Source organism: Bidens hawaiensis, unplaced genomic scaffold, assembly GCF_021521415.1.
Source record: "Bidens hawaiensis isolate Kalapana, Puna unplaced genomic scaffold, B.hawaiensis_p1.1 tig00053090_1, whole genome shotgun sequence".
Lineage (NCBI taxonomy): Eukaryota > Viridiplantae > Streptophyta > Magnoliopsida > Asterales > Asteraceae > Bidens > Bidens hawaiensis.
The window spans coordinates 14,763-86,851 of NW_027499555.1; the positions used below are offsets into that span (position 1 = coordinate 14,763).

The 72,089-nt window shown below is 38.4% G+C and overlaps 3 protein-coding genes, 1 long non-coding RNA gene and 2 pseudogenes across 6 annotated transcripts in view; 3 read left to right on the plus strand and 3 right to left on the minus strand.

Annotated features, from left to right (window-relative positions):
• Positions 1 to 4,498: 4,498 nt before the first annotated feature.
• LOC143599921 (uncharacterized) lies at positions 4,499 to 7,468 on the plus strand (annotated as a pseudogene). The gene is made up of 3 exons (XR_013147381.1): positions 4,499 to 4,896; positions 6,070 to 6,407; positions 6,722 to 7,468. The product of XR_013147381.1 is annotated as an uncharacterized LOC143599921 (transcript).
• A 7,435-nt stretch (positions 7,469 to 14,903) lies between these two features.
• LOC143599923 (uncharacterized) lies at positions 14,904 to 17,291 on the plus strand. The gene is made up of 2 exons (XM_077077751.1): positions 14,904 to 15,307; positions 16,923 to 17,291. Exons 1-2 carry the CDS (start codon positions 14,990 to 14,992, stop codon positions 17,049 to 17,051), a joined length of 447 nt encoding a protein of 148 aa, XP_076933866.1. The 5' UTR covers positions 14,904 to 14,989; the 3' UTR covers positions 17,052 to 17,291.
• A 666-nt stretch (positions 17,292 to 17,957) lies between these two features.
• Positions 17,958 to 19,514, minus strand: LOC143599924 (uncharacterized). Of its 2 annotated transcripts, none has more exons than XM_077077752.1 (5): positions 19,409 to 19,514; positions 19,253 to 19,274; positions 19,071 to 19,176; positions 18,181 to 18,288; positions 17,958 to 18,085 (listed from the first exon to the last, which is right to left on the minus strand). In XM_077077752.1, the coding sequence occupies exons 1-5, from the start codon at positions 19,473 to 19,475 to the stop codon at positions 17,984 to 17,986; spliced, it is 405 nt and encodes a 134-aa protein (XP_076933867.1). In that variant the 5' UTR covers positions 19,476 to 19,514; the 3' UTR covers positions 17,958 to 17,983. The 2 variants fall into 2 exon arrangements, with proteins under 2 accessions (XP_076933867.1, XP_076933868.1); XM_077077753.1 differs by having other exon boundaries at positions 17,966 to 18,073.
• A 1,991-nt stretch (positions 19,515 to 21,505) lies between these two features.
• Positions 21,506 to 23,903, minus strand: LOC143599925 (putative E3 ubiquitin-protein ligase RHY1A). Its single transcript, XM_077077755.1, has 4 exons — positions 23,829 to 23,903; positions 23,586 to 23,798; positions 22,199 to 22,356; positions 21,506 to 22,056 (listed from the first exon to the last, which is right to left on the minus strand). Exons 2-4 carry the CDS (start codon positions 23,787 to 23,789, stop codon positions 21,729 to 21,731), a joined length of 690 nt encoding a protein of 229 aa, XP_076933870.1. The 5' UTR covers positions 23,790 to 23,798; positions 23,829 to 23,903; the 3' UTR covers positions 21,506 to 21,728.
• Positions 23,904 to 28,266: 4,363 nt separating this feature from the next.
• Positions 28,267 to 28,923, plus strand: LOC143599920 (leucine-rich repeat protein 2 pseudogene; annotated as a pseudogene).
• A 33,990-nt stretch (positions 28,924 to 62,913) lies between these two features.
• LOC143599926 (uncharacterized) overlaps positions 62,914 to 72,089 on the minus strand; it is a 23,323-nt gene continuing 14,147 nt past the window's right edge. Inside the window, exon 2 of the long non-coding RNA XR_013147382.1 lies at positions 62,914 to 63,079. This is a non-coding gene — a long non-coding RNA (uncharacterized LOC143599926). The remainder of the gene's footprint in view (positions 63,080 to 72,089) is intronic.

Here is a 72,089-nt window from a genome sequence, read left to right on the forward strand (position 1 = left end):
TAAATAAGTTAATTTGTTATATTTTTGGTACAAGTTAATATAAAAATAACTATCCATATCTTGCATAATAATAAGTTTACTAAAATCGATAAAAAAATTATTGCCGTGTTTTGATTAATTTAAAATATGATTTCTATTTATAGTACAATATATAATTACAGAACTATTTATCATTATTAATTTATATTACATAATCTATAAATAAGTAAATAAGTAATAAGGAAATAAATAAATAATTAGATGATTTAAGGTAAGTTCTAACACATTTGAATTATTTGAAAAGTAAATAATGAAATAAGTAAATAATTAAACGAATAAGTCATTTGAATATTAAAGTATCCAAATATTTTGGTTATATGTTGACTAAATTGATTTTCGAAACTATTGAAGTTAATATTAAAGTAAATAAGTTAATTCTTTTTATATTTACAATAAATTAATTGTCAAAGTTTAAAATTGTATATTGTTAGTTCATATATTAAAGCTAATATTAAATCTAATAAAGTAAATAAGTAAATAAGAAAATAAGTAAATAATTAAACGAATTAAGGTAAGTCGTTTAAATATTAAAGTATCCATATATTTTTGATATATTTGACTAAATTGATTTTCGAAACTATAGAAGTTAATATTAAAGTAAATAAGGTAATTGTTTTTATATTAACAATAAATTAATTGTCAAAGTTTAAAATGGAATATTGTTACTTCAAAGATATTTACAATATTAAAGTAAATATTAATTGATTTTTTTATGTTGACTAAATTGATTTTTTTTACCTTTGAAGTTAATATTAAAGTAAACAAGTTAATTCTTTTTATATTTACAATAAATTAATTGTCAAGGTTTAAAATTGTATATTGTTAGTTCAAATATTAAAGCTATTAAAGTAAATAAGGAAATAAGTAAACGAATTAAGATAAGTCGTTTGAATATTAAAGTATCCATATATTTTTGGTATATGTTGACTAAATTGATTTTCGAAACTATTGAAGTTAATATTAAAGTAAATAAGCTAATTGTTTTTATATTAACAATAAATTAATTGTCAAAGTTTAAATGAAATATTGTTACTTCAAATATTAAAGTTAATAAGTTAATTTTAAGTAAATAACTAAATAATAAATAAGTAAATATTCAAACGAATTAAAGACAGATAATTAGATGTTTTACTAATGTTGTTATGTAAAATCAAAAATTTACATAATACGGAGTAAAAAACGACATGATTTCTCTGTAATATTATAGTATGTTTTAATTTACAAAATTATGTCTCATTTCGATTTATATTATATTTTACAAATTCATGTACATCTTATTTCTACACTTTCATATTTTACAAAAATACATAATCGTTATAGACAACCATATAATTTTATAAATAACTAATATTTACCAATTCAAACCTTCAACCATTTTCCAGATTATAATTTACAATTATTCCATAATCGATAAATATTATGTTTTACATAATCGATAAATAAGTAAATAATGAAATAATGATAATTAATCTTCCATAATAATGATTTGACTAAAATTAACATGGAATATATATTTACATATTATATTATAAAAGAAATGCACCATTTATGTTTGTATGAAAGTCAAATTTGTACATCTTATTTCTACACTTTCATAATTTACAATTATTCTAACTAACCATTTTCGAGATTATATTTTACAATTATTCCAAATCATTTTTTTTAAAACCGAATGAATAACCCTTTATTAATGTTTTTAATTCTTTCCATTTTAATAAACTCATTCCTTAATATGGTTTGACCGAAATAATAACCTAATTATCCCATTATTACAATTTATATGGTTTAACTTTCCTTATTTGTTAAAAAAACGAATGAAGAAGTTATAAATTAAATAAATTTCCAACCGATTTAAGTATTTGACCTTTCACATTAAATATTTTTTACCATTCATATTAAATCTTTTTAATTTTTAAATAACAGAAATGAAACATTTGGATCACTTAAAGCTTGCGAATGTTATAAAATAAATGAAACATTTGAATTTGGAAAATGAAGTTAGTGCTAAATTTTTTTCAAGATGGTAATATTTAATTCAAACATGGTTTGCAATAAATGGTTTAAACTGATGTGCAAATAAACACGGGTACCATCTTAGAGTAATAAATATTACAGTTATTGATGTGTAATAAATATCTTAGATAAAGTTCATCTTTAGAATTAAAATTGAGATAAAAGTTTTGTTGAATCGACATTATAGAATTTTTTATTGATTTATAGACTAATTTTCTTTGTTTGCTTATTATTGTGCTAATGATATAAGTTATAGAATATTTTAACTTTTCATTTATCTTTGTTAGTCTTTTTATGTTTTTGTATTTGATTAAAATAAGTTATGATGTCGTATAATTAATGTAAAAGTATCATTTATTTATAAGTATAACATTTACATTTCATTAAATTTATATGATGTTACATATATATCATGTTTTTAAATATATTGCACCGTGTGTAACACGGATACTATCCTAAATCAATATTGGAATCCAATGATCTGTTTATTTTAAGAGATTTGGATCACTTAAAACTTGCTAATGTTATAAAAGAAATGGCACACTTGAATTTGAAAAATGAAGTTAGTGATAAATGTTTTTCAAGATGATAATATTTAATTTAAACATGGTTTGTAATAAATGATTTAAATTGATGTGCAAATAAGCACGGGTACTATCTTAGAGTAATAAATATTAAAGTTATTGATGTGTAATAAATGTCTTAGATAGAGTTCATATTTTGAATCAAAATTGAGATAAAAGTTTTGTTCGTTCGACGTTGTAGAGTTGTTTTATTGATTTGAAGACTAATTTCTTTGTTTGCTTATTATTGTACTAATGATATAAGTTATAAAATATTTTAACTTTTCATTTATCTTTGTTAGTCTTGTTATATTTTTGTATTTGATTGAAGTAAGTTACGATGTCTTATAATTCATGTAAAAGTATCATTTATTTACAAGTACAACATTTACATTTCATTAAATTCATATGATGTTACATATATATATATATCATGTTTTTAAATATGTTGCACCATGTGTAACATGGGTACTATCCTAAATCAATATTAGAATCCAATGATCTGTTTCTTTTAAGAGATTTTGATAACTTCAAGCTTGCTAATGTTATAAAAGAAAGAGCACATTTGGATTTGGAAAATGAAGTTAGTGAGAAGGTAAAATGATTGTTAGAGTGTGATAAATATGAGTCAAATTTTGATTATCTTCCAAACACTTTGGAATCTAAAGATAAAATTACCAATAACTTAGTTATGTAGTTGATTACTCTAAATTTTTTACTTTCATTGTTTACTTTGTGTTTTCTATTAAAGTTTCATAACTAGAAACTTTCAAAAAACATACAATAAACTTCTATAATCGTTTATTTTGTTTGTCAAGTTGTGAAGGTAATTTGCTTATTTGGTGAAATTTTGAAGAAGTTGATGATTGGTAAATTTGACTCCGACATGTTTAGATCTTATTTTGGTCTATCCTTTTTATGTGTATATTTAGTTTGTCTTAGTTTAAGCTTGTATTAAGACAATATGAATGATCAATAGTTTGGTTACCAAGTTATGTTTATTATGTGTGTTTCTTTAATATGACAGTTAAAAAATATTATGATTTTGATGATCAGTTTGTTGCATTTAAAAAAAAATATATATGAATTTATAAGATTGTGGTTATAAAGTTATGTTAAATTTTATGATTTTCTAAATGTTTTCTTGTGAAATTTTATGATTGTCTATTTTTATATGGTAATTATTACATTCACACATTTTGTTTTAGTTTTACATAATCTTCTAGATATTAATGTTAACATAAACTCATTATGAAATACATTAACATTTTAATTTAATACTTAATTAATTAGGTTGAATGGTTTGTTTTGTTTTTCAGGTTTTATAGCAAAATGCTTTTGTTTTTGGACGGAAAATTTTGAAGTTCATACTGAGATAATACGATTTAAATATTTTCATAAATTTGTTAATATAGACAAGTTTGTGTAACTATTAACTTTTTACTTGACAATGTTACTCTCTAATATTTTGTTTAGGACATCCTAATATTAATATATGGTTGTTTATTTATAAAATTTTATGGTTGTCTATATTAATTTTGTTATTGATCTATTTCTAACCCGTGTGTAACACGGGTACTATCCTAGTAATATTATATTGTGTTTGTTAAACGTTCAGTGTGTGTGAAAGCAACACCATTCTTCTCGCAGTTCATCACTGCAATTGCCATACCCGCCTTGCACTTATTATTATTATTATTATCATTATCATTTCCTCCAATTCATCCCTGCAACTCAACATACACCTTCAATCAATACCCACATAAAAACACCTCATCATTAATAATAATAACACCATATTATTATATATATACACTTTCATTTTCATTTCATTCATCTCCAATAATAATAATAATAATAATAATAATAATAATAATAATAATAACCCACAATGGAACGTAAACAAGGCTTCTTCTCATCTCTCCGCCGCAGCCTATCCTCATCACCTTCCCGGTCACGTGCCAAGTCGCACGTGCCACCGGACACTATTAATAATATTAATATTAAAAGATCCGGGAGTTTAAACACTGAAACCCCTTTAGCTCCGTTGATTGAAGGACCCGACCCGGAAGCTGGGGATATGAAACGGGTCGGGTCGGGGATTGGGAGCTGGGTTAAGGGTCAGTTGGCTAGGACGCCGTCGATGACGTCATCGGTGACGTGTAGGCAAAGGTCGTCGGATTTGAGGCTGTTGATTGGGGTGATGGGTGCGCCGCTTGCGCCGGTGAGTGGCAGCGCCGGCGAGCCGGTGCCGCATTTGAGTATTAAAGATACTCCCATTGTAAGTATTGTTATTATTATTATTATTATTATTATTATTATTATTGTTGTTTTTTTAATAATGTTTGGTTTTAATGGCCTTTTTAAGGGGTATTTTTACCGTTTTTAGATGATTTTTTTTTAAAAAAATTTAAGATGATTTTGTTGTTTTTTTTCTTTTCAAAAACAAAAAAATTATTTAGATGCTTTTGTTCTCTTTTTTAAGTTTTTGTATGGTTTTATCAATATTATTATTATTATCTTTATTTTATTTTTGGATGAATTTATTTTTATTTTTCAAATGGATGTTTTTTATTCAATTTTTGGATGATTTTTACTGTTTTTTTTAATATTTGGATGATTTTTTTTTTTATTTTTTGGATGATTTTATTTTTATTTTTTGGATGATTTTAATGATTGGATGATATTATTTTATTTTTTAATATCTGGATGATTTTTTATTGTTTATTTTGTGTTAGAACTCATCTCAGTGAGTCAATTTATAGAAGATATGATCTGGATAGATTTCACTTTTTACAGTCATTTTCATAAACTGATATCTGAATTAAACAAATGGTTCTAAAAAGTGGTTTGGTGGGGATAATATTAACACCTTTTGTACCTTGAATTAACAATTAATTTTTTCAAAAGTCAAAACATTTGGATAAAATTGTTTTTTTTCCTGCTTTTAAAAGTGCATACATATATATGAGACATTGAGACTTGTGGTTGTTGGAAAGTTGGTAATGTTTTCACTACTTTTTTGTTCTTTTTTTTTTTTGATAAAAATAGGTTTTTTAAGATCTTAAAGCAATATTTGTCTAATGGTTTCAAATATTTAACTTGTAGTTTTCTAGTTTGTAAACTATAATATTAAAATAATGTCTCAGGTTACATTATTCTTGCAAGTGGTACTTTTTCTTTCAACATGTTGATTCATAACTTAATAATAAACTAATACTATTCATTTTATATTTTAATAAGTTGACCTTTTAGGTTGATATGGTAGGGAATTAGGGATGTATATCTTTTTTGGAACACTTAAGTTATCATAAATAAAATAGTTAGTTACTTGTTATAGTTAAGTTACTACTGTTAGTGTCTTTGTTTATTTATTGAATGAAACAAGCTGCTTTACACTCTTAGTCATTTAACTTCATTTGTTTTTTTGATTGGTGATTTTATTTTTTTACAGGAAACTTCAACTGCTCAATACATAATACAACAATACACAGCTGCATCCGGAGGGCAAAAGCTTCAAAACTCGATTAAAAACGCTTACGCAATGGGCAAAGTGAAGATGGTTGCATCTGAATTTGAAACTGCATCACGAGTGGTTAAATATAAGCACGGTGCAAAAGCAGCCGAGTCTGGAGGGTTTGTTCTATCTCAAATGAACCCTGATATGTGGTACGTTGAGCTAGCCGTTGGTGGAAGCAAGGTTCACGCTGGCTGCAACGGGAAACTCGTTTGGAGACACACCCCTTGGCTCGGTGCTCACGCCTCTAAAGGCCCCCCTAGACCCCTAATCGCGCTCTTCAAGTAATAAATAATACTATTATTATTATTATTAATTTTATTATTACTCCCTCCGTCCCGGTCAAACTGTCTTAATTTGAAAAACAGTAGATTAAATTATTGTTTTTTTTTGCTTGCCAAATGACAATAATGCCCTTGAAAGTTGGGTTCATAAATATTGTTTATTAATGTTAGTTGTGTGTGTTTAAGGGTAAACTTTGGAAATTGACTAATAAATTTTAAAAGTTATTATTATTATTATTATTATTATTATTATTATTATTATGTTGTTGTTGTTGTTGTTGTTGTTGTTGTTGTTCTAATAAAAGTATGTTGATCACGCAGGGTCTTGATCCTCGGACGACTGCAAGTATGTTTGTTGACGCAAAATGCATAGGGGAGAAAAAGATCAACGGTGAAGATTGCTTCATTCTTAAACAAACCGCGGACCCACAAACATTAAAAGCAAGGAGTGAGGGTCCCACTGAGATAATTCGTCACGTGTTATTTGGTTTCTTCAGTCAAAAAACGGGCCTAATTATTCACATGGAGGATTCACATTTAACTCGTATTCAAACCAACGGTGGTGACGCAGTCTACTGGGAAACCACCATAAACTCGTCTTTAAATGATTACCGCCCTGTGGACGGGATCATGATCGCACACTCGGGTCGGTCAGTGGTCACACTTTTCAGGTTTGGTGAGGTGGCGATGAGTCATACGAAAACTTGAATGGAAGAGGCTTGGACCATTGAGGAAGTTGCATTTAATGTCCCGGGCTTGTCAAATGACTGTTTTATCCCTCCGGCTGATTTGAGATCTGGATCGGTTAGTGAAGCGTCGGATCTCCCTCGAGGAAAAAGTGGTCAGTGTGGTAAAGTTGCGCACGAGGGTAATATCGGAAATGTGGTTTGGAAGACTGAAGTTTAATGAACATGTTTATATCAACATGGTAGTTTAACTAACATCTTACTATAAGTTTTAGATGGTAGGAGTTAGGGTTAAATAAAGTTGCATTTTAATGGGAGTTTATTTTAGATTATAGCTTCCATAAATTAGTGTTTTTTTTTAATGAATGAATGGTGACAAAGAACATGTTATGAAAAAAAGAAAAGAATATTTGGTTTATTATTTTGTGTTGGGAGATAACATTATCATCATATGAATATGTCATATGTTGTTTCTTTCAATCTTTTATCATGTTTGGTGACATGTTGATATGTAAAAGATTCTTCAACATGTGTTTGCTCACATGTCATATCCTTATACCTTTTCAATTCAGTTGATTTTACTAGACATATCTATATATGGAATTTAGTATTCTTCAATTATATAATTGTCACCTGTTTTTGCCATTTGTGTGACTACAGGATTTGCATATTTGATTGTTGATTGTAATCTACAAAGATTGTTATTGTTGATGTTTGTATACAAGATAGACAGGTCTTTTCATATGTTTGATGGATAAGCAAGTATTTTGTATTCTAGTATTTAAGTTAAAATAAATATTTTTATCTTTCTTTGGGCAAGTATCGTACGAATGAGCCAAGTTCGAGCTCGACTGGACTCGAGCTTGGCTTGTTTTCACTTTTGAGAGCATGAGCTCTGCTCTATTCGAGCTATCGTGAGTGATGTTTTTCATGCTTGAGCTCGGCTCATTTATTATGCATGTATTAATTTGTATACATTTTTAGTTATATTTTTATATATTCTTTTTATAAAATAAAACCATAACAACCCTATGTTCAGCTCGATTAACACATAGAAGTTCAAAAGTGATATAACTTAGAAATACTTAAGGCTCGTTAAGACTTGACGGGCCTAAACGATCTTCCCATCCAGGGCTCGAGCATGGGCTCAACAACTAAACAAGCTTTATTTTTGACTCAAGCGTGATAAGGCGCTTTTTATCAATCAGATCTCGAGTGGTCTGTCAAGTTGTTCAACGTGTTTTTGTTTTCTTATGATGTGAGGATAATTATTAGACAACATATGCATGTATTGTACATTTAAGTAAGAAAATAATATCTATAATATTAATAACACAAGACATATGCATTATTTATTTAATAATTTTGTAGTGAAAGGCAAAATGATTATAAATGAAGTGAAGTGGGGTTTGTGGGCAAAGGTTGTGATGATGCTCTCACGGCTCAACTGTGTTTTCAATATTGTAGGTGGGATTTTTGTGAGACTTGAAGGTTTTGATGTGGAATTAAACTGGTTTTCATTTCCCATTGAAATTGTTGGATTTTAATGGAATCTATTGTAATTGGAGTTTTGAAAATTAGGACCACAGTTTTAAACTAGAGCATGTGACACAATAAACTCAGGAAGCCCAAAGACAAGAGGGGGTAATGAAGAAACACTAACCGGACCCCGGACAGATTACTGGTAACCTGGGGGTTGGATAGCTGTTTCCCACGAGGGGTTAGACCCTTGGAAGATGGTTCTTCTGATAACCTGCAAAACAGACACCGTGAGCTCGTCACTGAGAAGGGGGGGGGGGGTTCCTCCTTGTGACCCTACAGGTGCGTAGGGTTCCTTTCTTTTTCCCTTATGTTTTTTTTTTATTATCTTTTCCTTACTGCTTTTGTTTCTTTTGCAGTGTCGGATTCCAATGAAGTGTATGTTCCACGATGGAACATCCGCCGAGGAACAACCCTTCGCACACCTGTGGAGTGCGTGGACTGGGCTCGCCACGCTGCTCCCCCGGGTGCGTTGGGGGAAGCCATGGTTAGCTACCAGGAGGGTAGGCTAACCAATGAGCTTCGGGTTCTCCAGGCCCGGATGCAGCCGCGCGTCGAGCTGCTTTGTCGTGAAAACGACAAGTTGAAAGCAGCTCGCGCCAAGGACGTATCTGAGGCGCGTGCTCTTCGGGAGGAGAACCAACAGCTGGCGGCAGCTGCCGCCGACAAGGAGAAGGCCTTCAAGGCCCTCGAGGTTGAAGTTCAGGCGCGACTCGAGGCCCGTTCCAAGGCTGCCCAAGCTGTGAATGAACAGCTTCGGCTGGCCAGGGAGACTGCGCGAAACGCAACCGAGAGGGCTGCCAAGGCTGAAGCCGTTGCTGAGCCTTTGCGTGTGGAGAATGAGGAGCTCAAGGCCAAATTAGAGGCTCTCCAACGCGCTCATGATGCCTTGGCAATGGAAGATGCCAAGAAACTCCAGGAAATCTTGGACCAGAGGGGGGTGCTTGACCACACCGAGCGGAAGCTTAAGGGCGTCGAAGAGGCTGCCGCAAAGGAAGTTTTACTTGCCAACCTTAACAAGAGCGAAGCCGAACGCGCCCATAACGAAGCTCAAGCTGCCCTCCAGTGGCTTCTTCGAGAAGCGTTGTCTCAGGTATGTTTAGCTTTATCTTCACGCTTTTCTTTTGTAAGAAAAGGTTCTAATACTTGTATTTTTTCTTTGTAGGTTGTGCGTCGGGTCTTTTCAGAGACCTCTTACGATGATGCTATGAGCGCAGCCCTCAACGCTTCTCATGAGGATGGGGAAAAGGCCGGCTTCCTGCTTGGTCTAGGGTTTGTTGAGAAAGGCGTCCCGCCTTCCAACTTCCCTTTGTTCGATGTGGATACCGAAGCCATTTATGACCAAGCATTGAACCAATACGCCGCCTTCCCGCATCCAGTGGTGGAAAAGGTGGACGAAGTAGCTGTTGCTGATGATGGGTTAGCTGTCCTCAAAGCGTTCCTCGAACCACCCCGTTCTTCTGACGGAGCGGGTCCAAGTGGAAGCGGCCCTGAAGCTTGATCCTGAAGATCCCTTCCCATTGCTAAGATAGACTTGTATAGTTTTATTCTTTTAGGCGGGTAGTTACCCGGCCATTCTTGTAATATATTATTTGGAATATTAATCTTTTTGCTAAGATTGTTATTTCCTTCTCTGGGTTCCTTGCTTTATAAACTTATGACTTGCATACTTAGTTTAAATTAGCAATTTTCCAAGTGTTTAGAATAAGTTAACCTTTGAACGTGGTTGATAATGGGTTAAAGTTTCGCTTCCTCCTTCGTGATTGTGCGGGTAGAACCGTCACTTGCACTTGGTAGGATGGCTAAACTTTAACCTTCATCTGACCTGCGTGTAGGTTTTCCTTATCTTTCTTCGAAATTTCTAAGGCATTATGATAAGTTAACCTTTGAACGTGGTTGATAATGGATTAAAGTTTCGCTTCCTCTTTCGTGATTGTGCGGATAGGACCGTCACTTGCACTTAGTAGGATGGCTTAACTTTAAACCTATATCTGACCTGCGTGTAGGTTTTCCTCATCTTTTGAGGATAAGTGAACCTTTGAACGTGGTTGATAATAGGTGTGAAGTTTTGCTTCCTCTTTCGTGATTGTGCGGGTAGAACCGTCACTTGCACTTAGTAGGATGGCAAAACTTTACCCATATCTGACCTGCGTGTAGGTTTTCCTCATCCTTTGAGGATAAGTTAACCTTTGAACGTGGTTGATAATAGGTGTGAAGTTTTGCTTCCTCTTTCGTGATTGTGCGGGTAGAACCGTCACTTGCACTTAGTAGGATGGCAAAACTTTACCCATATCTGACCTGCGTGTAGGTTTTCCTCATCCTTTGAGGATAAGTTAACCTTTGAACGTGGTTGATAATAGGTGTGAAGTTTTGCTTCCTCTTTCGTGATTGTGCGGGTAGAACCGTCACTTGCACTTAGTAGGATGGCAAAACTTTACCCATATCTGACCTGCGTGTAGGTTTTCCTCATCCTTTGAGGATAAGTTAACCTTTGAACGTGGTTGATAATAGGTGTGAAGTTTTGCTTCCTCTTTCGTGATTGTGCGGGTAGAACCGTCACTTGCACTTAGTAGGATGGCAAAACTTTACCCATATCTGACCTGCGTGTAGGTTTTCCTCATCCTTTTGAGAATTTTGTTTTGAACCGTTCGACGCGCGGTTGTCAATAGGTTATTGTTCAGTTTCCCCATTATGATTCGTGCGGATAGACCTGCACTTTCATTTTTGGGTGCTGAACCTCTCCTTCAACTGACCTGCGTGAAGGTTTTTTTTTTTTTTTTTTTTTCACATTATTGGGTTTGTGCGGGTAGAACCGCCTTCCCACGCAACGACTTCACATAATGTGAATGCCATTACCAATGTTCAGAAAAGTATAAATGTAAAATCATCAGCTTCGATGTTCTAAAGAGAATCATTTCCATTAGAAGTGGCTCTTGGCCTTTTCTTTACAAATTGGAATTGATTTACATGCAAACTGTGTAAATGAGCTCCCTTCCATGTTGGGATGGGAGCGCCATCGAGCCGATACGCACCTGGTTCGGGATCTCGTTCTTTACGCAGCATGTAGTCTCAATGTTGAAGCTGGAATTTTTATTCGTTTTCCCCAGCTGGGGTTCTACACGCATCCGCCTGCTCAGCCTTTATTGCGCCACGAGGTGCGCGAGCGTCCCATCTCTGACAAATGCTTCGACCATGTCTTTTACATCTATGCATTCTTCAGTGTTGTGGCCCTTTGTCTTGTGAAAGTCACAGTATTTGCTCCGATCAGCATCGTGACGATGTCGGATTATCGGAGGTTTTGGCCCCAGCTTTGGTAAGTGGGGTAGTGTTCGTAAAATTTACTTCACTTGCCCCGGCTTCTGTAGCCGGGGGTAGTGTTCGTAAAAACTGTGTTGCCGGTATTCCCCCCAGTAGCTGGGGTTGTGGTTACCGGAATTTCTCTAACCATCTTTGTAAAAGTTTGAAAAAACTGGAGAAAATTGTAGTTCTAGCTTTATGCACGGATGGCGCCAATGAAGAAACACTAACCGGACCCCGGACAGATTACTGGTAACCTGGGGGTTGGATAGCTGTTTCCCACGAGGGGTTAGACCCTTGGAAGATGGTTCTTCTGATAACCTGCAAAACAGACACCGTGAGCTCGTCACTGAGAAGGGGGGGGGGGGGTTCCTCCTTGTGACCACCCTCCGGCGTGAGAATCAGACTAGATTGCTCTTTAAATATAAAAGTATATTAAGAGATTGCTAGAGCAGATATCAGGTATATTATGATGATATAAGATAATGTAATGTGTCCAGATGATCATACCATTTGGGGTATTTATAGCCGAAGGTAGGTTTCCAAGGAGGTATGGCCGGCTGCAACAGTGTTCCTGTTCATCAACAGTAGCCTACGCACGTGCCCTGCTGGTAGTTGGTGGGTAGGCAGCGGCTGATAGTGACCAGGCCTGCTGTATACTATTCCCTTTCCACCAACTGCCGGCTACGTACGTGGTATGACAGTAGTTGGTGAGTAGGCAGCGGCTAATAGTGACACAGTATAGGAGCATGCTGCTCGCCATACTGTATCAGTGAGCTGTCGTATCCCTGATCAGATCTTTCGCCCATACCTCGTCAGGTACAGTAAAAGATCCTTCAGTATACAGACTGGCTTATTTGGGCGGGAGTATTCCCCCTCCCGCCTCTGTGCGGGATTGCTCCCGGCTTTGCTCATTCCTTCAGGTGACACTGAATGATCGAGAGCTAAGTGCCTTGTGCGTGTAGCCATGCTGCGCGGGTGGCCTTCCCTAATGGCTTGTATCCGAGGCTGCGGGGACAGGCGGAGTCCTTCACCATTGGGAGGCATTTCCTGCGGGACCAGCTTGCGTACTGCGCGTAAGGACGTCACGTCTCTGAGCATGGTTGGTCCTGCGGATCCAGTTGGTCTCTGCGCAGACGTCCCTGTTTAAGGTGAGTGTTGCGGGTCCAACTGGGCTCTGCTGGGACCTACCTCTTCAGGTAATGATGATGGTGGCTGGAGATTTGACCATGGTCCAAGGTTGGTGGTATTTATTTGGTATAAAATTATACCCACTAAACGTATAAATAACTAAGCTGGTTACCAATTTTAAACTAAAGTAATTAAGTTATAAAAGTCGAAGCATGTATTGTATGGTTTACTATTTATGGTTTGATATATGTAATCGTTTAACATTTGTTATTTCATTTTCAAATTTTGGAATATAAATTTATGCATAATGTATTCATGAATAAGTCTTATCGTCTTTTTTTAGAAAATTAATATGAAATTATGCTCTTTAACAGAAGAGTAACTTTTTTTTTATTTATAAAAGCGTTAAACCGTGAACACTCGTCGGTTCAGCCGATCCAACAAGCACAGACAGTTCAGTTTGCCTTCTTCTAAAATCTTAATTTATGGTTAAGCTTACAATTTTGGTTAAAACTGAATAAATTACATGTTGGAAAAGGGTAATTCAAATTATATAATAATAAACAGGATTTGGAAATTGGAATTGGAACTTGATGAATCCAAAATGGCTGTGAAACTTTTATTGGGCCAAACCCACGAACCCAAAAGTCCAACAGTTGTGAAATTATTATTTGGTTAAACTCGTAAGTCCAACACAAACCCAAAATACTTCAGCCTAAGTTCAATTTAGTTATTAACCGAACCAAATAAAAACCGACAAACTAACTGAATAAACTGGATTGATTAACCGAAAACCTTCGATTTTGGTTATGGCTAATAAACAAACCAAACCAAACCATGCACAACCCTAGCGCATGAGGATGTTTCGGTATAGTTTTCAACGGGATGACGACCTCACCGGAACAAACGGTTATCTCTAGAGGTGCAAAAAAAACCCAAACCCGGAATCAAGTTTTTTATACCTAGGGTTTTACAACTTAAACCCGGATCCGACCCTACCCACAGGGTACGAATAGGGTATGCATTTTAATACAAAAACCCCTACCCATAACCGGACCCGATTCGTACCCAGTTTTACCCAAAAATCAGGTTTTTCTAATACCCGATCCATACATGAAATTACCCAAAATATGACTGAAAAATACCCCAAAAAACGTAGTCCTTTAAAAACACAATCCATACCCGACAAATAAAAAAAAAAACCCAAAAAATGGGTTTTTTCAATACCCAGAAATAGGGTATTCAAATACCCGTAACTATACCCAATCCGAACCTGTGCATAAGGTATGATTTTTTAGAGACAATTCCCGAAGCCAAACCCGACCAGAGTATTCCCAGTTAGAGGTGCACAAATTGGTTAACCGGTTAACCATTACTCGGTTAATATGCTAACCGATTTTTTTAGGGAATCAACAGGTTAGATCGGTTTTTCAGGTCGGGTGGTAACCGGTTATACCGGACCGGTTAATAACTGAAAAACACCCGATTTTTAATAAATAATAATTAAAAAAATTGGTTAACCGGTTCTATTAACCGGTTTGGAAATCAATAATATAAACCGGTTACTAATCAGCGGTTAGGATCAGTTAGTAACCAGTTAGGATTGAACCAGTAAGTAACCGATTAAAAAATCAGGTACAAACCGATTAGAAATCGGTTAACCGGTTTCTGTGTGCACATTTATTCCCAATACCTGGACTGGCTGGTCATATCAGGAAAACCCGATTTAAGCACCTCTAGACTTCTAGTTACTTGATTCATTAGAAATTGGACAGGTAAAGCCCATTAAGGCCCATAAGCGGTTTGATATTTCAAACGTTACTTTCCCTAAAACCCCCAATTCTTATTATTCTCATTTCGCTCAGTCTTATCTTTTCAACACACACTCAATTCCACTCAATCCAATCCAATCCAATCCCCATGGCCTCCTTACCGTTAGGTTTGTTCTCAACCGCCGTCACACCGTCGTTAACCACCTCTCCATCCTCCTTGATGTTTATCCAACCGACGTCGTTTCGGCCGTTGACCGGTAATAATAATAAGCTTGTACGGACGGCGGTTACTTACGCGACTGCTTCTGAACCGGTGACCGAGACGAAGAAGCGTGCGCCGCGTGGATTCTCGAAGCCTAGACCGGTGTCATCGGAAATGAGGGAGTTCCTTGGAGGACGAACGGAGATTCCGCGTACGGAGGTGCTGAAGGTTATTTGGGCTCATATTAAGGAGAATGGACTGCAGGTATAAAAGTTTTATTATTATTATTATTATTCATATATGTGTATTTGAAACCCTAGCTTGCTTATATTGTGGTTTGAAATGTGATTAACTTGTTTTGACTTATAAAAGCTCGAGTTTGACTTACAGATTATTATTATTATTATTATTATTATTATTGTTATTGTTATTGTTATTGTTATTATTATTATTATTATTATTATTATAAGTTCAGTTTCTGATAGTTTTATTGTTATATATGTATATGAAATGAAGCTCTAGCTTTTGCTTATACTGTAGTTTGAAAAGCTTGTTTTGGCTTACAAGAGCTCATGTTAAGCTTTTATCCGAAGCTTGAACTTGTTTGTTTAAGGTCGGACTTGGCTCGTTTGTTATTATCGATTAGTAGATATACGATTGTACTTATTTTCAGTTTTTGATGGTTTTGTTTTGTAATACTGTGGTTTGGATAGCTTGTTTTGACTTAAAAAGGCTCGAGCTTGGCTTGTGAGCTTGTTTGTTTAAGCTCGGTCTCTTTATGGCTCGACAAGCAACGGGCTTCTCATTCGAGGCTTGAGCTCGGGCTTGATAACAAATCGTGCTTTATTTTCAGGCTCAGGCTTGGCTCAAGTTCGAAAAAGCTTGGGTTGTTTTGAGCTATTTATCGACCTAAGCTTGAGTAGCTCAGCTTGTCTGCACATCTAGGTTTTATATTTTATTTTGGAATTGAGTCATTGACAAAGTTAAGTTTTAGTTTCTTAATGATTTATGAATTTTGAAAGTTTAAATTGGATTTTAAATATGGTTTCTACTTTCTAGTTTTTGAACTGTTCATATGAAACACTAGCTTGCTTATACTCATGCCATGGACATAATTGACAACGATGAGTTTAAGTTTCCGTAATGATTGATGGATTTTGAAGATTCAGTTGAAACTATATTCCATTTTCTAGTTTTTGAATTGTTCATACGACACTGTGGTGGTCTGTTTTTTTCTCAAATTTGACATAATTGATGTATTTTGTAGTTTAAATGTATTCAAGTCTTTGAACTTTTCATATGAGGCCCTAGCTTGCTTATACACATGGACTGTGAGAATGACAAGTGACAACATTAAGCTTTAGTAGTGGTGTAAACTAGCCGAGCTGAGGCTCGAGCTTGGCTTGTGAGTAGTTTTTCAAGCTCGTGCTCGACTCGTTTATTATTTATTAGTTATTCTATTAGTATTTATATTTATTTTTAGATATATCTTAATTATAAAATTTATATATGACCTAAAATGTATTTTATAATTATTTTTATTTTAAGCTTATAAAAATATATTATATTAAGTAAAAAAGTTTATATAAACAATAGCCTTGTTTTTGGTTTGAGCTTGAGCTTGTTTAAGCTAAGCTCAATTCGAGCTTTTTGCGAGCCGATCTCGAGTACTTCACGAGCGACTTGGCTCGTTTGCACCCCTAAGCTTTAGCTTCAGTTATAATTGATAGAACTTGAAGTTTAACTTGGAGTTTTTCAACTGTTTGTATGAGACCCTAGCTTCCATGTACCGCATGCTTAATCTAGTCTCTTTAGTTGATAGATTATGAATTTTAGCATTGCTTAGTCTGTTATGTTATAATTTGAGTTGTGTATACAGGATCCAAACAACAAGAGGGTTATCATGTGCGACGACAAGCTGAAGAAAATCTTTGGAGAAAGGGATCAAGTCGGGTTTCTTGAGATTGCGGGGCTAATCAGTCCTCACTTCAAGAAGGTAGAAAATTAGGGTCGTAAGAACCCGTTTTTGTGTAAATGGAGACCTTCTTTTGGGTGGTTGATGATATTATTATTAGTACTAGTAAGAAAGGAAGGATAGTACCCCAACTTCTTTTTGTAGCGTTTGTCTGTTAGGTGTTTTGAGAACTTGTTCCCTTAGCTTTTATGCTTTCTTGGATCGCTTTACTTCTGAACGGTTTCTGCATATGTTATTATGCTTCACGAATTATATATGCACCCCTTTCGTGTTTCTTGTTTCGTTCTTTTTAATTGTTGGATTGTGATCTTTTACACATTCCGAGCTTTACAACCTTAGTTTATTTTGTTAATAAGTGATGAAACTTGACACAATGACATGCATAACATGGACCACCATAGATGTAGGTTAATAGATGATAACAAAACTGGACACAGGATTTTTTATCATACCGGACAAAACCGAAACCATCTATTAGAGTGACAGTAAGTACCAACAAAAATCATAAAAACAAAACTCTGTAATCAGCTAGAGATGTTGGCAGCTATTTGTGTTGTCCGAAATTGTCTAGTACAAAAACCGACGTGTTTCTAGTCTTCCGAACAAACCAAAGGAGCTGTAATTCAATGTATAAAGAAACTTCTTTTCGGGTTTAAGCAATTACTTTCCCGGGGCTTTGTTACCTTCTGCGCTTCTAACGAGGACCCGAAGATATCCCATAAAGTTGTTGATGTAAAAGAAAATGGTTTTTAACTGTATAAACTTACTCAACTCATTCACCAACCTTGCATTTGCTGTTAATTTTTGGTAATGGTTAAAGATCATTGTTTTAATGTTAAGACATATGCAGCACAAGAACATGCTTGGTCTTGGCTTTTTGTTTTGAAAAATAACAAGCAAGAAGCAAATCAATATTATATGATAGAATCAATGTGACATATTACATTCATGTTTCTGCAATGTTTTTAGAGTTTTGCAAGCAGATGTGCTAGCTGCTCATCAGACACTTTGACATCCACACATGTACCCAATGAGACAGCAATTCTGGCAGCCAACTGATGTTTACACTGAAAACATTAATACAATCAAATCAAAATCAAAATTAGCATGAATAATATTGTGTATCCAAATCCAAATATATGTAAAGGTGGCTTAGGCTTACACAAATCTGTTCTCCTCTGTTAACAATGTCGTAGAAAAACGAGTAGCATGCACAATAGTGTTCAGGGAAACATAGGTATTCTTCCTTCCTTCTCGACTCCCCAACAACCTACGTATAGATTTAGGGGTGAGTAATAACCGAAAACTGATGAAACCGAGCCAAGAATTGAATTAACCAAAAATAGGTTATCGGTTTGTTTGTACCCTCGGTTAACTTCTATTAACCAAACCCAACCGAACCATTTATTTTTTTCATATATTTCTAGCTTTTATGCATCCATTTCATGAATTCCATGTTTTATAACTCGAATTCATGTACTTGTAAGCAGTAATTCTAGGCCAGGTTTGGTTTTGGTTAACTGAATAGGCAGGTAAACGAACACGGCCATATAATCGAATGCATCTTTTGTTCATGTTCGATCATTAAGAAAATGGGCATGTTTAAAAACTTAAATGAACACTTCAGGAAAGTAAACGTAGATAAACAAACAAGATTAAACGAACATAATTGATCAAGCATAAAAGAACACAAACATAATTCATCCAAAAACACTACCAATCATATCAACCATATTCCTTCACGAATACAAACTCTAGAGGTTGATCACGACGATTTATTTCTTTCAATAAAAAATAAACAAGTAAATACAACATATATATATATATATATGTATGTATTTAAACGAACCCCTTTTATGTTCATATTTATATAAGCATAACTACTTATGTTATGTCATGTTATGTATTTATTAAAATTCAAAGTTTCAAACAAACATAAATGAATGAACGAACAAAGGTTTTGTTTATGTGCGTTTGTTTATTAAATTAACGAAATGTTCGGTTGAGGCTAATAAGCGAACCGTGCAGACTGGTATGTGATAATTTAGAAACCTGGAAAATGGAGCGTCCGCTAGGTTGTCCGGATATCTTCTTCACCCCTCGAGCATCTACTATTTTCGTAGCTCTCTCCAGGTTTTTTCCAAACAAAATATGCAAACTGTATTTGTCAAATTATTATTATTATTAATTAATTGATTATCATTCATTATGTGTAATTAGGTTAAGTTACTCACATGGATAGCTGATCATCAGTCACTGAATCATTGGAGATTTAAAAATCAAGCAAACAAACAAATAGAATGCAAATTAGGGCTCATATCTAATGTAACAATTGGTTTCAAAATTAGATTGAATGAATATGTATATATATATGTATGCTTGTATGGTACCTGAACGAGTTGATTGGATTTCAGTCCATATGGTTTCTGCAACCTGTAAGCTAATACATGAGCTCATGGTGTGCTGTTTGAGATTTTCCTTATTTTACTCCCTTATTATTTTGGTAAAAGTAACAAGTTACAATTTTGTACCGAGCTGACAATTCGTGTTTTAACAGTTTAATGGTTTGAAATGAAACGTTTGGCAGAATAAATACGACTCGTTTAACTACTTTATATGTCATTATTATAAAACACTTTTAAGGGGACCCGGAACCGATGGAGTCTATCTAGCCTATTAATTTTAATTATTTAAGAAAATAAAAAAATCACATACCACACTTTTTTGATAAACATGTTTGTCTTATCGTGTTTTAAACATGTCATCAGTTGTCAGCCCTAATTTTATAATTCGATCAACTTTTCTCTTTACTACATAAGAAATCCCAAATGATTTTTTAATTTTTTAAAAAGCTAATAAATTATAAATCAGCTAAAATAAGCAATCCCAAATTAAAATATGAGATTTGATATGCCTTATAATAATATCAAATAAATAATTAATTAAATTTATTTAATTATGATTTCAAACTACGTACAGGCCCTAGAACGCCTAAATGGCGCTCTCCCAGACTTTGACATTGGCGGTTTCTCTAATAAGGACACCGCCCCACCAAAGCCTCAAAAAACTTTGGCGAATGCCCTTTTTGGCAAAATCGCTCAGAGCCTGGGAGAAGTTTTTGGATTTTCCCCCCGACAGAAGGCGGTTATTTAATGCTTACAAGGTCCTCATGCCCAAGATTTTCTGACCGTTATCCCGATTGATGGCTTGGGCCAAAGCACGTCTGCGGTCGAGTATAGGGCCATTCTTAAGTACCGTTTGATGGTCCCAATGTACCCAGAAGACGAAACATGTCCGATCTGCCGTAAGGCTTGCCTGGATAAATTCGGAGAGCATGCGGTTCATTGCAAGGAGATGCTTGGGTTCAAATACCGACATGATTGGGTGCGGGACGTTCTTTGGGACATCTTAAGGAGAGTTGGGATATTAGCTAAAAAGGAAGCTCCCGTAAACTTCCTTACAGACCCCACGGAAGGGAGATCCACTCTACGATCGGCAGATTTGCTCGTCTTTGGTTGGGTCGGGGGAAAACACGCTTGTGTTGACCTCACAGGGGGTATCTCCTTTAGCTGGTTTGAGGGATAATGGGTTTGTAGCTGGGCAAACAATGAAAAGGGCTGAAACGAAGAAGGTGGAGAAACATGCTAAAGCCTGCGAAGATAACCAACATGTTTTTGTCCCTCTGGCTTTTGATACCTTTGGCTCCTTGGCACCGGAAGCTATCCGTTTCCTAACCAGGGTCCAACGGGTTGTGCATAGCAATGTGTCGACTCCAAAGGGGCAGGGGTATGTCTTTAGCAGGTTAGGGTTTGCAATTCAGAAAGGGGTGGCGGCGCAGCTTGTTGCCCGCCTACCTGCTATATTGATGTAAAATCTATGTTTCTTAATAAATATATATAAAAAATTTTCAAAAAAAAAAAAATTATGATTCATAATCCGTTGTCATTAACGTATAGTTTATACCAAGTGTCTTTGATCAAATTGTAACTTTACTTTTACTTCATTTGTTACTATCAATCTATAGGTGCATAAATCGGGTTTTTTGTGCACCTCTGGTGCAAAAAAGTTTTGTGGATGCATTTATATAAAAAATATTATATCTTAATTGATTTGTTTTGAAACATTTATATAAAAAGTTCATATCATAAACTTTTTATATAAATGTTTCAAAACAAATCAATTAAGATATAAACTTTTTTATATAAATGCATCCACAAAACTGATTTAGAGTTGAACCAACCATTACCAATAGAGACACTGGTTGAACTGGTGAACACTACTGAATCAAAACCGAAAATTTCGGTCGTTAGGGATTGTTAACTGATCAGTTTTCGATTGATTGTTTTGGCGTTTGTCTGTCAGTCGGTTAAGTGATGGTGTTGCTAATCTGATCCAAGGTTGTTGCTGTTGTTCTATGATGCTGCTGCTGATCAAATATTCAATTATAAAGTACTGATCTTGTTCAATGTTGATGTTGTTCGGTGATATTAGTCGGCTATAGAGTTATAGTATGCCCAACCGAAGCCAGACCATCGGTTATTCCCAAAACATGAATTCAATCATCCGTTTACTTGCGTCTAAACCGAATACATTGATGTATTATATAATCTTACAAAATATATAAAGAACAATCAAAACCTAACTAATCTTTAGACTTTAGATAACAAAACTCGAAAAGTGATTATTACATGCTACAAAAGGGGATTATTATTATTTCACAGGCACATTTACAACTACGCGTTTTCTACAATTCGGGCACGCCCCACAGACCCGAACCCAAGGGACCAAACAACACGAATGGAACCTGTGCGTGCAAAGCAGAGAAACTATCTCATCGCCATCCTTAAAACCTTCAAGACAAATTGTGCACTCCACTGACACGCTGCAACTTTCACTGCTGAAAGCCTCCAACCGTAAACACTTCACTTCATCTTCGTTCAATCCCATTGGCTTGTTTCTTCGGGTTTCCACAACATTACGGGTAGAGAAGTCATTTCGATGGGCGGTGGTGTTGGTGGATGATGACCCGCTTCTTTGGCTGCATATATTGACATTTTGCAAACATTACACGACTATCAGTTTGATATGTAACTGAGCGAGTTAATCAGTATAAATATAAAAACTATAATACTTCAATAATAATATTCATCAAGGTAAGTATTAATCAGTCTGACACTAACCTATTTCCTGAAACAGAAACGCCTCTGAGTCTTTCGACAAGTCTTTCTCTTGCAAGTAATACAGATCCTGGAAGTCTATTATGCGCGGTGCGAATGGATCTGTGACTGTCAGGGTTGATAATGCGACCACCTTCTTCAGGATTGACAAGTTGATGTTCCTGAATGTCACAATTAGCAGTTAGAAATTATAACATTAGCTACATAAAATTTTAATAAATTTGCTTTAAAACAAAATATAAGCTTTGAGAGTTAATATAACCACCCCTATGACAAAGTTCTGTTTTTATAATTATTGAATTGCACATGAATCTAAGTTCAAACAATTCGGACCTTATCAACTAGTAGGGATGCAAATGAGCCAAGCCACTCGCGAGCTACTCGAGATAGGATCGATAAAAATCTCGAAACAAGCCGAGCCGAGCCTCAAATAAAGCTCGTTCTGTTACCAAGACTAAGCATCGTAAACAAAATGTATTATTTTTTTTTTATGTTTTAACTCTTTTGAACTTCCATATAGTAATTTCACAAATCGCACTACACAGCCAAGCTCAAGACGAGCTGAGCCTTATCGAGCCCGAGCCTCAAATAAAGCTCGTTTAGTTACTGAGCTTGAGCTTGAGCCTTGTAAACGATATTTTTAAACTTTTTTGAACTTCCATGTATTAATTTCACACTACATAGCAGAGCTCGAGCCGGGCTTTGGCTCGTTTAAGGTCACGCATCATATGAGCACGAGCCAAGCTTAGGCTCACTAAATTTTTCTCCTAATATATAAAGATAACTAAAGATATATACAAATTAACTAATTAACAAATAATAAATGAGCTCGAGCTCTTGCAAGTCAACTATTTAAACTACGTCAACTACCGAAATACACAATTAATAAACAAGCCGAGCCACTCGAGATCGGATTGATAAAGAAAACTTGAAGCAAGCCAAGCCTTTTCAAGCCCGAGCCTCGAATAAAGCTCGTTTAGTTACCAAGCCCGAGCCTTGTATGAGAAGATCGTTTACGGTCGTCGAGCATTAACGAGTCTAATGTATATTTTTAATTATTAACTCTTTTGAACCTATTATTTTCACACTACACGCCGAGCTCAAGCCAAACTTACTTAAGGTGATAAAAGTTTGTCTCAAAATATATAAAACTAACTAAAAGTGTATACAAATTAACTAATTAACAAATAATAAACGAGTCGCTTAAGAGGTCAACTATTTAACTGAAGTCAGCTACTGAAAGTAACACACAATTAATAACATAATCAACTATATTTAAGTTCACAATTAACAAAAAACAAATAACATTTAATTAGGGGAAATAAATAAATAATAATAATAATAATAATAATAATAATAATAATAATAATAATAATAATAATAATAATACCAGTAGTTGATGAAATCGACGGCGGTGAATACGACGGGAATCGGAGAGACACCGATTATTATTATTATTATGACGAGGAATTGTGGAACGATAAGATGAAATGGAATCAGATAAAAAAGAGGAATCAAGGCCTGTAATGGTGACGTCGTTGTGACCACCGGAACGGTATCTCCGGCTGTAAAACAGCTCCGAAGCACTTGTCATCCACTAATAATAATAATAATAATAATAATTATATATAATATAATATCTTCCACCGGAAACACACAAAATAAAAAAGGCAGAGTTGGATATTATTCGTGAGTTTGGTGAGATGGGATGATATTATTATTATTATTGGTTAGTTGGACTCACCGGGTTACATACATACATATATATATATATATACATTATACATACATTATACATACATCGAAATGACTATCTACTTTCCCCGTTACTTCTTTGATTTTGTATTAAAGAAGTGTTATCTTTTCATCGAAGCTGGGTTGTGGGCCTGGGTCAGTTTCAGGATGGGCTGGAGATTTAAACATCTTACAAAATAACAACACTTTCAAATACATGTATACAAACCAAGTATTTTCAGGAACTGGAACCAGGTATGGTCAATAAAAATTAAAACCGGGTCGGGTAGGAACCGGTTCCGGGTAAAGTCAGGCATTTGACTGGGTTTTTTTTGGGTTTCGGGTAGGGTCGGGTTCTGGTTTTGACCGGATATTTCCGGTTTCGGTTTTGGTTCCCGGGAGAAATGGGTACGGGTAGGTTCCGAGTCAGGTCCGCAACCGGGTATTCTGTGCACCTCTACTTTCAAACATTGTTTTTGACTTTTTTTTTATAAGAGGAGGACCTCTTCACCGAGCACGGAGGAGGCACCGCAAAACACAAGACAATTACGTTAAAGCAAACTTACACAAATTAGACCAACACCTTGAAAATCTCTTAGGGCTATTATTCTTAAGCCACAAGAAACCTGATATTACCAGGGCCGGCTCCGAGAAGGCGGAAAATTTTTTGGGCCAAAGGCGAAATTTTTTTTGGGCCTTAAGTAAAATAAGCATTTTGTTAGGTTTAAACAATTTAATTTTATATGAGCTTACTTGATTATGATTTGAGTTTTGTAAAAAATTTCTGTATAAAAATAAGCTTAAAATTGTCTCAAATTGCCTCAAATAAGACTAGAACCCACAACTTTTTGGTGAGATGTCATACCTCTTTACCACTAGACGAAACTAGTGGTTATGTAATTGTGTTGAAACATTGATTATACATATTTTTTTTTGATAAAAAATACATGTAATTTTTTTTTAAATAAAAAATTTCGGGCCTAGGGGGTTGTCGGGCCCGTGGCCGTCGACTGCCCTGCCATGCCTCAAGGCCGGTCCTGGATATTACCAATAGCATCTTCAACTTTACCCAATATACCTTCGTGAAGTTTCTCGTTTCTCGTCATCCAAAACCTCCAACTAGCAATAATCATAATACTATGAAGAATCTTCTCACCTGAATTCACCTTAGAGTGGAGTTTGAAAATATTGTCAAACGAAAAGATATAAATAGAAGGAGCCTTGCAACAAGCATTGATGTGTTGTCAAACCACCGTTGCGAAAAAACAACCTGTTAGGATGTGTTCAACCGAGTCACAGAGAACACAACTCAAAGGAGAAACTCCAATGTTCCTCTTCCTAATAGCTTCAAAAGAATGTAACTTGTTCAAAGGTGTAGGTATTGTTCATTTGATCGTTCTTGAAGCTTTATGTTTTGTTAACTTTTCTTGAAATCGCAAGTTATCTTCGTAGATGTTCAATTATGTTCTTTTGTGTTTGTGAACCATTCGAATATACTGTTAGTAAACGTGTGTAGACTAACAGTCTAACACGAACACATTTATTATTAACAAAAATTCAATATGAAAACCCTGTAAGTTTAATTACCCGTGTTTGATTGCTTGTCATGTAAATCAAACAAATGAACACAAACTCATACCGTACATAGTTATTAAAATATTTTGCACATATAATTTGAAACTAGAAAAATTAATTCATTGATGACTTGTAACTTGTAAGTGTGCTAGTGATTCTACTTGAGAAAAAAAAAGGATAAATTTCCTAAATAACCCAAATGAAGAGAGAGAAAAAAAATGATCATATTTAAGTCAAGATTTTCAAAACAATCCAAAAAATATGTACTGAGGCGACAACTTGGAAAAATAAACGACAAGATTTTTTAACCAATCAAAATCTGACACGTGTAAAGGTTTTGACACACCAGGCGAGATTTTAAAAAATCTCGTCTGGTCCGACCATATTTTAAACTTAATTAACTTTTTAAAAAACCGTCTCTCCAGATGGTTTTTTTATGTTTCTAGTCTGATCCATTCAAATTATTATTATTATCCATACCTTCTTCCATATCTTCATCTTCTTCATCTTCATCTTTATCTTCATCTTCATCTTCAATATTAATTGCAAATTAATTTACCTAAGCTCATGTTTGATCTCTCAGAAGAAATCATCTTCATCCTTTTCTTCTTCTCAGCCTGAAACTCACCACCACTTCTCGCATGCCCACCAAGCTTAATATCAGAATAACCGGCAGAGGGTGGTGAAGAAGCGGAGAGTGGCATTGGTGACAATGTCCGACCACCTGACCCTCCGCTGACAGCCACACCATCCGGGGCCTACCCCTCTTTTTCTTTGCCAAAGAAGATGGCAAGTTGATAGTCTCCATGGTAAACCCCTGCGGTCCCATTGTTTGGGTGGGGTTGTTAGACTTTAGAGCCAATTGATAGCTTGATTGAGCCTCAGGTGCTTTTGTTTCTACTGCTGGCATTATCATTTCTTTTGATTCCATGATCATTACCAATTTCAACACAACAAATAGAAGAAACTAAAATTTTACAAACTTGCTCAACTTGGTGTGATGAAACTGGGGATTTTGGAGATGAAGACGAAGAAGAAGATGAAGATGTGGAAGAAGGTAGGGATAATAATAATTTAAACGGACCAGACGAGAAACATAAAAAACCCGTCTGGAGAGACGGTTTTTTAAAAAGTTAATTAAGTTAAAAATGTGGTCGGACTTAAAAATCTCGTCTGGTGTGTCAGAACCTTTACACGTGTCAGATTTTAATTTGTTAAAAAATCTCATCATTTATTTTTCCAAGTTGTTGCCTCAGTACATATTTTGTGGATTGTTTTGAGAATCTTGACTTAAATAGGATTATTTTCTTTTCTCTCTCTTCATTTGTCTTATTTAGAGAATTTTCCAAAAAAAAAGGTTAATGGTGAAATTGAGAAATTCACAATTCCGAGTCAACATAAGACCAACATATTATGACAATGGGTCCAGAGGTGGGCCCACAGAGACTAAAATAGTTAAAACACTTGGAAGTAGTATATGAAGTTTGGACACGCCAAAATAGACCGGAAGTCAGGGATGTTACGGTTCATTTATTATTTGTGTTGGTCCCTTGACTTCTTCAGCATGCTATTTTAGTCCTCTTACAACATCACACGCATTGTACTCCTACACTACTCTAAACTAATATATCCACGTCCGGGTGACTTTTCAACTTCCGTATGCCATTATTTGGTTTTGTTAATGTTCATGACACTAGTTTTTTATTTTGACATGTAACTTACTTTTTATGGTGTTTGTTTGTCACTATTAACATATCTCAATTCAAATTCATTAATATGTAATATCTACAGGATTTTACAAAAATGGAAACATAATAATGATTAAATATGTAAACTAACCCATTTGATTTGGTGTTGTACCACTGTATGAGAAATTTTATATGTTAAAACTCACAACTTAGTTTGAATGTAATCAAGGCTTATGATTTGTATCGAAATTTACCAATGACAATAGACTACCTTATAATTTCAACATCAAATAGACACGATAAGTTAGAATCGTCAATGGTAGGAGTGTCAAGGGTGCATTGTCGTTTAACGCATGTGTCGTTTTACATTGGACGTTTCTATTATGATGTTATTACAAAAGGGAAATGCGATCTTTCACAAGGCATGTGTTGTGTTTTTAAAGGAAGTCAGAAATATGAGTATTGTGGATATGAGCAATAAAGATGATTTGTTATAACAATCTAACAAAAAGGCATGAATAACAGGATGTGCTAGTTATAAAATAGGATGCTAAGTAGGATACTATAATATATTAATATATGCTTGATTCATAAACTACATAAAATCTTTTTTTAACTTGTATATATTATATTGGGTAACAATTATAAAAAAAAACTGAACTCAGATCTCAACCAAAAGCATTTTACTCGATAACTTTTTTCCCATAACCGATGTACCCTATCAACCTATCTCATATCGTGTTCAATTCTACGGACGTAATTTCCAGTTCAAATTTAAGTTTTATTAACAACAAATTATTACACCTTTTTTTTAAAGTCTATTATAGGACTTGCTCTCACCGTTTGGGAGATACTCCACTTAAATAACCACGTTGATATCATTATGCTAGGTGAGCTTTTGAGTTGATTAAAAAATTAATCTTATTGAGGTGCCATTTATGGATCATGATTTAATGGTCCAGTGATATAATGTTCATTATTTTAAAATGAAGATGGTGAATTCAAATCTTTGTAAATACAAAGATAGAAAAATTTTAAATGAAAATAAATTTACAGTTAAAAAAAACAAAAGAGAAGAGCCATTTACGGAAGTTTTCTAGTGTTACTAAAAGTTAAAAAACTTTTTAAAAGAAAAGCATATCAATCATTATCAAAACCAAAACATATGACTTTTTAACCTTTATTCCCACCCAACTGCATTTTCACTTGTCTTTCTTTGAACAAAATATTCTGATCATCTTCTTCATTTTCCCAACCACAAATTGTCACAATAATAATAATCTAAATAAGTTCTCATATAAAATGTCTACTTTTAGCTTCTCAGTTGTCCTTATATCAATCTTCTTATTTCTCACTCCAATATTATGCAACAATTTAGAAGGTAAATTAATTATGGTATAACATTTTCCATTTAATGAACTTAATTCATATGTTAATAATTATTGATTGTTGATGTTACAGGAACTGCATTATATGCTCTAAGAAGCCAGTTTTCAGACCCCAAAAATGTGTTACAAAGCTGGGATCCAACACTTGTAAATCCTTGTACTTGGTTCCATGTTTCTTGTGACTCCAACAACCATGCTATTCGTTTGTAAGACTTCAAGATTCTTGATTATTTATTTATTATTAAGATTTTTTTTATTTTAATTTCAGGGATTTGGGGAACTCTAATATTACTGGTCATTGGGTTATGAGCTTGGTGAACTCAAGCATCTTCAATACTTGTAATTTGTTACAATTCTTTGATCTATTAATTATTTGGTGTTTATCATAAGTTTTTCTGTCATTATTGGTTATTACTTGTGACATTTAGACCTTTAGGCTTGTGATTTTACAAAAGGGTTATTATCTAATTAAATTGTTATTGTTGGAAATAAGTTTAAGGTTTAGGGGAAAATGGACCCTTTTCTTTAGAAAAATGCAACCTTGGTTGAGGGTAATTTAGTCTTTACTTTCACCGCGATTGCTTAATAAAACTAGTTATCTACTTATTGCGATTTGATAGTTGTTCCGAGAGTGTTTTGGATTGCTTATATGATTATTTGTAGGCATGTAAACGAACCAAACTTTTGGTGAACTATTCGTGAACCATTCAACGAGAAGTTCGTTTATCTAATAAACGAACGAACATGAACACATGCCCGTTCGTTCATTTATTTTCATGAACGCTCATTTATTTGTGTTAGTTTATATCTGTTTATTTATGTTCGTTTATGCATTAATAGAAAATAATTAAATATTATATGGGTGAGTCATCTACTTAAAGATTTTATACTTATTAATTTGTGTTCATATAAGGGTTTCCATTTATGTTCGTTTTTTTGTTTGCGTATTTATGTATTTTATTTGGTTATTGAGAACCTAGATTGCAATATTTTGCTTAAACTACAGGGAACTTTACGGGAACAACATCGAAGGAAAGATCCCGAAAGAATTAGGAAACTTGAAGAACCTCATAAGCATGGATTTATATAGCAACAATTTCCAAGGGGAAATCCCTAAATCCTTTTCTAAGTTGAAGTCTTTAAAATTTTTGTAAGCATTAATCCAAACTCTTTATCATTATTTAGAGACATGCACGTAAGCTAATATTATACGTTGTAAACGCAGGCGATTAAACAACAACAAGCTCTCGGGCCCCATCCCGAGGGAACTCACTACTCTTTCTAATCTTAAATTTTTGTAAGTATTAAGGATTTATACAAACATCTTTCCACTTCATCTTTGATGGTGAATGATTATTTTAAACTTGATATTTTGTCGGCTGTAGTGATGTTTCTAATAATAATCTTTGTGGCACGATACCCGTTGATGGTCCTTTCACAAGCTTTCCAATCGAAAGGTATATGTTAAAAAGATAATGGAAAACATAAATTCTAATTAATAGATACATTGTGTACATATAGGAAGAGGTGCATAATTCCAGGAGCTAATAAAGAGATATACATGGAAGTAACAACAACTTTGACTAAGCATTGATTCTAGAATATTTCAATTATTTGAATAAATCAATTAGCGGGATTTGATGTTAATGCATTTGTGTTAATACGCCCCCGCAAGATGGAGGTTCCGTCAGAGACTCCAATCTTGGATCGTAATCTTAAAAATGGAGCCCGAGAGAGTGGTTTAGTAAGAGGATCCGCCAGTTGATCCGTTGAATTGATGTGATGAACTCGTAAAGTACTCGCCGCGACCTTCTCACGAACAAAATGATAATCTAATGCAATATGTTTCATACGCGAGTGATAAACGGGATTGGCACACAAGTATGTTGCTCCGGTGTTGTCACAATACAGTTTAGGTGACACGCGCACGGGGAGACCAAGTTTTTTGAGTAGATTTTCAATCCATGCAAGCTCAGTGGCGGCATTTGCAAGTGCTTTATATTCGGCTTCGGTGGAAGACCGAGAGACCGACTTTTGGCGTGCAGATTTTCAAGAGATGATATTGCTACCGAGATAGATGATGTAGGCCGTGGTGGAGCGACCGGCTGTGGAGACGCCTCCCCAATTAGAGTCGGAAAAGGCAGTGAGCTCCAAGGGAGACTTTTTATTCAAAAACAAGCCATGATAAACGGTTCCCTTGAGATAACGAAGCAAGCGTTTGAGAGCTTGCCAGTGCGTTTGAGTTGGTTGATGCATGAACTGTGAGAGCTTGTTGACAGCAAAAGAAATATCCGGGCGTGTGAAAACAAGTACTGAAGAGAACCTACAAGCTTACGATACGGTGTTGGGTCCACTTTCGGAGCACCATCTTCAAGTGTTAGAACTTGAGAAGAACAGAGGGGTGTGTTGACTGATTTGGCCCCATCCATGTGATGCATGGTTAATAAATCATGGATATGTCTATGTTGAGACAAAAACAAACCATGTGTAGTAGGTATGAGTTCCACTCCCAGAAAGTTACTTGGATACCCTAAGTCTATCACCGAGAACTTAGATGCAAGGCTCTTAACAAAGTGTAGGTTCCCTGGACGGATCGCACGAGATATCTCGGTCTACTCAGGTGCGGAATCCCTGCGTAGATCGTTACGAGTATAGAACACGAATCACACGAACATACGTTATATATTATAACTCAAACACGTGATGTAATATCACTGTTACAGACTCTCGTCCTCACGTTACAATGAACTTGAACAACTGACACGAACTTAAACAACGATTACAAACCAAGCCGTAACCTAGGACTATTTATACACGACAACTTCGCCTGGCATGTTCAGGCGAAGTTGTCCATAACTTCGCTTGACTAACAAGTTCGCCTGTTAAGCGAACTTGTCAGTAACTTCGCTTAAACATACAAAACATAATTAAACATTACAGACTCGATTACAGACACTGGACTATGAACTACTGACATTGTGCACCAACAGACTCCCCCTTGGCAGTAGCTTCATATCTTGATCTTTAAGCACTTGTCTTGTAATCTTCAATCTTGTATCTTCACGCATGCACTCCTTCTCTAACACAAACTGACACAACTCTTTGATACTTCCTCGCTTCGTCCTTCCAAGCAGGAATATAAAAGATTTTCTTCTCATTAAGCACCTTCAGATCAGCTTGCGATAAGTTTACCAAATGCATCGGATCGTAAACTCTTAGGAGCTCTTGTTCATCCTCGTCTTCCATCACTGCCTCTGCTGTCTCACAATCCACATACCACCACTTTAGGTCTTTAAGCATATCCTTGGGCATAAGCTTCATCGGTACTTCTTTCAAACACCGGATCGGTTTATACTTCATGACCATCCAAGGTTTTCCATCAGCTCTCAAACCTCTATCCTTGTCTTCAACAAGTTTTCCCTTCTGCGGTTTCAACAGCTCAAACTTCTTCTCTTTTATACTCTCTCTCCATACAATTTTCTCAATGACTCTAGCTATATTATCGTCACTTCGATTGATTAACCCCAATCTGGCTAAGTCTTTCACTTCACATTCCGGCAGTGTATTCAACGACCTTAACATTCTTTTAAAATACTGAACGCCGTCATACCGTTTAATCACAAAGAGCTTCAACTGCTCATCATAGATCCAGCAAATAATCCCTTTCTTCGCTTCAGCATAGCCTTTAATATTGTAACTCTTCTTAAACATTGTAGGGACCGCTGGTTTCTTCGTTTTGACGAACCACTGAGCATAGCCTTCCTTCCACCTAGGCTGCTCTTCCCATTCAGTCTCATCGATTACTGTCTCATTACCCATATCTGCTTTCTCCACACCTGGAATGTCATGCTCCACATTCTCTTCAACTATTTCACTTTCTTCAACATCTTCTTCAATCACAATCTGAGCTCCAATCTTCTCAATCTCCTCAATTGGCAGCACATCATCATCAAACAACACATCATCACTAAACATATCATCATCTAATTCTTTCAAAGCATCAATCACATCATCTCCCATTCCTTCATCATCAACCATCACCACCTCATCACCACCAGAACTGCCAGCCGCACCTGCAGACTCCCCCTGAGCTGTGGAAGTCCCAAGAGCTTGAGTAGTTCTTGGCAACTCACCACCTGCACCTTTCGATGCATTGGGATCATCGTCTCTATCATTTCTCTTCTTTGTCCTTAACTCGTCGCCTTTACAGCCTGTCTCCCCGTGAGATGCCAAGAACTCCTTCATAGCATCTATAATTCTCCCATGTTCAACCAGGAGGGACGACTGTAGTTGATTTTCTGCTACTAGGCGTTGAATAGCCTGGGTCTGGACAAGATTCACCCTTGATTGTTCTGCCACGACCCGCTCAAGTGCAGTTATTCTCTCCGAGTCTGAGAGGGTTGCATCGAAATCAAACCTCATGTGAGATGTGTCTTGAGTATACTCAGCAGGGATTTCGAATGAAACCGGGACATCAGAAGCAGCTGTGGACGTAACCGCAGGTGGTATCGTGACCGACAACCCTGCAGTTGCAACGACTGTGGACTCTACAAATTGTGCAACCACCTCTGAAGGAGTAAGCGTTGGATGTGGTAAAGACACAATCTCCGGAGTCGTCAGCTGGATAGTAGTGATTGGGATGCCAAAAGCTGATGATGTAGCCACCACGGGAACATCCGCGGCGCTTAAACCTGTGACCTGTAGTGATGTAGGAACAATCGACATACCTGACAGTGCGGGCGGAGCGAAACGTACAACTCAGTATGCCTCGGACGCAACTCAGGCTTGCTTCTCGCACTCGAAGTCCGGCATTGAGCAAAGATCCGTTTGCTCACACTCTCCACGTATCGTATTGGACGTCGTTGAGGCAACGTGGGAGCAACATGATTCAAGATCATCTGAATGAATCTTGGATACATGATGAACCTTTCACAAGCCATCGCTCTCCTCTGTCTATCGATCTCATAAAAGACCATCTGACTGAAGCTATAACGTTTGTTATAAGTCAGAGCAGTCATTGCAGACTGCATGGTCGCACCCATCCCGTCAGTGCCCGCCTTCCTCCCTGACATGCAGACAATCATTACGTGCATGAAGAAGCGCCACTGATCGAGTAGGAAACCCTTCCTCCTCTGAGTATCACCTAATGGACCAGAATAGCCCATTCGGAGAAACGCTCCATCACGGAACGGAGCCACAAACTCTGTAGGGTCATCCCTAGTCTCCTCACCGAAACGTAAAGCCACCCGTATTTGTTCAGATGAGAACTGAACCTCCTGATTGTTGACGGTTGCTCGCATAACCGGGGGCTCAACGCGGCAATCGTATTCCACAGTCTGCCAGAAATCCTCGATATTGGGTAAGGATATCGGCAGAGTCGTAGTGAGAGCGTGGAATATCCTCGAGCGAATGAGGAATGTGATTATCTCGCGGTAATCCTCAACACCGCTCGCTTCCGGGTCTAAGGTGATATACATGTTATGACCCGGGAAGAATTGCCTCTGATTATCTCCATCATCACCTCCAGCACCTCCAGCACCTGCTACTGCAGCCATATCTGCAACAAACGAACCAAGTTAGATAAACGCTAAGGCGTACCACAAGTTCGCTTGTTACCATGTGCGAAGTTGTGATAAAATCTGTATAGGCGAAGTTAAAGTTGGGGCGAAGTTGGGAACAACTTCGCTTCATCTTTAAGTTCGTCTAATAATTAAAAAATTAAAAGGTCCAGGCGAAGTTACGGATAACCTCGCCTCACCACAACATCGCCTCAGGCGAAGTTGAGCCTCAGGCGAAGTTACGGATAACTTCGCCTAAAGCTTAAGTTCGTCTGAATCTCAAACGGCGACAGTAAGGTTGATTCAATCGTCGAAAATCTGGTGTGTCGGTCAATTTTGACGATTTAGGAGACTAAAACACATGATATTAAGGCAATCCGGACGATCAGTTTGCTCATGAACACGTAAAAACAAGCTTTGAAATCGGGTATAAGGTTCGAACGTCCGAGGTCGCTAACCGGGTGTCGAAACAACCTAGGGTTAACAACATTGAACATCGATTATAAGATATAGAACCCAAACACACCTTGAATACTGATTGAAATCGAAAAAAAGATAATCAGATGATAATCGAATTAAGTTCGCTGTGATATTCGAGAATAAGTTCGCTGATATATAAAATGATGAACGAATGACCTTTGAAAATCCTTATATAGGGGCGGAGTTATACAGGCGAAGTTACGGTTAACTTCGCCTAGGCGAAGTTATTAACAAGTTCGCCTGTTTAACAACATCGCCTATATTTACAAAATCAACCCTTATAATTCGAAAATTTTGCAATTAAGTTCTAAAACTTCCCTTTAAGAATTAAATGACACGATCAAGTCCAAGTAACCAGATACAAAATTATAAAACTACCTAAGTACAAGAAACTTTTAAAAATTAAAGTATAAGGGATCAAATTTCAGTCTCGATAGGGACTACTATGTTTTAGAAAAGATCCGAACAGAAATCATACTAATTACCTGACTGTCACATAGATCCGTGTTTAGCTGTATTATGACATAAAGAAACAGGTTGTAAGCAGGTAAATAACTTAAGATGGTTTTCATCATTTCTGTGATACGAGTTAGGTTCAATTATTCCTCAAAATTTAAGTGGGCAACAACTCAGAGATTATGATGCCTCCTATCTATTCTCAAAGCATATTTGGCTTTTCCCAAGTCACCCCGAATTGACCTCGACCCATAGTGTCTGATTAAGTTTGTAAGTACTCTTCATCTGCTTCCCGTTCTCTTTCTTACTCCATGATTGAGAAGTCTTGACATTTTCAACTCTAGAATATTTTCAGAACTCATAATTTTTTTTTTATTTTATTTATTTATTTTTATGATAAACATGTACATAGACTTCAGAGTAGTAAACAACTGCAAGTCCCGAATCTGGATCACTGCAGTTTCTTGAAACGCTATCTTTACGGGAATCAGAACACTTACGGGCTCGTGTATGACTGGGTAATCGCTTTTCTGCCTATCATTCGGAAAGATATATATGAAGACATGCAAAACTCGTAAGGAGTTTCCACGTAAAATCAAGTAGATTTAGTTTGTATCACATCTACTTTTACGCACCATAAAAAGCTACAATGACATACAATAACTGTCCTAAAGCCTTTTAAGCCTAATAACTTCACTAGTTAAGCACACAGAATCAGTATATTTATCATTTTCCAAGGTTGGATCAATTTTCTGTTAAACATAGCAAACGAACTTCTTACGAAGTAGCAGACTTGAAAAATAATTTCATTTCCCTCAAAAAAATTTTAACATTAATCGCCCCGACCAAAACAAAGTCTTCAGGTAAACGGCTATCCCGAAGATCCAATGGATCAGCTGGACCGACCACATACAAGTATGTGTCCTTCTAACTAAGTATGATCGACTAATTTTAAGCGAAAGAATGAAAACTCATCATAAACCGCCCCGGTCACTTTCAGTCCTTTGGTTAATGGCTATCCTCAAATTCTACAAGTAGAAAATGAGGACCAAAACATATCCGAAGACAAGTCCTTCAAACCGAGGCAACCGACATATTTTTAAGCGATAGTGACGTTTTTTTTTTTTTTTTTAAATATAACATGAAAAGCATGGTTACTCGGGATTGATCATCCCATTCAGCTCGATAAGGTTTTGAAATCTTGTTTTGTCAAACGCTTTAGTATAAAGATCAGCGAAATTATCAAGCGTATCCACCTTTTCAAGCACAATCAGTTTCTTCTCAGCACAATCCCGTATAAAATGATGACGTATGTCAATATGTTTAGTTTTACTGTGCTTCACGGGATTGTTAGTTACTGAGATAGCAGCTGTGTTATCAATGCAAATAGGAGTAAGTAAGAAATTCAGACCATAGTCGCGCAACTGTTGTTGAATCCAAAGAGCCTGAGAGCAGCAGTTGGATGCTGCCATGTATTCTGCTTCACAGGTTGAAATTGCGACCGAAGTCTGTTTCTTGCATTGCCACGACACCAATCTGCCACCAAGAAACTGACATCCTCCAGTTGTTGACTTCCGACTCTGATTGCACCCTCCATAATCAGAATCTTTGTAAGCGACTAGCTCCAAGTCTCCTCCTCTCGGGTACCACAACCCCAGCTTCGGTTTGCCCTTGAGATACCTCAGTATCCTCTTCACACCCTTCAGATGAGATTCTTTTGGGTTTGCCTGAAAGCGTGCACAAAGACAAACAGCAAACATTATATCAGGCCTAGAAGCAGTTAAGTACATTAAAGAACCTATAATAGCCCGATATTGAGTTGGGTCCACATCTGCATCACCGTCTGACTCAGCACCCAATTTGTGATTGACGCAGATTGGAGTGTCGAATGGAGTGCTGTCCTCCATCTTGAAGCGTTTGAGCACATCATGGACATACTTGGTCTGATGAATGAACATCCCATCCTTCTTCTGATCAACCTGCAATCCTAAAAAGAAAGTTAGTTCACCCATAGCACTCATTTCAAACCTCTTTTTCATGACGGCCTCAAAATCTTGTCACATGGAGACTCTTGATGCAGCAAAGATAATGTCATCCACGTAGACTTGCACCAGCAGGAAGTCGCTTCCATCTCTCTTGAAGAACAACGTGCTATCTATCTTCCCTCTTTCAAACCCATTTTCAAGCAAGTAATCTGATAAAGTTGAATACCAGGCACGAGGTGCCTGATGTAGTCCATACAATGCCTTGCTTAACTTGTACACGTGATCAGGAAAGTCTGGGTCAGGAAAACCCGGAGGTTGCTCAACATACACTACCTCATCAACTTTCCCATTCAGAAACGCACTCTTCACATCCAACTGAAATACCTTCATCTTCTTATAAGCAGCGAACGCCAAAAACAATCTAATGGCTTCCAACCTTGCGACAGGAGCGAACACTTCATTATAATCAATCCCCTCTTGTTGATTAAAACCTTTAACGACTAGCCTCGCCTTGTTTCTTATGATAATCCCTTTCTCATCTCTCTTGCACTTAAACACCCATTTTGTGCCTATCGCATGCACATGCTTCGGTTTTTCAACCAAAGTCCAAACTTCCATTTTCTTGAATTGAGCCAACTCTTCTTGCATAGCTTCGACCCACGAGCTGTCCTTGAGAGCCATTTGATAATTCTTCGGTTCAATCTGGCTGATAAAGCAGGTGTACAGGCATTCGTTGATTATCCCTGTCTCCTTGATGCTTGTGTAAACACAGGTGTGCTCATTCAAGCTACGTCTTGTTTGTACACCGGAGGACACATCACCAATCACATTCTCCAAAGGGTGATCTTTATGAATTCTCGTGGTCGGAACAGAACCGACATGCAAATTGTCTTCCAAGTTAGAAGAGAGCTCGTCAATGGTTGTTTCATGCTGAGAGTGAAATGGATTGAAAAATTCTTCTTCAGTCGAGGCAGCAAGGGTATCGACAGCATTTGATGAGGAAGGTTGACATTTATCGATTAGCTGTCTTTGCAATAGGTTTTCTTCCTCATCAAGGATCATCTTCGTAGCAACTCTCTCTTCTTCTTCAGCAATATCCAAATATGGTATGTTAAAAGACTTAAAAAGTTTAACATAGTCGAAAAACTCAGCAGGTCCGTTGCTTGGTTTTGGCGGTTGGTAACTTGTGATATCGGTGTTACACACCACCTCAACCTTGCTGGTCGATGTATTAAAGACACGTCTGTTGGGAGTCCCAACAACATAACTGACTAAGATTCCTTCATCGGCTACTTCACCAAATTTAGAATTTGTCTTTAAAATCGAACAAGGGGACCCGAATGGTTCAAGACCACTCAAGTTGGGCTTTCTCCCATGCATAAGCTCATAACACGTTTTACCAAGTCTTTTAACAGTTAAGACTCTATTCAGAACATAACAGGCTGTAGCAACAGCTTCAGCCCAAAACACCACAGGAAGCTTCGAATCAGCCAGCATTGTTCTGGCTCCTTCAATTAATGTTCTGTTCTTCCTTTCAGCTACTCCATTCTGTTGCGGTGTATACGGAGCGCTGTATTGGTGTTCAATCCCTTTCTGAAGGCAGAAGATCTCCATCTCAAAATTCTTGAACTCCGTTCCATTGTCACTCCTGATGAACTTAACCCTTTTATCCATAACGTTCTCAACTTTGGTAATCAAATTCTTCACCATCTGAGCCGTTTCGTCTTTTGATTTCAGGAAATATACCCACGAGTATCGTGAGTAGTCATCAGTGATCACCAAGCAATAAGAAGTACCTCCTAGACTTTTTGCATTCACGGGACCGAAGAGATCCATGTGAAGCAACTCTAGAGTACTGACAATAGAATTGACCTTCTTGGTGTGATGGGATTTCTTGTGCTGCTTTCCCTTCTTGCACGCTATACATTTATCTTCAAAATTGAAATTCTTCAAGGGAACGCCCAGCACAAGTCCATTCTTGACAATGTTGTTCATCTTCCGAAGATGAATGTGCCCCATTCTCCTATGCCACAATTCGGACTCCGATTCACTCGCTTTTGTCATAAGGCATGATTCTTCCGTGGTCATTTTAGTCGACCTCATATCCATAATATATGTATTCCTTTCACGTGGAGCCTTCATCACAATCCACTCCTCTGGTATCTGAAAACCAGGTTGCAACACAATCGCCTCATTCTTTGTAAAATGAACGGTGTACTCCTTATCACAGATCTGCAACACACTCAGCAGATTGTGCTTCAATTCTTCTACAAAGTTAACTTTCTCCAATGTCATCTTTCCGTTCGACACCGTTCCCATTCCTGTAATCTTGCCTCCACTTTCACCGGCAAAGCTCACTCTCCCTCCTTGAACATGTTTCAAATCATGTAACAAGTATTTGTTACCCGTCATGTGCCGGGAACAGCCGCTATCTACAACCCAAAGATTGTTGGCAGCCCTGTTCAACTGTTCCTGCACAATAAAGCAAAAGATTAGAATTTAGGGACCCAAGACCAATTGGTCTTGGATCTATACATCCCAAACTTTGGCTTTCCAAAGTTAGTATCTCGATAATTCCTGTAAGTCCTATTAGGATACCTCCTTGAAGATTGATTGTGAGGCCTTCCAAACCTTTGTGAATTGAAAGAATTATAGCTTGTGGTTTGGTTATTAGCAGTGTAAAACTGAGATTTGTTTTTATGAAAACCTGAATTAGTCACATTTTTGAATTTTAAATGGTTTTCATTTTTAGCAGCATGATAATTACTATTAGGCTTATTCTCAGTTTTAGTAGGCCTTACACCTCTGAATTGCTGCTTCAGAGGGCAATCTGCAACTAGATGTCCTAATTGATTACACCTAAAACAACACCTATGCTCAACTTTTTTATCAACCGGTGTTTTAGATGTCGAGGCTTTATTCTCGCCTGTTCGTCTCACATATGGTGGGACGTACGGGTTTAGTGGAGTACTCTTTTTATTCGTCTTATCTTTCTCTCCACCATTGGGTAATACCACCTCCTCATTTGCCTTACCAGACTCGGATGACTTATCCGAATCTGACGAGACTGGACTTGGATCAGAAATTTTAACACTTGAAACAGGCGAACTTGTTTCGCCTCCACTAACATTTGGTTCTTTACAAGTTACTTTAACTGGTAATGTCTGAGCAACCTCAAAGTCAACAGATTTCTGAACACTAGGGTTAAAAGTGTAATTGTGATTATAAGGTGGTGGAACCTCATGATAACCGATTCCTCCTCTCTTAGCAGAGGAATCTTGATCACTAACAAGGTGATCAAGAATAGCAGAGGAATTTCTGAACTGCTCTAGTTTTCTATTTAGTTCCACCACTTTTACCTGGTGATCAGCAATCTGTTTTTCTCTATCAGCAATTAGTTTGGTTTTTTCTTCCAAAACTTCATAGCTTAAATCAATCACTTCAATTTTTTCAGCAAGTTTTGTGTTTAGACTTTTAACATCTTTTTCACAAGCTTTTATTTTGACTTTATAGCTATTTTCTCTAGCTTTTGTAAAATGATGATCTTCTTTTAGGGTTTTAAATTCAGCATCCAACCTAACATACTGATCGGTTATAGTAGCTAATTGCTCAGACAAGTTTTCACATTTAGAACATGTAGGTTTAGAACATACCTCGGAGAGCTGGTCATTAACATCTGCCATAAGAGCTTTTTCTTCTCCGGTAACCTTCTCATTTTCTTCAGTTTCAACCTTCGCCAAATTTGCCTGCTCAAAAGTTTCTTTAGAATGCAGGTTCCAGTTGTATTCACCATCTTCTCTGGACATCATTGCACTATAATCTTTAGCACCCCCACTTTGCTGTGGAGTCCTGCCCTGACTTCGTTCCACACGCTCATTCCTGCATTCCTTTGCAAAGTGACCGTTTTGCTGACAATTGTAGCATCTCACATTCGTCTTGTTAAACCCTGGCTTTCCACCGACAAATTTTCTCCCGGTCTTTCTCATAAACCGCTTCACTCTTCTTACGATCATAGCCATCTGCCATTGCAGATCCATTTCCTCCAGATCATCAGCATCAATCAGGTCATAGTCTTCATCCAACATAGCTGGATCAACAACCTTCCCTTGAATGTAGTTCTCATAGGAAGCAATAAAAGAAGCATAGAGACCAAACTGCTCTTCGGCAGACTTGACACTCATAGGCATCTTGGAGTAGTTGTTGCTGGGAGTACTTGGAGAGCAACTACTCTTGCTTACCTGGGGTTGAGAACCACTCGATCCACCTGCTACATAGCAAACATCACCATTTGTGTTGACTGACACATGACCCTCATGTGATGAGTTTGCACCCGACTCTCCCTTCGAGTAGTAGGCAGCAGATTCAGTCTTCGATCCTGAGCTAGTGTTGACTTTAGCTCCATACATACCTGGATCTTGAACCTGATCCATAGGTGTCTCTTTTCTGACCATGTTAAGCTCAAAGGTTCTGAGCTTGTTGACTGCCGTCTCTAGATCATATGTGGGAAAGTCTTTGTCTTCCCTCATCAGCACAGTGTACATCTCCCATTTTGGTGGGAGAGCATCTAGAAGCTTCTCAACTATTTCTTCTTCTTGGTAGGAAATTGAATAGTTGCTCAATTCAGTCATCAGATGGTAATATCGAGTGATAATATCATCTAAAGATTCATTCTTCAAATACTTGAAGACTGAGAACTGGGTTTTGAGCAATTTTATTTTTGAAGCACGGATTCCTACATTCCCTTCAAATTTGTTCTCAAGAGCTTCCCAAAGCTCTCTTGCTGACGTGTACTTTCTAAACGTATGAAGGATCTCTTGTGGAAGAGCCATAGTAATAGCAGCATGAGCCTTGCTCTCGGCCTCATACATCTTTTTCTCTTCTTCTTCCATTTTGCTATACTTTTTGATTTGATCACGACCTTCATACTCCATAACTGGTGGAATATAACCATCCTGGATGCATACCCACATCTTCGCATCCTGGTATTTGACGTATTGTATGAACCGATCCTTCCATGCAACGAAATCGGTTCCCTTCATCAATCTTGGGGCCTTAGTAGCTGACCCTGCTTCAACTTCCATCTTCACTAACTCAGAGATGTTAATCGACGACATCTTTCCCGAAAAATAAGAAACCCGAAAAAAATCAAAAAAATTTTCTGAAAAGTACTGTAGGCGAAGTTACGGATAACTTCGCTTAAGCCTTAACTTCGTCGCTGATTAACTTCGCTGAAGAACTTCGCAGATGATTAACTTCGCTTAAGGTAAGCGAACTTAGGAGGTAGGCGGAGTTGTAGAGAACTTCGCTGAGTTAGGCAAACTTGAGAAGGTAGGCGAAGTTGTGGATAACTTCGCTTAACCTTATATCTTCGCCGAAACCCTACGTATCCTGACGGAAACTTCGCCTGATGAACACGGATGTTTTTGCAGATCTGAAATATGGATTTTACGAGGTTTTTGACGGTGCAAAGGCTTGAATACGATGGTAGGAGGTAAGATTGACTCAAAAACACAGAAAACACGTCCCGCGAATAGTCGAAACGGGACGATTTCTACACCCGCGTGAATATCCCGAACCACACAATCGAGCAAAAGCTCTGATACCAATTGTAGGTTCCCTGGACGGATCGCACGAGATATCTCGGTCTACTCAGGTGCGGAATCCCTGCGTAGATCGTTACGAGTATAGAACACGAATCACACGAACATACGTTATATATTATAACTCAAACACGTGATGTAATATCACTGTTACAGACTCTCGTCCTCACGTTACAATGAACTTGAACAACTGACACGAACTTAAACAACGATTACAAACCAAGCCGTAACCTAGGACTATTTATACACGACAACTTCGCCTGGCATGTTCAGGCGAAGTTGTCCATAACTTCGCTTGACTAACAAGTTCGCCTGTTAAGCGAACTTGTCAGTAACTTCGCTTAAACATACAAAACATAATTAAACATTACAGAATCGATTACAGACACTAGACTATGAACTACTGACATTGTGCACCAACACAAAGACATTCATAAACCCATTGTTGTTGCTTGTCAAGATAATATCGTCAACATAAACCAAAAAATAACACATGGTACCATTTTGATTGTAGACAAAGAGTGAGGCAGCCGCATGGGATTTGGTGAACTCGGAATCAATCAAAAAGGAAGCGAGAGCCGTATACCATGCACGCGGTGCTTGCTTTAAACCGTATAAAGACCGCTGTAGTTTGCAAACATGGTTCGGAAGCTGTGGATGAGTGTAACCGGGAGGCTGAACCATGTATACCTCCTCTTGCAAGTGCCCATGCAAAAACGCATTGTTTACATCTAGTTGACGTAAGGACCATCCCCGAGATAAGGCGATAGCAAGTACCGTTCGAATGGTAACGGGTTTAGTAACCGGACTAAAAGTATCGAAATAGTCCTTACCTTATCTTTGTAAGAAGCCTTTGGCAACAAGGCGTGCCTTATATTTGTCAACGCTACCATCGGGTCAGCGTTTAATTCGGAAAACCCACTTACATCCAATCGGTTTTCTAGAAGAGGGGGCAACGAGTGTCCACGTTTGATTTCGGAGTAAGGCGTTATATTCATCATCCATAGCCTTACGCCATAATGGGTCTTTAGATGCTTGAAGGTAGGTATTTGGTTCGAGAGATGGAGGAATAGGATGGACAGTAGTGGTGTTGACAAAGTGAGAATTGTAATATTTGGGGTTGGGTTTCCTAGTTCTAGGAGGTAAAGTGGAGGGTGTGGATGGTGACTGTGTGGATGAAGGGGAAGAAGTCGTGTGTGAGGTGGGTGGGTTGGAGTTGGTATCCGGAGCTGATGAGGAGGTGGCAGAATTGGAGTTAGGCGAGTTATCACACGAGGTAGAGGCGGAACGAGTAGAGGTAGGAGACGATGGGGTTGAAGAGAAATTTGTAGTGATTGGGTCATTATAGGAGGAGGTGATGGATGGAGTGGAGTTGATAGGGATTTGAGGTGACACATGCAAAGGTGGTGCATGCATGGAGTTGGGTGGATTTGGAGTTGACACAAGTAAAGGTGGTGGAGCATGAGAATTAGAAAAAAATTCATCAGTGGTTGGTAGAGAATATGTTTTGGAGGAATTCCCTTTGGATGGGAAGATATTCTCAACAAATACTACGTGTCTGGAATGATAAAGGCGGTTGGTTAGCGAATCGAGACATTTATAAGCCGACTTAGACGTAGAGTAGCCTAAGAAAATGCATGGTTGGGAATGAGATTGCAGCTTGGATGTAGCATAAGGTTTGAGCCACGGGTAGCATAAGCATCCAAAGGTTTTTAGTTTTGTGTAATTTGGTGACGCATTATAAAGCATTTGATATGGCGATTTGGATTGAAGGATTGGTGTAGGAAGGCGGTTAATGAGATAGACTGCCGTTTGAAACACATGAGACCAAAAAGAAAGTGGTAAACCGGCATAGTGTAACAAGGCACGACCGGTTTCCACGATGTGGCGATGACGTCGCTCATCGATTCCGTTCTGTTCGGGGTTATGCGGAGGAGTGGTGTAATGTGAGATCCCCATGGATTGGAGAAACGGTAAAAGACCGACATATTCACCACCATTGTCGGTGAAGATGGATATAATATGTGTTTGAAAAAACTTTTCCACTAGTAGTTTGAACTGTGGAAAGATAACGGACACATCAGATTTGCGTTTGATAGGGTAAAGCCACACATATTTAGAGTAATAATCCACAAACACAACATAATATTTGAACCCATCAATAGATTGTTGAACGGGTCCCCAAACATCCGAATAGAGAAGCTATAATGGTTTTGTAGCAACAAAGGAGTTTGGTCCAAATGGAAACTTGTGATATTTATTAATAGCACACGATTGACAATGCAAAGTAGAACATGACAAAGACTTAAAACTAAGACCGAGGTCTTTACAAAGAAGTTTAAAAATACGAAAACGCGGATTTCCAAGTCGATGATGCCATTGGAGTGGTGATGCGGATGTAGTTGCATTAACCTGTGGAAGCGAGGTTAAATGATTGAGATAGTAAACATCATGGATGTTCTCCCCCCGCATGAGAGGCGCACCCGTTTTGAGATCCTTCACAAAAAAATGAAAAGGAAAAAAATTCAACAGAAACTTGATTAGTACGACATAGTTTAGCAACCGATATTAAATTGGTGCGTATGTTAGGGACACATAAAATATTAGGTAAGGATAATGGTTTGGTTTTAGTAGAAAATTGAGTTGAACCAGTATGAGATATGTCACACCCCGAAAACCTTAACTTAACACAGCGGAAGTCTTAACTTTAATTCGTCGGGTTATGACAGACGCCGATAGTCAACAATAATAAACAATTAATAATAAAAGCATCATCTTTTATTATAAGGAAATATTTTACAACATCAGAGTTTACTACACGTGCTAATGCACGGTTTACAACACATCACTTTTGTTCAAACACCCCACGCTCTCATTTCCATGCCACCTCGAAACCTTCACTTTCCTGCAAAGCATATTTAAATAATTTTTGGGTCAACACGAATGTTGGTGAGTTATTCCTGAGAAGAAAAACTTATTATAAAAATATAAACAATTTATATATAAACAACACATGAATATAATGGTGTACGGCCATTATACTCCCAATTAAAGACCGATCAAACACGGTACACATAATAACGAAACCCGCATTTTACCTTTAAGCACAAAAAGCGTTAGTTGTAGACTAGCTACGAATACAACGCGTGTATGACTACCAATTTGATAACTCGAAACGTACCATACTCAAAATATTCCCACTTTTAACCCAACGCGAATGGAAGTGGGGGGCGTCACCCCGATAGATCTACCAACATTTCTGTGCCCGCCGTCCGGTTAACAGTTACTTAACCAAATTGATTCATCCCACAATAACGACAATTTGTAGTATAATGCGTTTTCAAAACATATATATATAAATACGAATATAGATATACAATATGCTTTTCCGAGGAAGAACTCACCTTTGATTTCAGGTTTTTTGAATAAACGCTCATTCCTACATTAGTACACGTTCGTTAAATATATATATATATTCTTATTCTAAAAATCCACACAAACACATAACGCACAAAGTTTACTACTTATAATCTTATAATTCTATACTTAAAAATATAAACAAGTAATAATCAACTAATAATTGTTTTATTTAATAATTTAATTTAATTATTAAAATTTATAAAATTTATTACCTTTAGTTGCTGGAGTGTTTTGGAAAAATTCAAGTTATCATTTTATTTAAAATTTTGACTCTATTATAATCGGTTTTGTCGGTTTTGCCGGTTTCGTCGGTTTTGAGCTTAAAAACGAACCGGTTGCCCTTTTTATGAAACTTTTAGTTTTAAATTATCTAAAACACTTTTTATATGGTTTTTAGTCAAGTTTTATTGGTTTTTCAATAAAAATGTTTTGGTTTTTATTTTATTTCCAATTTCTTAAAAATGCCAATTTTTAACGTTTTCGTGTCAGTTTTCGCGACACGAACCGTGTTGATTTAAGTTTTGCTATTCTTGACTTTTCTTATACTTTAACTTATGTTAAATATAAGAATATTATGACTTTAGGAGCTGTTTTAATTCAGTTCCAAAAACTCATGTCGGTTCACCTTAAAAGTCGAACTTTCCGATCGTTAAAGTCACCGACAAGCTATTTAAGTCACAATGTCAAAACCAAACCATTTGGTACAGCAAATATACACATAATAACAAATAATATATCATCATATACATGTTTGATCATCTAGCATCAAGTATGCACATAAAACAAATTTTTAACTACACATGTTCAAGCCTTAGCTTAAGTTTTCAACTATTCAATATACATGTTATTTCTTCAATCTCTACAAGGTGTTTATGTACCAAAATTTCCATATCTTACTAATCCATAGTAACATCTTATTTCATCCTATAATTATCCTTTAACAAACACATTCTTGATTTCTTTAACAATAAAGTTTCTATTATTAGTAAGTAGCAATTTTTCATAACCTTATTATCATACTAACAATCTTTACAATGGAGTTTACTAAAGTAATCCTAACCACAAGTCTTTAATCATCCACACAAGACTATGTTCACTTATCAAATCATTTTGCAAAACATCTTGTACAATTTATAAAGTTTCCTTTATTAGTAAGTTTAACACAAACTCTTGTTTATCTAAGTTATTATGTTTCATGCATCCTAGTACTTCTAGTAGATTTCATTCCTTTCCATATGTCCCATTCAATCACTTAGTTTGTCATTTTCAATCCATATAAAACAAGTATGAGCTTTATGATAAAAATCAAAATTTGTATTACTTGCATGTGTAAGTGACTTTCCATCAAAGTCAAATCCCTACACTTTTGTCAACCCTTTTCCAAGATTCTTTCAACACCATTATTATTATTACTTACAACTTTTTCAAGTAATCAAGTATGTGGGTTTTCAAAATTACCTTTCTTCTTTAACCATTTTACCATTTAACAACTTATAACTTCAATCAAATGCCAAAATCAAAATCCATGGTTCTAATGAGTGTTTTTATCCATAATCCATTTCCAATCTTTTGACCATTTTCACATTTACTTCCAATATTAAAACAATACTTAAACTCATTTGTTAAACAAACTCAAGTAACATCCATATGGACAATCTATACAAGCTAAAAATGTAACCATATCAAGTCCTATAATCAACAAAACTCACGGCTACATACATACATGCATATATCCATATCATGCTTGCATGTATACTACCAAACATACTAGAATCAAACCTTAAACATCAAATAACAACTAGTATACACAAATCTTTGAAGTGGGTTACCTTGGGTTTCGGATTTGGTGCCTATGGTGGTGATAATGTGTCTTTGGGTTGGCTATAATCCTTCCTTTGGCTTCCTACTTCTTGTAATATGCTTAAACCTCCACCAAATACCTCCTAATCAATTGTTGTGTGTGTAAAAGTTTGAAAATGTGAGATGGTAGGAAGGTGATGGGGTGGCCGGTTATATAAAGGGAGGAAGAGAGGGGTATAGGGTAGTGAGTTGGATGGTAGAGTGTGCATGTGTCCATATTGAAGCTTCTAGGTAATCATTGCATAACTACATGTGTGTTTCTTATTGGTGGGTTTGGGAGGTGGGGTTGGATTGTGTGTGTGTGGGGGCCGAGAGAGATGGGAGAGGGAGAGGGAGAGGTGATTTGAATTATGGCATGTGCTAATAACTAGGTATTAATGTTTAACGTATCTCGTAATTTATCTAGCCAAACGACTTCCGTTTCTAATAATTTTTATCAGACTTTGAGCGAAATTAGACTACAGTCAATGTCTGCCTAAAAACATAATTTTCTGAAAAACTTAATGTCGGGCTCTTACGGTGTCCTCTACTGGCTTTCGGTTACTTATTTTCTAATTTTCGCGATTCGAACCTTCTAAAATTAAGTCTATACACTATCTCTAATATCCTAACATAAAATTTTATTTTTCGAGGTCATCTTGACACGTTTATGAATTTATCCGTTTTGAGATATTACCCGGTGTCAATCTGTACAGTGTCAGCTACACAACAAAATTGAACTTTTTCGGGTTCCATATATTAATATTCAACTAAAATCAAAAACTTTGGCTAAAAATATTATTCCTATATATTTACCTTACTAATTAATACACGATTTCGGTTAATATAATTACCAGATTAGTCTAATTTTTGGCGGTTGTCACAAGATATAGGAGACCCGTACCATCACCTAGAACGATTTCATCGGGACCGCCATATTCTGAAACAGAGGAGAGTGTGGCTGGACAAGAAGTGAGATGATGCGAGGCACCACTGTCCATCATCCACATTTGAGATCCCGGAGTAGAGGTGACGGCATTGGCAACAGGGTTGGACGAGTGATTGTTGAAGGTGATCTGATTATCTTTTAGAAACCTGGCGAGCTTCCGGCAGTCACGAGTGCCGTGACCCGGGATGTTACAAAAGTTGCAAAACTGATTTGTACGATTACCAGATGGACCCGGTTGAAACCTGTTAGACCGAGATGGTCGCTGGGATGAGGCGGGTAACGACGTTTGGGCATTCCGGTTTTGAAGATCGGAATGGCGGAAATGGTGCCGAACTTGTTGTCTTTGGGTTGCATTCGCCGTAGCAATGACGGGGTTAACTGGGTCGGCCGGTTTCAACGATCGTTCAAAGTCCACAAGTTTGTCAAAAAGTTCCGGATAGGAGACCGAGGTTTCCCGTACCTTAAGCGCAGCAGCTATGGAGGTGTATTCGTCACCAAGTTGGGTGAGAACATGAACCATAAGGTCCTCCTCGGTGACGGGACTTTGAACAAGAGCCAATTCGTCGGCAATGGCGCGCATCTCATTGAGAAACTCAGCAACAGATCTAGCGCCCTTAGGGTTCGTTGCAAGTTTAGATTTTAGGGAGATATTCGGGAGCGTGATTTGTTTGCAAAAGAGGACGTTAACCGGTCCCACGCATCTTTGGCTGTGGAGGCCGATGCAATTAGGGGTTGGATATCATTGGAGCAAGATCCAAGAAGGGCACTAAAGATGACCTGGTCTTGACGAAACCAGGTTGTATAAGTCGGGTCGGTTTGTGGCGGAGCAGGAGTAGTGCCGGTGATGAAGTTGTTGAGGTCAAGGCCGATGAGGGTTGATTGCACATGGCGTCTCCAAACAGAAAAGTTTTGAGAGGTGAGGGTGATGTTAAAGTGAGTAGAGGCAGTAATGGTGATAATGGTGTTTGAGGAAGCCATTGATGAATGATGGAAGAAAGAAAAAAAATTGGATCGGCTAGGGTACTCGTGAGAGTGTTTCTGGCTCTGATTACCATATAAAGATAATGGAAAACATAAATTCTATTCAATAGATACATTGTGTACATATAGGAAGATGTGCACAATTCCAGGAGCTAACAAAGAGATATACATGGAAGTTACAACAACTTTGACTAAACATTGATTCTAGAATATTTCAATTATTTGAATAAACCAATTAGCGGGATTTGATGTTAATGCATTTGTGTTAATATATGTCACGCTATACTTGATTAAAGTTTGTACCTTTACAATTTTTGGTTCATTGGTTTCGATCACGTTTAAACTAAAAAATGGGGAGTTAATAGTTTGGTTTTTGTTTTTGACAGTTTTGAAAACAACAGACTAAATGGACCAGAGCTACAAGGACTCGTCTCTTACGATTTTGGATGCTAAATTACTGAAATGTTGTGCTTGGTTTGTCATTGCAACCAATATTAAGCAATTAGATCAATATGTTACAGGTTGGATATTTTATTGTGTCATTGTGTGTCGAATTCATCTAAGTGTACCTGATATGATATATAAGTATGCATGTTTTTCTTAGATCTACACTTCCACATGTTTATGATTATGTTTTTCACATTATTTAAAGCAGATATCGAATATATTTCCATTAGGATTGTTTAACATGTATGGATGGTTTAGTGCTATGACATTATGAAGCAAACGACATTACAATGAAAGAAACATAATGTTGGTTTAGTTATGCCAGAATTATGAAATGGCAATGAATCTCTCTTCGTGTTCCATTTTATGGCTGCATGGTGTCAAGTAACATAATAGACGACTGATGACAAACAAACAAGAGAGAAAAGTGAGTTCCAGAGAAAAGAGGAACATTAAACCCTAAATTGCGTTCAAGCCTCAAATCTTGAGAGATTAGCACCTGAAATCGATAAATCAAGTAATCGATCAAAGGGTAACCGTGATGCACTCAGTTTGGAAGTGGTGAAGAACTGTCTGCTGGAGAAGGAGACATCTTGTATTTATAGCCTGCCCTTTTATGTGCTGGGCTTTTTGGGAGGTAACATTTACATTGGGGTTTAAACTCGGAACTTCCTCTCTAAGAGACAAAAATCTCTAACAAGTTACCTGGTCGGTCACACATTGACTTCTCAAATTCCGTATGTTATTTTTTGATTTTGTAAATGTTCGTGATACTTGCTTATTATTTTGACATTTAACCTATATAGTAGTATTATGTTTGTCCGTATTAACTTATCTCAATTCAAATTCAATAATATGCAATGACTATAAGATTTAGAAAAAAGCACACATAATAATAATTAAATATGTAAGCAAATTAACTACTAAAATTTAAAATGATTTGGTGTTATGCCACTATATGAGAGATTTTATATGCTAATATTTAGAACTAATTATGAATTTGATGGAAATTTACTAACGATACTTTGATAGTAGGGGTTTAGATCAAATACAAATTAAATAACATGTTAACTGTGAGAATCAAGTAGTGTAATTATATATACAACATAGTAAAATTATAGTGTAGTGTAATTACCCTACGATGTAATTACATAATTATACTACTTGATTCTCACAATTAGTACGTTAATTTAATTTGTACATTAACTTTCCCCATGATAGTAGGCTATCTTACACGTTCACCATCAAACAGAAACACGATAAGTTAGAATTTTCAACGCAAAAGAGACATCAAATGCCTCTTAACACATGTCTCATTTGCATTTGGAGTTTCGCTTCCGATGTCACGACAAAAGAGAAATGCGATCTTTCACAAAGAATATATTGTGTTTTTAGAGGAAAGTCATAAATAAAGATGAACTCTGATAACAATCTAAGAAAGAGCGATGAATAACAAGATATTATAGTTATAAAATAAGATATTAAGTAGGATACCAGAATATACGAATATATAATGGTTGATTATAACAAACTACATAAAATTGTTATTTTTAACTTATATGCAATTTTATAATGGGTAACTATTTTAAAAGAATATTGAACTCAGGTCTCAACCAAAAGTATTTTAGTCGATAACTTATTTTCCGTAGCCGATGTACCATATCAACCTATCCCATATCGTGTTTAATTCTACTGGTGTAATTTCCGGTTCGAGCATTTGAGTTTTTTTAACAATACATTATTACATCATTTTCTTGTCTACTATGTGACTTGCTCTCATCATTTGTGAGGAACTTCACTTTAATCACTAGGCTACAACTCCTTTGTAAGCGTTTAAGTTGCTTACGAAACTGATCTTCAAGGGCCAATTTATGGAACTTCACTTTAACCCTCAGGGGGGAGGGTAGGGGTGTTCATAGTCCGGTTTTCACGGTTTTTACGTCAAACCGTAACCAAACCGTTAGTTACGGTTTTTTATATTCGTAAACCAAAACCAAATCGTTGAATGTTTAAACCGAACCAAACCGAACCGTTAGTAACGGTTTGGTTCCGGTTTGGTTTCACGGTTTGGGTTTGTTGAGGTTTTATACACAATGCCCAAAATAATTTATGATATGTAATTATATAGCTCTTTATAATTTACAAAATTTAACAAATACCGTTGCAACAATTGATTTATGGGTTCTCATTAGAAAATTTGAAATACAAATAAAAGTCTTTTGCGTTTTAAATTGAGCTTAGCCCTCATTTTTTTATATTTACTGGTAGTATTTATATTTAATGCGTTTGTTATAAGCAATAATAATTTTTATTTAATTATTTCTATTAGTATATTTGTATACACATACATATATAATATAATATATTTAGACAATATATAAAACTAAATCATACGGTCCGGTCCGGTTTATACGGTTGGTTTTAGGTATAAACCGTAAACCAAACCATTTGTTACGGTATGAAAATGTTGAAACCAACCTACCGAAAATTAAGAAAGAAAACCAACCGTGAAACCAAACCGATGACCGGTTTGGGCGGTTTCGCGGTTTTGTACCGAACCATGAACATCCCTAGGGGAGGGGGTGGTTCGATTTTCCTCACACACCACATCCAATGGTGGTGTGCCACATAACCAACCCAAAATCCATCACATGTGATGGATTTTAGTAGGGGTGGTGGTGTGGTGTGATGGATTTTTGTTTTTTTTAATAAATACTAAAATAAATAAAAATAAAACAATATTACATTAAATAAAAAATAAAACAAGATTACATTAAATAAAGATAACTAAATTAAAAAAACCGACAAAAAAAAACCCTTCAGCCCTTCCCAACCCCACTTGTCGCATATCTCGCGTTTGCGTTGAAGTAGGATCGATTTAAAGGGTTCCTCAAGATGTTCATGCGGTTGTAGGAGAAAAGTTAGATCGGCGTTTTTTTGGTTTTCATTCAAATGGTTGATATACGTCTCCTCACGTTTCATTTTTAAAATATGAGCTTATTTCTTTCGCTCCTTCGTCTCAGCCATTTCCGCCAACTTAGCACGACGAAGTTTTCGGCCACCGCTTCCTTTCCAAGCCTTGACGATTCCCCACTTTTCTTGCGATTCGGCCGTGTGGGTGTGGGTGTGTCTTCGTCAGGATCGTCGGGATTGTCTCCGGGTTCCTCGTTCAAGTTCATGCTCGGCATGTTGCATGACAAGCCGTTGGTAGACGTTGTGTAGTCCACGGACTTGGAAGTTTTTGATCTTTTTGAAGAAGATCATTTATTCCTTGGAGTCGTCTGTCTGTTCAAATCTACCAAGGGAATCGTTTCCCACTTCGCGTGACGTCTCGCAATCTCCCACGCTTCCAAGTGGGGAAAAGCCCTACATTTGAAAACTTCGACATAATCGGCCAAAGCGTCCTTTATGATAGTCGCCTCGCTCGCTCCGCTCTGTGGATCTCGGGACTACAAAACATTTAGAAAAAAATATATATATGTATCAAGTTGTAAAAATAAAGTAATAGATTATAAAATAAATAAACAAAAAACGTTACCAACTGGACCTAACAAGCATTAAATTTTGACATTTTTCGATTCAAATCTCCCCACTTGGCAATCATTTGATCCTTATTTCGTACGGTTGCGCCGGGAAGTTTCGAGAAATGTTCATTAATACGTCTCCATAACGCATATTTTTTTTGTTGGTTTGAGTGTTTTTTTGATTCGGAGCAATGTAAATAAGCCTTGGTCAATGCGACCTCCTCATCGGGCAACCAACGCCTAATATTTTTTTGATGCGTCTCATCCTCCGCGGGTTCATCTTCATCCAAAGTTTCCGCTTCGTGACGAAAAGCACTTGTAAATTGATGTATAACATCGTTATCGTCTAGGGGATCGATGGACATTTGAGATGGTTGAGATGGTTGAGATTGAAACATCTGAAATGCATTATTTGGATACTTTTGGGTAGAAAAAACTGGAATACAAGGTTGGTTTTGGTACGATTGAAAGGATTGGTTTTAGGACGGTTGATAATAATGTTGTTGTTGGGAAGGTTGTTGGTTTTGGGACGGTTGAAAATGTTGTGTATAAGGTTGTTGTTGGGAAGGTTGTCTTTGGAATGGTTGAGTTGTGTTAGGTTCGTCTTGTAACCGAAATCTCGTCAGTTTGCCTAGATTTTGTCGAACCTTTGGTCGGGTTTGGGTTTTCTTTGAACCCGAGCCACGTTTCTTAGAACCCTACATTGATATGATGTTAAAATGGTGTGTGTAGTAGAAGATTTTGAGTTGGATTTGAGTTTTGAGTTGGATATGAGTTTGTTTTGAAGATATGTTTGAGTTATTTATATAGGTAATTTTTTTTTTAATTTAAAACACCCCTCCCTCCAACGGCTCCCTCCTCCAACGTTCACATTCCTCGAAAATACCCCCCTCACAGCGTGATAGCCATCACGCACACACCCTCATCACGCGTGATGGGGGACCGACGGCGGTGTGCGTGAGGCCATCACGCGTGATGGCTCCTCACCACGCACCAGCCCGGGAGCCCTTATGGAAGTTTTCCAGGATTACTAAAAGTTAAAAAAAATTTGACCCTAAGAAAGGATCACAACAATAATTATGCCCTGACGCCACCCCGTGACCCGTTCGAAATTGTGCTAGTATTGCCAAAGGGGGTAGTACACGACCCAGAGGAAAAACTGAGTATGTGTGGAACCATTAAATCGGATCATAAATTCGGTCATGGAAACAACCATACAATATTGTGATCCTAAGAAAGAATCGGATCAATAATTATGCCTTAACGCCACCCCATGGCCCGTTCGAAATTTGCCAGCATTGCCAAAGGGTACCGTATACGAGCCGGAGGAAAAACTGAGTATGGGTGGAACCACTGAATCGGATTATAAATTCGGTCATGGAGACTGCCATACAATATTTTATGGCCCTAAGAAAGAATCGGATCAATAACTATGCCCTCACGCCACCCCGTGGCCCGTTCAAAATTTTTCCAGTATTGCCAAAAGGGGTAGTAGACTAGCCGGAGGAAAAACTGAGCATGGGTCGAACCACTGATTCGGATCATAAATTCGGTCAAGGAGACTTCCATACAATACTTTGTGGCCCTAAGAAAGAATCCGATTAATAATTATGCCCTGACGCCACCCCGTGGCCCGATCGAAATTTTACCCGTATTGCCAAAGGAGGTAGTACATGAGCCGGAGGAAAACTGAGTATGGGTCAAACCACTAAATCGAATCATAAATTCGGTCATGGAGACTGCCATACAATATTTTATGACCCTAAGAAAGAATCGGATCAATATTTATGCCGTGACGCCACCCCGTGGCCTGTTCGAAATTTTGCCAGTATTGCCAAAGGGTGTTGTAGTCACGAGCCGGAGGAAAAACTGAGTATTGGTGAACCACTGAATCGGAACATAAGTTCGGTCATGGAGACTGCCGTACTATATTTTACGGCCCTAAGAAAGAATCAGATCAATAATTATGCCCTCACGCCACCCCGTGGCCCATTCGAAATTTTGCCCGTTTTGCAAAATGGGGTACTTCACGAGCCGGAGGAAAAACTGTGTATGGGTCGAACCACAGAATCGGATCATAAATTCGGTCTATGAGACTTCCATACAATATTTTATACCCTATGAAAGAATCTTTCATAGGGTACACGAGCTGGAGGAAAAACTGAGTATGGGTGGAACCACTGAATCGGATCATAAATTCGATCATGGAGATTGCCATACAATATTTTGTGACCCTATGAAAGAAACGGAACAACAAATATGCCCTCACGCCACCCCGTGGCCCGTTCGACATTTTTCCAGTATTGTCAAAGGGGGTAGTACACGAGCCGAAGGAAAAAACTGAGTATGGGTCGAACCACTTAATCGGATCATAAATTCGGTCATGGAGACTTCCATACAATATTTTATGACCCTAAGAAAAGATCAGATTAATAGTTATGCCCTGACGCCACCCCGTTGCTCGTTCGAAATTTTCCAAGTATTGCGAAAGGGGGTAGTACACGTGCAGGAGGAAAAACTAAGTATGGTTGGAATCACTGAATCGGATCATAAATTCGGTCGTTGAGATTGCCATACAATATTTTGTTACCCTAAGAAAGAATCGGATCAATAAATGTGCCCTCACGCCACCCCATGGCCCGTTAGAAATTTTGCCAGTATTGCCAAAGGGGGTAGTACATGAGCCGGAGGAAAAACTGAGTATGGGTCGAACCACTAAATCGGATCATAAATTCGGTAGAGGAGACTGTCGTACAATATTTTATGGCCCTAAGAAAGAATCGGATCAATAATTATGTCCTAACCCCACCCCGTGACCCGTTCGAAATTCTGCCCGTATTTCCAAAGGGGGTGGTACACGAGCTGGAGGAAAAACTGAGTATGGATGGAAACACTAAATTGGATCATAAAATCGATTATGGAGACTGCCATACAATATTTTGTGACCCTAAGAAAGAATTGGAACAATAAATATGCCCTCACGCCACCACGTGGCCCGTTCGAAATTTTTCCAGTATTGCCAAAGGTAGTACACGATCCGGAGGAAAAACTGAGTATTGGTCACTGAATCGAATCAAAAATTCGGTTATGGAGACTGCCGTACAATATTTTATGGCCCTAAGACAGAATCAGATCAATAAATATGCCCTGACGTCACCCCGTGGCCCGAATGAAATTTTGCCCGTATTACCAAAGGGGGTGGTACACGAGCTGAAGGAAAAACTGAGTATGGGTGGAACAACTGAATCGGATCATAAATTCGGTCATGGAGACTGCCATACAGTATTTTGTGACACTAAGAAAGAATCATATCAATATTTATATCCTGACGCCACCCCGTGGCCCATTTGAAATTTTCCAAGTATTGCCAAAGAAGGTTGTACACGAGCCGAAAGAAAAACTGAGTATGGGTCCAACCACTGAATCGGATCATAAATTCTGTCATGGAGACTGCCATACAATATTTTGTGACCCTAAGAAAGAATTGGAACAATAATTATGCCCTCACGCCACCCCGTGGTCCGTTCGAAATTTTGCCCGTATTGCCAAAAAGGGTAGTACACGATCCGGAGGAAAAACTGAGTATGGGTCGAACCACTGAATCGGATCATAAATTCGATCATAGAAACTGCCATACAATATTTTATGGCCCTAAGAAAGAATCGGATCAATAATTATATCTTAACCCCACCCCGTGGCCCGTTGGAAATTCTGCCCGTATTGCGAAAGGGGGTGGTACACGAGCTGGAGGAAAAACTGAGTATGGGTGGAACCACTGAATCGGATTATAAATTCGATCATGGAGACTGCCATACAATAATTTGTGACCCTATTAAAGAATCGGAACAATAAATATGCCCTCACGCCACCTCGTGGCCCGTTCGACATTTTGCCAGTATTCCCAAAGGGGGGTTGTACATGAGTCGGAGGAAAAACTCAGTATGGGTCGAACCACTGAATCGGATCATAAATTCGGTCATGGAGACATCCATACAATATTTTATGACCCTAAGAGAATATCAGATTAATAATTATGCCCTGACGCCACCTCGTTGCCCGTTCGAAATTTTGCAAGTATTGAGAAAGGGGGTAGTACACGTGCCGGAGGAAAAACTAAGTATGGGTGGAATCATTGAATCGGATCATAAATTCGATCATGGAGACTGCCATACAGTATTTTGTGACACTAAGAAAGAATCATATCAATATTTATGTCCTGACGCCACCCCGTGGCCCGTTCGAAATTTTGCCTATATTGCCAAAGAGGGTAGTTCATGAGCCGAAGGGAAAACTGAGTATGGGTCGAACCACTGAATCGGATCATAAATTCTGTCATGGAGACTGTCGTATAATATTTTATGGCCCTAAGAAAGAATCGGATCAATAATTATGTCCTAACGCCACCCCGTGGCCCGTTCGAAATTCTGCCGGTATTGCGAAAGAGGGTGGTACACGAGCTGGAGGAAAAACTGAGTATGGGTGGAACCACTGAATCGGATCATAAATTCGATTATGGAGACTTCCATACAATATTTTGTGACCCTAAGAATGAATCGGAACAATAAATATGCCCTCACGCCACCACGTGGCCAGTTCGAAATTTTGCCAGTATTGCCAAAGGAGGTAGTACACGAGCCGGGGGAAAACTGAGTATCGGTCGAACCACTGAGTCGAATAAAAAATTCAGTCATGGAGACTGTCGTACATTATTTTATGGCCATAAGATAGAATCAGATCAATAATTATGCCCTAACGCCACCCCTTGGCCCGTATGAAATTTTGCCCGTATTGCCAAAGGGTGTGGTACACGAGCTGAAGGAAAAACTGAGTATGGGTGGAACAACTGAATCGGATTATAAATTCGGTCATGGAGACTGCCATACAGTATTTTGTGACACTAAGAAAGAATCATATCAATACTTATGTCCTGACGCCACCCCGTGGCCCGTTCGAAATTTTGCCAGTATTGCCAAAGAGGGTAGTACACGAGCCGAATGAAAAACTGAGTATGGGTCGAACCACTGAATCGAATCATAAATTCTGTCATGGAGACTGTAATAGAATATTTTATGGCCATAATAAAGAATCGGATCAATAATTATGCCCTCACGCCACCCCGTGGCCCGTTCGAAATTTTGCCCGTATTGCCATAAAGGGTAGTACACGATCCGGAGGAAAAACTGAGTATGGGTCGAACCACTGAATCGGATCATAAATTCGATCATAGAAACTGCCATACAATATTTTATGGCCTTAAGAAATAATCGGATCAATAATTATGCCCTCACGCCACCCCGTGACCCGTTCTAAATTTTTCCAGTATTGTCAATGAGGGTAGTACACGAGCCGGAGGAAAAACTGAGTATGGGTCGAACTACTGAATCAGATCATAAATTATGTCATGAAGACTGCCACACAATATTTTATGACCTTAAGAAAGAATAGGATCAACAATTATGCCATGACGCTACCCCGTGGGCTGTCCAAACTTTTACCGGTATTGCCAAAGGGGGTAGTACACGAGCCAGAGGAAAAACTGAGTATTCGTCGAACCACTGAATTGGATGATAAATTCGGTCATGGAGACCGCATACAACATTATATGGCCGTAAGAAAGAATGGATAAATAATTATCCGCTCACCCCACCCCGTGGCCCGTTCGAAATTTTGCCTGTATTTCCAATAGGGTAGTACACTAGACGGAGGAAAAACTGAGTATGGGTGGAACCACTGAATCGGATCATAAATTCGATATTTGAGACTGCCATACAATATTTAGTGACCCTTAGAAAGAATCGGATCAATATTTATGCCCTCACGCCACCCCGTGGACCGTACAAAATTTTACCCGTATTGCCAAAGGTGGTAGTACACGAGCCGGAGGAAAAACTGAGTATGGGTCGAACCACTGAATCGGATCATAAATTCGGTCTTGGAGACTGCCGTACAATATTTTATGGCCCTAAGAAAGGATCAGATTAATAATTATGCCATGACGCCACCCCGTTGCCCGTTCGAAATTTTGAAAGTATTGCGAAAGGGGGTAGTACACGTGCCGAAGAAAAACTAAGTATGGGTGGAATCACTGAATCGGATCATAATTCGGTCATGTAGACTGCCATAGAATATTTTATGGCTATAAGAAAGAATCGGATCAATAATTATGCCCTCACTCCACCCCGTGGCCTATTTAAAATTTTGCCAGTATTGCCAAAGGAGGTAGTACATGAGCCGGAGGAAAAACTGAGTATGGGTCGAACCACTGAATCGGATCATAAATTCGGTCATGGAGACTTCCATACAATATTTTATGAATTTAAGAAAAGATCAGATTAATAATTATGCCCTGACGCCACCCCGTTGCCCGTTCAAAATTTTGCCAGTATTGGAAAAGAAGGTTGTACATGAGCCGAAGGAAAAACTGAGTATGGGTCGAACCACCGAATCAGATCATAAATTTTGTCTTGGAGACTGCCATAAAATATTTTATGGCCATATGATAGAATCGGATCAATAATTATGCCCTCACGCCACCCCGTGGCCCGTTTGAAATTTTGCCCGTATTGCCAAAAAGGGTAGTACACGATCCGGAGGAAAAACTGAGTATGGGTCGAACCACTGAATCGGATCATAAATTCGATCATAGAAACTGCCATTCAATATTTTATGGCCTTAAGAAATAATCGGATCAATAATTATGCTCTCACGCCACCCCGTGACCCGTTCAAAATTCTGCCAGTAATGCCAAAGGGGGTAATACATGAGCCGGAGGAAAAACTGAGCATGAGTTGAACCACTGAATCGGATCATAAATTCGATCATGGAGACTACCATACAATATTTTGTGACCATATGAAATAATCGGAACAATCAATATGCCCTCTCGCCACCCCGTGGCCCGTTCGACATTTTGCCAGTATTGCCAAAGGGGGTAGTACATGAGTCGGAGGAAAAACTGAGTATGGGTCGAACCACTGAATCGGATCATAAATTCGGTCATGGAGACTTCCATACAATATTTTATGACCCTAAGAAAAGATCAGATTAATAATTATGCCCTGACGCCACCCCGTTGCCCGTTCAAAATTTTGCAAGTATTGCGAAATAGGGTAGTACACGTGCCGGAGGAAAAACTAAGTATGGGTGGAATCACTCAATCGGATCATAAATTCGGTCATTGAGAATGCCATACAATATTTTGTGACTCTAAGAAAGAATCGGATCAATAATTATGCCCTCACGCCATCCCGTGGCCCGTTCGAAATTTTGCCATTATTGCCAATGGGGGTAGTACATGAGCCGGAAGAAAAACTGAGGATGGGTCGAACCACTGAATCGGATCATAAATTCGGTCAAGGAGACTGTCGTACAATATTTTATGACCCTAAGAAAGAATCGGATCAATAATTATGTCCTAACGCCACCCCGTGGCCCGTTCGAAATTCTGCCCGTATTGCGAAAGGGGGTGGTACACGAGCTGGAGGAAAAACTGAGCATGGGTGGAACCACTGAATCGGATCATAAATTCTATTAAGGCGACTGCCATACAATATATTGTGACCTTAAGAAAGAATCGGAACAATAAATATGCCCTCACGTCACCACGTGGCCCGTTCGAAATTTTTCCAGTATTGCCAAAGGTAGTGCACGAGCGGGAGGAAAAACTGAGTATCGGTCGAACCACTGAATCGAATCAAAAATTCGGTCATGGAGACCGCCGTACTATATTTTATGGCCCTAAGATAGAATCAGATCAATAATTATGCCCTAACGCCACCCTGTGGCCCTTATGAAATTTTGCCCGTATTGCCAAAGGGGGTGGTACACGAGCTGAAGGAAAAACTGAGTATGGGTGAAACAACTGAATCGGATTATAAATTCGGTCATGGAGACTTCCATACAGTATTTTGTGACACTAAGAAAGAATCATATCAATATTTATGTCCTGACGCCACCCCGTGGCCCGTTCGAAATTTTGCCAGTATTGCCAAAGAGGGTAGTACACGAGCCGAATGAAAAACTGAGTATGGGTCGAACCACTGAATCGGATCATAAATTCTGTCATGGAGACTGTAATAGAATATTTTATGGCCAAAATAAAGAATCGGATCAATAATTATGTCCTCACGCCACCCCGTGGCCCGTTCAAAATTTTGCCCGTATTGCCAGAAAGGGTAGTACACGATTCGGAGGAAAAACTGAGTATAGGTCGAACCACTGAATCGGATCATAAATTCAATCATAGAACTGCCATACAATATTTTATGGCCTTAAGAAATAATCGGATCGATAATTATGCCCTCACGCCACCCCGTGACCCGTTCTAAATTTTTCCAGTATTGCCAAAGGGGGTAGTACACGAGCCGGAGGAAAAACTGAGTATGGGTCGAACTACTGAATCAGATCATAAATTATGTCATGAAGACTGCCGCACAATATTTTATGACCTTTAGAAAGAATCAGATCAACAATTATGCCCTGACGCTACCCCGTGGGCTGTCCAAACTTTTACCAGTATTGCCAAATGGGGTAGTACACGAGCCAGAGGAAAAACTGAGTATTCGTCGAACCGCTTAATTGGATGATAAATTCGGTCATGGAGACTGCATACAACATTATATGGCCGTAAGAAAGAATCGGATAAATAATTATCCCCACACCCCACCCCGTGGCCCGTTCGAAATTTTGCCTGTATTGCCAAAAGGGTAGTACACGAGACGGAGGAAAAACTGAGTATGGGTGGAACCACTGAATCGGATCATAAATTCGATATTGGTGACTGCCATACAATATTTTGTGACCCTTAGAAAGAATCGGATCAATATTTATGCCCTCACGCAACCTCGTGGACCGTACAAAATTTTACCCGTATTGCCATAGGTGGTAGTACACGAGCCGGAGGAAAAATTGAGTATGGGTCGAACCACTGAATCGGATAATAAATTCGGTCATGGAGACTGCCGTACAATATTTTATGGCCCTAAGAAAGGATCAGATTAATAATTATGCCATGACGCCACCCCGTTGCCCGTTTGAAATTTTGAAAGTATTGCGAAAGGGGTAGTACACGTGCCGGAGAAAAACTAAGTATGGGTGGAATCACTGAATCGGATCATAAATTCGGTAATGTAGACTGCCATAGAATATTTTATGGCCATATGAAAGATTCGGATCAATAATTATGCCCTCACTCCACCCCGTGGCCTGTTTAAAATTTTGCCAGTATTGCCAAAGGAGGTAGTACATGAGCCGGAGGAAAACTGAGTATGGGTCGAACCACTGAATCGGATCATAAATTCGGTCATGGAGACTTCCATACAACATTTTATGACCCTAAGAAAAGATCAGATTAATAATTATGCCCTGACGCCACCCCGTGGCCCGTTCGAAATTTTGCCCGTATTGCCAAAAATGGTAGTACACGATCCGGAGGAAAAACTGAGTAAGGGTCGAACCACTGAATCAAATCATAAATTCGGTTAAGGAGACTGTCGTACAATATTTTATGGCCCTAAGAAAGAATCGGATCAATAATTATGTCCTAACGCCACCCCATGGCCCGTTCGAAATTCGGCCCGTATTGCGAAAGGGGTGGTACACAAGCTGGAGGAAAAACTGAGCATGGGTGGAACTAGTGAATCGGATCATAAATTCGATTATGGCCTGACGCTACCCCGTGGCCCGTCCAAACTTTTACTAGTATTGCCAAAGGGGGTAGTACACGAGCCAGAGGAAAAACTGAGTATTCGTCGAACCACTGAATTGGATGATAAATTCGGTCATGGAGACTGCCATACAGTATTTTGTAACACTAAGAAAGAATCATATCAATATTTATGTCCTGACTCCACCACGTGGCCCGTTCGAAATTTTGCCAGTATTGCCAAAGAGGGTAGTACACGAGCCGAATGAAAAACTGAGTATGGGTCTAACCACTGAATCGGATCATAAATTCTGTCATGGAGACTGTCATAGAATATTTTATGGCCCTATGAAAGAATCGGATCAATAATTATGCCCTCACGCCACCCCGTGGCCCGTTCGAAATTTTGCCCGTATTTCCAAAAAGTGTAGTACACGATCCGGAGGAAAAACTGAGTATGGGTCGAACCACTGAATCGGAGCATAAATTCGGTCATGGAGACTGCCGTACAATATTTTTTGACCCTAAGAAAAGATCAGATTAATAATTAAGCCCTGACACCACCCCGTTGCTCGTTCGAAATTTTGCAAGTATTGCGAAAGGGGGAAGTACACGTGCCGGAGGAAAAACTAAGTATGGGTGGAATCACTGAATCGGATCATAAATTCGGTCATTGAGACTGCCATACAATATTTTGTGACCCATAGAAAGAATCGGATCAATAATTATGCCCTCACGCCACCCCGTGGCCAGTTCGAAATTTTGCCTATATTGCCAAAGGTGGTAGTACACGAGCCGGAGGAAAAACTGAGTATGGGTCGAACCACTGAATCGGATCATAAATTCGGTTATGGAGACTGTCATAGAATATTTTATGGCCATATGAAAGAATCGGATCAATAATTATGCCCTCACGCCACCCTGTGTACCGTTCGAAATTTTGCCCGTATTGCAAAAAGGGTAGTACACGAGACTGAGGAAAAACTGAGTATGGGTGTAACCTCTGAATTTATCATAAATTCGGTCATGGAGACTGCCATACAATAATTTGTGACCCGAAGAAAGAATCGGATCAATAATTATGCCCTCAGGCCACCCCATGGCCTGCTCGAAATTTTGCCAGTATTGCCAAAGCGGGTAGCAGACGAGCCGTAGGAAAAACTGAGTATTGGTCGAACCACTAAGTCGGATCATAAATTCGGTCATCGAGATTACCATACAATATTTTATGGCCATATAAAAGAATCGGATCAACAATTATGCTCTCACGCCACCCCGTGGCCCGTTCGATATTTTGTCCTTATTGCCAAAGGGGAAGAACACGAGCCGGAAGAAAAATTGAGTATGGGTGGAACCACTGAATCGGATCATAAATTCGGTCATGGAGACTGCCATACTATATTTTACGGCCCTAAGAAAGAATCGGATCAATAGTTATGCCCTCACGCCACCCCGTGGCCCATTCGAAATTTTGCCCGTTTTGCAAAATGGGGTACTTCACGAGCCGGAGGAAAAACTGTCTATGGGTCGAACCACAGAATCGGATCATAAATTCGGTCTAAGAGATTTCCATACAATATTTTATAACCCTACGAAAGAATCGGATCGATAATTATGCCCTCAAGCAACCCCGTGGCCCGTTCAAAATTTTACCAGTATTGCCAAAGGGGGTAGTATATGAGCCGGAGGAAAAACTAAGTATGGGTGTAACCACTGAATCGGATCATAAATTTGGTCATGGAGACTGCCATACAATATTTTCTGACCTAAATAAAGAGTCGGATCAATAATTATGCCTTCACGCCACCTCGTGGCCTGTACGAAATTTTAACCGTATTGCAAATGGGGGTAGTACACGAACCGGAGGAAAAACTGAGTATGGGTCGAACCACTGAATCGAATCAAAAAATCGGTCATGGAGACTTCCTTACAATATTTTATGGCCCTAAGAAATAATCAGATCAATAATTATGCCCTAACACCACCCCTGGCCCGTTCGAAATTTTGCCCATATTGCCAAATGGGTGGTACACGAGCTGGAGGAAAAACTGAGTATGGGTGGAACAACTGAATCGGATCATAAATTCGGTCATGGAGACTGCCATATAGTATATTGTGACACTAAGAAAGAATCAGATCAATATTTATGTCCTGAAGCCACCCCGTGGCCCGTTCGAAATATTGCCAGTAATGCCAAAGGGGGTAGTGCACGAGCCGAAGGAAAAACTGAGTATGGGTCGAACCACTGAATCGGATCATAAATTTTGTCATGGAGACTGCCATAAAATATTTTATAGCCATAAGAAAGAATCAGACCAATAATTATGCCCTCACGCCACCCCATGGCCCGTTCGTAATTTTGCACGTATTGCCAAAAGGGGTAGTACACGATCCGGAGGAAAAACTAAGTATGGGTCTAACCACTGAATCAGATCATAAATTCAATCATAGAGACTGCCATACAATATTTTATGGCCCTAAGAAAGAATCGGATCAATAATTATGCCCTCACGACACCCCGTGACCCGTTCGAAATTTTGCCAGTATTGCCACAGGGGGTAGTACACGAGCCGGAGGAAAAACTGAGTATTCGTCGTACCACTGAATTGGATCATAAATTCGGTCATGGAGAATGCATACAACATTATATGGCCCTAACAAAGAATCGGATTAATAATTATGCCCTCACCCCACCCCGTGGCCCGTTCGAAATTTTGCCCGTATTGCCAAATGGGTAGTACACGAGATGGAGGAAAAACTGTGTATGAGTGTAACCTCTGAATTGATTATAAATTCGGTTATGGAGACTGCCATACAATAATTTGTGTCCCGAAGAAAGAATAAGATCAATAATTATGCCCTCAGGCCACCCCGTGGCCTGCTCGAAATTTTGCCAGTATTGCCAAAGGGGGTAAGAGACGAGCAGTCGGAAAAACTAAGTATTGGTAGAATCACTAAGTCGGATCATAAATTCGGTCATGGAGATTACCAAACAATATTTTATGGCCATATAAAAGAATCGGATCAACAATTATGCTCTCACGCCACCCCGTGGCCCGTTCGATATTTTGTCCTTATTGCCAAAGGGGAAGAACACGAGCCGGAAGAAAAATTGAGTATGGGTGGAACCACTGAATCGGATCATAAATTCGGTCATGGAGACTGCCATACTATATTTTACGGCCCTAAGAAAGAATCGGATCAATAGTTATGCCCTCACGCCACCCCGTGGCCCATTCGAAATTTTGCCCGTTTTGCAAAATGGGGTACTTCACGAGCCGGAGGAAAAACTGTCTATGGGTCGAACCACAGATCGGATCATAAATTCGGTCTAGGAGATTTCCATACAATATTTTATAACCCTACGAAAGAATCGGATCAATAATTATGCTCTCACGCGACCCCGTGGCCTGTTCAAAATTTTGCCAGTATTGCCAAAGGGGGTACACGAGCCGGAGGAAAAACTGAGTAAGGGTCGAACCACTGAATCAGATCATAAATTCGGTCATGGAGACTTCCATACAGTATTTTATGACCCTAATAAAGGACAGATTAATAATTATGCCCTGACGCCACCCTGTAGCCGATTCGAAATTCTGCAAGTATTGCCAAAGGGGGTAGTACACGAGCCGGAAGAAAAACTAAGTATGGGTGTAACCACTGAATCGGATCATAAATTTGGTCATGGAGACTGCCATACAATATTTTCTGACCCAAATAAAGAGTCGGATCAATAATTATGCCTTCACGCCACCTCGTGGCCTGTACGAAATTTTAACCGTATTGCAAATGGGGGTAGTACACGAACCGGAGGAAAAACTGAGTATGGGTCGAACCACTGAATCGGATCATAAATTCGGTCATGGAGACTGCCGTACAATATTTTATGGTCCTAAGAAAGAATCGGATCAATAATTATGCCCTCACGCCACCCCGTGGCTTGTTCGAAATTTTGCCAGTATTGCCAAAGGGGGTAGTACATGAGCCGGAGGAAAAACTGTGTACGCGTCGAACCACTGAATCGGATCATAAATTCGGTCATGGAGACTACCATACAATATTTTATGGCCCTAAGAAAGGATTAGATTAATAATTATGCTTTGACGCCACCCCGTGGCCCGTTCAAAATTTTGCAAGTATTGCGAAAGGGGGTAGTACATGAGCGGAGGAAAAACTAAGTATGGGTGGAACCACTGAATCGGATCATAAATTCGGTCATTGAGACTGCCATCCAATATTTTGTGATCCTAAGAAAGAATCGAATCAATAATTATGCCCTCATGCCACCCCGTGGCTTGTTCGAAATTTTACCCGTATTGCCAAAGGGGGTAGTACACGAGCCGGAGGAAAAACTGAGTATGGGTCGAACCACTGAATCGGATCATAAATTTGGTCATGAAGACTACCGTACAATATTTTATGATCCTAAAAGAGAATCAGATCAATAATTATGCCGTCACGCGACCCCGTGGCCCGTTCGAAATTCTGCCCGTATTGCCAAAGGGGGTGTTACACGAGCTGGAGAAAAAACTGAGTATGGGTGGAACCTTTGAATCGGATCATAAATTCGATTATGGAGACTACCATACAATATTTTGTGACCCTAAGAAAGAATCGGAACAATAAATATGCCCTCACGCCACCACGTGGCCCGTTCGACATTTTATCATGTATTGCCAAAGGTAGTACACGATCCGGAGGAAAAACTGAGTATCGGTCGAACCAGTGAATCGAATCAAAAATTCGGTCATGCAGACTGCCGTACAATAATTTATGGCCCTAATATAGAATCAGATCAATAATTATGCCCTAACGCCACCCTGTGGCCTGTATGAAATTTTGCCCTTATTGCCACAGGGGGTGGTACACGAGCTGAAGGAAAAACTGAGTATGGGTGGAACAACTGAATCGGATCATAAATTCGGTTATGGAGACTTCCATACAGTATTTTGTGACACTAAGAAAGAATCATATCAATATTTATGTCCTGACGCCACCCCGTGGCCCGTTCGAAATTTTGCCAGTATTGCCAAAGAGGGTAGTACACGAGCCGAAGGAAAAAACCGAGTATGGGTCGAACCACAGAATCGGATCATAAATTCTGTCATGGAGACTGTCATAGAATATTTTATGGCCATATGAAAGAATCGGATCAATAATTATGCCCTCACGCCACATCGTGGCCCGTTCGAAATTTTGCCCGTATTGCCAAAAAGGGTAGTACACGATCCGGAGGAAAAACTGAGTATGGGTCGAACCACTGAATCGGATCATAAATTCGATCATAGAAACTGCCATACAACATTTTATGGCCTTAAGAAATAATCGGATCAATAATTATGCCCTCACGCCACCCCGTGACCCGTTCTAAATTTTGCCAGTATTGCCAAAGGGGGTAATACACGAGCCGGAGGAAAAACTGAGTATGGGTCGAACTACTGAATCAGATCATAAATTATGTCATGGAGACTGCCATACAATATTTTATGACCTTAAGAAAGAATCGGATCAACAATTATGCCCTGACGCTACCCCGTGGCCTGTCCAATTTTTACCAGTATTGCCAAAGGGGGTAGTACACGAGCCGGAGGAAAAACTGAGTATTCGTCGAACCACTGAATTGGATGACAAATTCTGTCATGGAGACTGCATACAACATTATATGGCCGTAAGAAAGAATCGGATAAATAATTATGCCTTCACGCCGCCCCGTGGCCCGTTCGAAATTTTGCCCGTATTGCCAAAAAGGGTAGTACACGATCCGGAGGAAAAACTGAGTATGGGTCGAACCACTGAATCGGATCATAAATTCGATCATAGAAACCGCCATACAATATTTTATGGCCTTAAGAAATAATCGGATCAATAATTATGCCCTCACGCCACCCCGTGACCCGTTCTAAATTTTGCCAGTATTGCCAAAGGGGGTAGTACACGAGCCGGAGGAAAAACTGAGTATGGGTCGAACTACTGAATCAGATCATAAATTATGTCATGGAGACTGCCATACAATATTTTATGACCTTAAGAAAGAATCGGATCAACAATTATGCCCAGACGCTACCCCGTGGCCTGTCCAAACTTTTACCAGTATTGCCAAAGGGGGTAGTACACGAGCCGGAGTGTAGGTTCCCAGCCGGATCTACACGGAAGTATCTCGTACTACGTAGGTGCGGAATCCCTACGTAAGACAATACGAGCGTAAGATGTAAACTACGTTAATACCGAACACGAACACACGTTACAATACCCAAAAGACACGTTGTATTGCAACCTTTCAACACGTGACAAGCAATCACAATTACACGTTCTTGAATCTCTCTCTAAAATAAGCCGTAGCCAAGGCATATAAAGCCTTCGACAACTTCGCCTAACAGACTAGGCGAAGTTGTCAATAACTTCGATTGTCCACAAGTTCGCTTATATTAGGCGAACTTGTGAGACAACCTATACAAACCAAAACAAAACAAACTAACACGATTACAGACACTAGATACTGAACTACTGACATAATGCACCAACAGACTCCCCCTTGGCAGTAGCTTCATATCTCTATCTTCAATCACTTGACTTGTAATCCCAAAAATCTCGAGTCACTCGTCTTCAAGCATGAACGCCTTCTCTGACACAAACGGAAACTAGTCTCTGATATTTCTTGGCTTCATCTTTCCATGCAGGAATATAGAATATCTTTTTCTCGTCTAGCACCTGCAAGTCAGCTTGAGACAAATTTACCAAGTGCATAGGATCATACACTCTCAGCACCTCTTGTTCATCTTCATCCTCCATAACCGCTTCAGCTGTTTGACTATCGACATACCACCATTTCAGATTCTTTAAGACATCCTTGGGCATTTGTTTCATCGGCACTTCTTTTAAACACCAGATAGGCTTATACTTCATTACCATCCAAGGTTTGCCATCAGCTCTCATTCCTCTGTCTTTATCTTCAACAAGCTTCCCTTTCTGCGGCTTTAACAACTCGAACTTTTTCTCTTTTATACTTTCTTTCCACACGATCTTCCTAATAATCCTAGCCATATTATCATCAGTCCTGTTTATCAACCCCAACTTGGCCAAATCCTTCACCTCACATTCAGGCAAGGTATTCAACGATCTCAACAACCTCTTAAAGTACTGAATCCCATCAAAGCGTTTAATCACAAATAGTACTGAATCCCATCAAAGAGTTTAATCACAAATAGCCTCAACTGCTCATCATACAACCAGCATATAATACCATTTTTCGATTCATCATATCCTTTGATATTGTAACTTTTCTTGAACATGGTCGGAACCGCTGGCTTCTTTGTCTTTACGAACCACTGAGCGTAGCCTTCTTTCCATCTCGGCTGCTCTTCCCATTCAGACTCATCAATTTCCATATCTTGACCCACACTTGCCTTATCAACGTTTGGGATATCGTGTTCAACACTGTCATCCACAATCTCTCCCTCTTCAATCTCACTATCAACCACAATCTCAGCTCCTATCTTCTCAATTTCTTCAACAGGTAACACATCGTCATCACCCACAACATCATCATCCAACATTTCATCATCATCCACCACCACAACATCTTGGCCACCTGCTGCACCAGTTGACTCCCCCTGAGATGTGGAAGTCCCAAGAGTTTGGTCAGTTCTTGGCAACTCACCACCTGCACCTTTCGATGCATTGGGATCATCGTCTCTGTCCTGACTTTTCTTTGTCCTCAACTCATCGCCCTTGCAGCTCGTCTCCCCCTGAGATGCTAAGAACTGGTTTAAAGCATCAAAAAGTTTACCGTGCTCAACCAGGAGGGACGATTGGATCTGATTTTCGGCAACAAGGCGTTGAATAGCTTGAGTCTGGATAAGATTGATTCTTGATTGTTCTGCCACCACCCTTTCAAGAGCCGCTATCCTTTCAGAATCAGATAAGGTAGCATCAAAATCAAACCGCATATGAGAAACGTCTTGCGCATACGGTGGAGGAATTCCCAGACTCGCTGGAATATCCGAAGCAGGCTGAAAAGTAACCGCGGGTGGTATTGTAATAGATAACCCCGCAGTAGCAACTAGTGTCGACTCAACAAATCTTGCGACAACCTCCGATGGAGTAAGTGTAGGAGGTGGCAAGGAAACTATCACTGGAGCCGAAAGCTGAAAAGTGGTAGGTGGAATGCCAAAAGAAGATGATGTAGTTAACACGGGAGCACCTGAGGTGATCGGTCTTGTCACAGTCATCGATGCAGGAACCATGGTCATACCAGATAACGCGGGTGGAGAGAAACGAACTATCCTTGAGCTTTCACCAGCTCCCGAGCCCTCACCCGTTCTGACCCTTTTCGATCGACGAATCAAACGATCTAACTCCTCCTCAAAGTCAGATTCACTATCATCCGAGTCTTTCTTCCTTTTTCCATGAATTCTTTCCTGGGTTACCAGAATCTGTCGTGCTTCAGCAATATCATAAGCTGAGGAGTCAGAGTCGGTTCTCTCAGAATCAGCTACAGACGTAGCTACCATCGACACATTTACGCTAGAAACCTCCGCCACTGAGACCTGAATCTCTGCAGCAGGATCAACTCGCTCCATATCAAAGAACCCTTGGCCACCAAAAGCAGCTTCAAGATCTACCTGTTC

Bases quoted from the DNA above. Each gene is read 5' to 3' on its own strand.
- LOC143599925 (XM_077077755.1), bottom strand. From the start codon at position 23,789: ATGACAAGTGCTTCGGAGCTGTTTTACAGCCGGAGATACCGTTCCGGT. The intron at 22,357-23,585 runs GTATTATTATTA...TGTGACATTCAG, and splicing joins GTCGATTTCATCAACTACTG to GAACATCAACTTGTCAATCC. The intron at 22,057-22,198 runs GTTAGTGTCAGA...CAATATATGCAG, and splicing joins GTTTCTGTTTCAGGAAATAG to CCAAAGAAGCGGGTCATCAT.
- LOC143599923 (XM_077077751.1), top strand. From the start codon at position 14,990: ATGGCCTCCTTACCGTTAGGTTTGTTCTCAACCGCCGTCACACCGTCG. The intron at 15,308-16,922 runs GTATAAAAGTTT...TTGTGTATACAG, and splicing joins TTAAGGAGAATGGACTGCAG to GATCCAAACAACAAGAGGGT.
- LOC143599924 (XM_077077752.1), bottom strand. From the start codon at position 19,475: ATGAGCTCATGTATTAGCTTACAGGTTGCAGAAACCATATGGACTGAA. The intron at 18,289-19,070 runs GTTTCTAAATTA...ATCTATACGTAG, and splicing joins GCGGACGCTCCATTTTCCAG to GTTGTTGGGGAGTCGAGAAG. The intron at 18,086-18,180 runs GTAAGCCTAAGC...TAATGTTTTCAG, and splicing joins ACAGAGGAGAACAGATTTGT to TGTAAACATCAGTTGGCTGC.